The sequence below is a fragment of the Heloderma suspectum genome, chromosome 3 (assembly GCF_057233095.1).
Source record: "Heloderma suspectum isolate Gila_16-S chromosome 3, 16-S_ref, whole genome shotgun sequence".
Classification (NCBI taxonomy): Eukaryota; Metazoa; Chordata; class Lepidosauria; order Squamata; family Helodermatidae; genus Heloderma; species Heloderma suspectum.
The window spans coordinates 157699249-157771337 of record NC_139460.1 but is presented as its reverse complement, the minus strand read 5'-3'; the positions used below and the strand labels follow the sequence as shown (position 1 = coordinate 157771337).

Sequence of the window (72089 nt, the reverse complement as noted above, 5' to 3'; positions counted from 1 at the left end):
ACCACCTTACCTGTCTCCTGAGAAACCTGTACGAGGGTCAAGAAGCAACAGTAAGAACCGCACATGGAACAACCGATTGGTTCAAAACTGGGAATGGAGTACGACAAGGCTGTATATTGTCACCCTGCTTATTTAATTTATATGCAGAGTACATCATGAGAAACGCCGGGTTGGATGAATCACAGGTCGGAATTAAGATTGCCAGGAGAATTCTCAACAACCTCAGATATGCAGATGATACCACCCTAGTGGCAGAAAGTGAAGAGGATCTAAAGAGCCTCTTGTTGAGGGTGAAAGTGGAGAGTGCAAAAGCTGGTTTGAAACTCAACATTAAAAAAACTAAGATCACGGCATCTGGCCCCATCCCTTCCTGGCATATAGAAGGGGAAGAAATGGAAGCAGTGACAGATTTTACTTTCTTGGGCTCCAAGATCACCGCAGACGGTGACTGTGGCCATGAAATTAAAAGACGCTTGCTCCTTGGGAGGAAAGCTATGGCACACCTAGACAGCATAGTAAGAAGCAGAGACATCACCTTGCCGACAAAGGTTCATATAATCAAAGCTATGGTTTTCCCAGTAGTAATGTATGGCTGTGAGAGCTGGACTATAAGGAAGGGTGAGCACCGAAGAATCGATGCTTTCGAACTGTGGTGCTGGAGAAGACTCTTACGAGTTCCCTGGACTGCAAGGAGGTCAGATCAGTTAATCCTAAAGGAAATCAACCCTGAGTGCTCATTGGAAGGACAGTTACTGAAGCTGAAGCTCAAATGTTTTGGCCACCTAATGCGAAGAGAAAACTCCCTGGAAAAGACCCTGATGCTGGTAAAGATTGAAGGCAAAAGGAGAAGGGGACAGCAGAGGATGAGATGGCTAGATAGCATCACTGATGCAATGAATATGGACTTGAGCACACTCCAGGAGAGAGCGGAGGACAGGAAGGCCTGGCGTGCTATGGTCCATGGGGTCACGAAGAGTCGGACACGACTTAACGACTGAACAACAACAAAGCAGGGGTGGGCAACTTGTGGCCCTCCAGATATTTTTGCTACAACTGTCATGATCTGTCACCATTGGCTATGCTGGCTAGGGCTGATGGGGACTATAGGCCAAAACATCTGGAAGGCCACAGCTTTCTTCCCAAATGTTCTGATAACGTGACATCTTCTCCATGAATACTCTATGCCATACATTTCTTTCACTTTCTCTTACTGATGTTTTTTCTTCCAATTCTTTGCCACCAGTATTCATGCAGAGACTAACAACCCTGCCAACTTTTTATATTTAAAAAGAAAACCATCCCATCCATCTAGTAAAAGGCATGTATAGGATTGTGCTGTTAGTCTTTGACATAGTAAAAGAAAACCCTCTGGTGTAAGAGTGAAGGGTACCTCTGATTTTACTTTCGAAACAAATTATATCTTGGTTATCAAATGGTCGTGAGGCCCTGCCCTATGAATTTTTGTTTGGAAATATCGCCCCCCCCCTTCTGCAATGGACAGTGTACTTGCGTGTATTCATACCTCCCAAAATGAAGGCTTAACACCATAATATTGTTTATATTTAAAATGTTTACACTGGGTCCCTCCCCCAGTGCAGAAAGAGGTATACAAGCAATAAAAAAAGAGAACAAAATGAAGTTTAAAAATCATATACCAAAAAGGCAGCAACAGTAAAATAGCCACTTACACATACCACTTAAAACCCAACAGCAATTTTCTCAGCAGTCATATCAAAACTGGCAACATCAAACATGCACCCCAAAAGCCTTCTGAAGCGGAAATGCCTTCAGAAGCTTCCTGAAACTTATACAAAGACATTGCCTGGCATATGTTTTGGAGGAGGGACTTCCACAATGTGGGTGCCACCACTGAGAAGGCCATGATTTGATGGCCTGCTAAACGGAAGCACTGTGGGCAAAAAAAAACCCATCAGCAAGGTAAGGAGGTATCAAGGGACATGGAAGCTCATAGGGAAGAATAAACTTTCACAGGCAGTCTTCCCCATTCTGGTGCCTTCCAAATGTTTTGGACTACAACTCTCATCAGGCCTCACCATCATGGCAAATGGTCAGGGATGATGGGAGTTGTAGTTCAAAATATGTGGAGAGCACCAGGTTGCAGAAGGCTGCTTTAGGGGGGAGCGCTATCCTACCCAGATGACCATCTTCAGAGGCCATCCTACCCACTTGACCATCTGAGGGGATGCCTTGGTTCTCTGGACATCTTTACCCAGAGCGGCTTGACTTTCCATTTCCCCAGACCTTTTAGATCTGCCAGTTTCAGTCTCTTCTGTCTTGGTTCTGTTATACAAAGGAGAGCTCTCCAATTGATCCAGAACTCTTTCAAGGTAAAGCTATTCCTCAAACTTCATATAATGTTTTAGTATGGGGCTGGAAACTATTGGCATTACTTCCAGTTACCCCCAGCAGCTTTGGTCTGGGCAGAAGTAGGTTTCCCATTAATTAGAGCTTGAGTACACAATACTATCCTTAATTGCTTGAGAAAGTTGACAAAAAGTGGCTTGTTTGAGCCACCACACGTGCCAGGCACCCTTTGCCTAATTACCCACCTGGGCACGGCTTGTTGTGGCATCTGAACCTAGGTGGCATGGCTTGTTTGAGAGTGAAACAACCTTCAACTAATCCAGCACCAGGCCATGGGTTATTTGAGGGTTATTTCCCCCTCCAACAAGCCATGCTGCTTGGGTTTGGATGACACAACAAACCACACCCAGGCAGGCAAGCACTGGCATGCACCATGGCATGTTTAAGCGGCAGTGATCATGAAAACCAGGCTGGTATGCTACACACACTTACAGTTTTGGTGGTGTTTTAAAAAACTAGTTATAGTCACTTGACTGCCTGGAAAGGCAGTAATAGCAGGTAGAATGGATTATTTTGCCATGATGCATGAGGCTGCCTTTGGGTCCAGAAACTTCAGTTAGTCCCAGATAGGGTTGTAAGGTTCTCAGCTGGTATGCTCACATTACACCAGGGCTTTGCCATTCGCACTGGTTTCCATTCCATTTCTGGGCCCAACTCAAAGTGCTGCATTAACCTTTAAAGCCCTAAACATTCGGGGGCAGCTTATGTCTTCCCATATATACCTAGCAAGACCTTAGGAACATCTTCTCCAGGTGCCCCCGCCAAATGAGGCAAGACAGGTAGCTACTAAGGAGAGGGTCTTTTCGCTTGCCTGGCCCCTACACTGTCAGGGATGGTCCCCCGCCTCATCCTAGTGAGACCAATGGCCAGGGATGATGGGGGTTGTAGTCCAAACAGGCTTCCCCCCCCCCCCGGCGTACTACACACTAATGCTAAAGGCCTTCTCTGCGGTGACACCCTCCCTCTCCTGGGTAAGTGTCTCTGATGCACAAAAGTGAGGTCAGGAAACAAACAAACAAAAAGGTTGCAGCCCAAACTCCATCCCGTGGGCTACACCGAGTCTCAAAGGGCCAAATTCCCCCAAAGGTCAGGGGGAATCAGATCAGAGTTGGATGAAGCCTTTAATGGCCATGAAGGGAAATAACAGGTGCTCCAATCATTGCTTGAATGTACAGACATTCCTTGCAATTTGTGGAATTTATTTTATTATCCCAGGACTTTAGGGAATAGCACTCATTCCAGCTGGCAGGGGTGAGAGAACAAAAGGAGCAGCAGGAGGGGGCTTACCGTGCTTTGTTCATCAAAATGCAGGACTGCCCCCCTCCCACAGGAAACTCCCCTAAGGGCAAACTGATTCAGAGTGCGGCACATGGGCTTCTCTTCCTAATCTGTGTGTTTTAAAAGCCTTACGCAATGATGACTATCGTTTTAGGAAAGCCCAGGCACTCTTGGTCTTCTTTTTCTTTTTGATTAAACACCGTAACTTTGGTTGCGTTACAACGAAAACACTCACCTACATTTGCGCATTTCCATGCTGAATACATGCACGCCCATATTTCACAGGAGGAAAAAGTAGGGATGCTCTTGTATACCAGATAACACTCCTATTCATCTTCTAAGCATCACTGCGCATGGCCTTCTGCAAACGGGCACCCTCCAGATGTGCTGGACTGCAACTCCAATCATCCCCAGCCAGCCTGCTGGGAGATATAGTACCAAACATCTGTTGGGGGGGCACTTGGTTGGGAAAGGCTGCTGTATAAACTCATGTACCATCCTATAGTCTGTCCTGCGCTGGCTTCTGCAGTTAACGGTGTAATCCTATCCATGTTGACCAAGAATTGTCCCCATTGGTATTAAGGTCACTTACTCCTTAGTAAGCGTGCATAGAATTGCAGTTAACATTAGCACGATCCCACGCATGTCGGCTGGGAAGTAAGTCCTGCTGTGCTCGAAGGGGCTTCCTCCCAGGAAAGCATGTGTAGTATTGAAAACTTGGTGGGTTAGTAAACTTACCATAAGAGTTACCTCTTTGGGAACTTAAGGTCAAACTACATCTTACATTAATTGTGTAGCATGTAGCTGAGCCTATTTGGGTCCCCCCTACTTCAGAGTAACTGCACACAGCCCCAATTCAGACCAGGACCAACATGCGCTGGGAGGAGAGGATTAAACCTCCCCCTCCCACAAGTATTGGGTTCCTGAAATTCTCCCATCACCATCCCCACCCCTGCATGTGGGGATTGAAAAAAGAAAAGCCTCCATTGACTCCCATAGGGAAATCTCCATCTCCTTAAATTATGAACAGTGAGGGATTTGGGACAGGTACCTGCAAATAGGGACAGTCTCCTCTCTGCTAAACAGCAATCCTTACAGCACATACTTCTCGTTGCCTATAGGAAACAGAAGAAATGAATATACTAAGTGGGTTCTTTAAACAGTATGGACTAGGGTAGCAGTCTGACCAGAAGAAAACAGGCTTGGTCTGCTTTTGTGTCTTTAAGGACAGCTTAATGTGCAGAAATAATACGTGGCATTTATATGGTGTTTTAGAGTGTTCAAAGCACTTCGCATATATTACCTAGCTGCAATCTTTACATCTCTGTAAGGTAAGTTATTATTATCGCCCATAATGCAGATGTGTGTTTGAAAGGCGCAGAGAGAGAGAGAGAATGAGGCTCACCTAAGGTGTTCATGGCAGAGGAGAGATCTGAATCAGGAGACGTCTCCGTCTCTTAGCCAGTTCACTACACCAGCTCTCACAGCAGCATATAAAGTTTTTCACAGCCGGGAGCTCGGCATTATTTCCTGCTAGTCTCTGCTCATCATGCTGCTCTTAAAGACACAGCTCCAGTGGCTGGTTGAAAAGTGGGCAACCTGATAAACTAGTGCCAATTGTTCAGGGTTAACTATCCCACTCTCCATGCTAGAAACCCTGTGTATAATGAAGGGGCCCCCTTCAGCCTCAGCCGGTTATGTGTTGGCTTAGGAGTGTTGCTAGCACACGCAGCATCACCGAAGGGGTGGAAGCAGCCCTAGGCCTCCCCAGAAGGCCTTTCGTGCGTTTGGAAGTGAGTGCCTGAAGAGGGCTGGGCAGACATTTGAGTGTGGTGGAAGTGCTTTTGACACACATTCGCTTCATTTGGAGGCTTTTACTTTTAGGACAGAGATTAGCCCGTATCACAGTTACTCGCGTGAAGGGGGAGTGTGGCTACTTATGAACTGGCAAAAAAGAGGGCAAAAGAGAATACTGATGTGCATAAAATCTCCATATGCTAATGCATATGTATAGACAAATTTAGAAAGAAACACAGTCCATCTCACCCTAGGGGGGAAGACTGTGACCGGGTGACCTGTGTGCCTGGCTCAGTCCGCTGTAGAGCTGCTGTTGATGGGCACCTTCAGGCCCAGCTCTTCCTTCAGATGGGCCTTTATCTTTATACTGGACTTCACTTGGAAAGCCCTCCAGATAAAAGATGCCTTCAGAGAACAGGACAGTGTTCTGTAGAAGAGGACACATGGTCACTTGAACATGCACACACAAAGATACACCCAAAATGCATATGTGAGTAATGAATATGATTTGAAAGAATGAACTGTGAAACAAATGATTTTTTTTTTTAATAAACGCACATGGAAGAACAAAACGGGAGGGGGGACTTCTTGCACAGGCTCGTCTGATCAAGGCCCTTTCCTAGCATTGGCCCAGGTAATTGATTAAGACTGTGTGCAATTGATTGCAGCCGTATGCTTTTTCAAGCAAAGGCTCTATTTTCCTTTGTGCAGCAGCATCCTGTGGATTCGCAGCGTGGTATCATCCCATGGGGGAAAGAAGCTAATAAAAACAAGGCAGCCAGCATGCCATTTGTTTTCCAGCAACTGTCATAAATAATGTTTTATTTGTACAATAGAGGCTAATGCATACAGCGTGCTGTGTAATCTCTAACCACTGGCCCCTGGGGATTCCTTTCCTGGAGAGCTCGTATGACAACACGCAGAGGGGGTGAGAGGTGGCACAGGAGCTGGGAGAGCTACTGATCTGCAAATGCCAACCTGTACTTAACAGTAAACCTAGACTACAAATGTTTGTTGGCTTGACCCCAGTTTGACTGTCATGGTTTCTCACCAAAAAATTCTGGGAATTATACTTTAATGAGGGCACTGAGACTTTTCCCTTTTGGCCAAAACAGATATTCCTTTAAATCTGTGTCTAGCAGCTATGTCTTTTTCTGTCTTTTTTATTTTTACTCTAGAGTAGACTCAGAGGCCCTGATCCAGATTAGGATCCTAGTGTGAGTGGTAAGGGGGCTTTAATATCTAGATTGGGGGCCCTGTGCCTATGCTAGAGTAAAAACGAAAAAAGATGTAGGTGCAAGACACAGAATTAAAGGAATGTCTGTTTTGGCTCTTGGAGAACTCTTGGAAAACTACAATGCCGCATGTCCCCGTTGGTCCTACAGTCCGCCCCACCACTATCCATACATCGGGAGGCTTGTCTGTAGAGGGGAGCCTGCTCTATGGCATGGGCTTCCCCTGACAGTGACACATTGAACTGGTTCGCATGATCACTGTGGCTTAAACATGTACCGCAGTGCATGCTGGGCCCAATGTGAATAAACACTGCCTGGATGTAGCTTGTCATGTCATCCAAACCTGGGTGGCATGGCTTGTTAGAGGAAGACACAACCCTCAAAGAACCTATGGGCTGTTGCTGGGTTATTGGAGGATTGTTTCCCACTCCAAACCCTGTTTCCCAGGTTTGGACAACATGAGAAACTGCTGCTGGGCGAGGAATTAGGCAAATGCTCCCGGCACTTGCTTCAGCCGCAGTGAACTTGCAAACTGGTTCAATGACAGGATCAGAGCTGATAGGCAGTGACTGAACATCTGAATAGGGCTCCTGAGGACTATCAAATGTATTCTCGGTAAGACATATGTCTGTTTACATGCCAGTTCTATAGCTGGCTTAAGCTGCTGCACTCCAAGCAGTGAGTTACCCACTGCAACCGAGACCCAAGCCATGTGATCAGCACACTCACATGATATATCTGTTGCTGGATTATATCACTTCATAATGAAGGTGAGACCATAAATGCTCCCCCACATAAAACCCACCTCTCTGAACTGGCACATGAGGGGAAGGGTTCCAGATTAACCTTCTGTCGTGGAACTCCCAGCTTTCTATGTCCTGGGAGTTTATATACCAGCAAACTGAAGTGCTACAGCTCAGCAACGGAGACAGAATTAGCAACTGCTGATTGAGGTCAGAGGTGGCTGCCTCTTCTTTGTGCGACAGAAAACACACTCTTAGACTTCATGATGAATGGGGTGGGGTTTGAGCCAGTAACTGTGGCACGTTTGAAATACTAAAGTCCTTAGGATGCTTCGCCAGGAGGTGGCAGGGGACTTTGTTCCATGGCTCTACCCTGCCCCTGGTGAAATGTGAAAGACACTAGCTCAGGCATTGGGAACTGTTTACTGACTGGGGACTGGATTGCTCTCTGGGTCACCCCCAGGAGGCTGGATGATGTCAAGCGGCGGAACCCGAAGCCCCACTCCTCCCTAACCAAAGTCCTGCATAGGACCCTTAGTTGATCCCTCATGACTGATCACGGGGCACATCCGTTGAGGCAGCAGCCTTCACTTCCAATTTCCTGGCTTTGTGGAGCTTGAGCCAAGATCAGGGAGCCTTAACTCTGGTCTTAGCCTTAGAGCAAGATAATGTATATAAACATTTACTTCAAACATTTTTTTTTAAATGCGATATAAATTCTAACAAGCATTATTAGCACAACCAGCTGTACTGCGGGGCGGTGGGGAGAGAAGGCAGTGAGGCTGCACCAGAGCGAGCGTCCAATCCCTTCTCCAGGAAACCTGGCGCCTTCCAGATTTTTCTCACTACAACTCCCATCATCTCTGACCATTGGCCATGCTGCCGTGTTTGATGGAATTTGTAGTCCAAAACATCTGGGGGGGCACCAGCTTGCCTGTGTCTGCCCTACACTAGTGCAAAGAGGAATGTTCCAATGTAGCCTTTCTACAGGTATTTATCATTTTGCGAGAGATCTAGGGACATAGAAAGCTAACCCAGTATCGTCAACAATGATGGCCGGCAATTCCTTAGGGTTTCAGGCAAGATTCTTTCCTAGCCCTATGTGGGGATGCCAGGGATTGAACCTGAGACCTTCTGCAAAGCAGCCGCTCTACCACTGAGTTAGGGCCTATCGCCCCACAGTGTACTCAAAAGCATTTTAGTTATAGAGGACAGGAAGTTGCTGCTGCCCAAGCCAAAATGGTGTTGCCCTTCCCTTACTTGTAGGCTGAGCAGCAACTCAGCCTACAACATAACAGCACATCAAATGTTCACAGGTTGACTGGCATGCTGTTTTTTCATTGTTTAATGGCTGTCACATTTTTAATTCTTCCTCTTTACGGGAGTGTCTATGCCCTGGGCACAGAGATCAGACTGATCTCTGATCTCATCCCCTGGAATGCAGGAGCCCAGGAGTTGTTAAGCTTCTTCCTTCAGATGTGTGCAGGTCATGTCTCCTTCTTGGAGACATTTACTTCGACATTTACAGTCCAGGTATCTCTGGGATCTTGGCACCCTGGACAGTTGCAAAGTCTGCTTCCACCTTTGGGCTGGACCTGGTGGAAGTTACAGACATCTTCCCTCTTTTATGTTGCACCTTCATTGCAGGGAAAGCAACATTCAAACTGTAATTTGGTGTTACTGGTTAAATGTCATTCTTCCCCCTCACTGGCACCTCCTTTGCTACCAAGATGCTGTGTGTGGCATAGTTATGTGAATCTAACAAGCACCTAATGAACAGCACCTGTGATGTCATTTATGACAAGATCCGTAAGGAGGGTACACACCACTCCCATCCACATCGAATGAACATGTGGAAAAGGCTGAGGGGCCATGCAGGCTAACCCTGCTCACTGCTGTCACCATGCGCTGACATCACAGAACCCCTATAAACAGCCATTGGATGTTCTTTGGAAAAAGTTATCCATGCATAGAATTTGTGTGGAGAGCTCCTACACAAGGGCCCCTGACCAACCAGAGACCCTCCTTTTGTGTAGGAGCTCTCTGCATATATAGTTGTATCCATAGAGAACTCCTTCTGACGAACATCAAATGGATATTCATCAGGGGAGCGTGAAAGCAGCATGCAGTGACAGCATCGGGTGAGGTTAGCCCATGTGACCCTGCCGCCCACTCCACATGTTCATTCAATGCCTGGCGGGGGTCGTGTGTATCCTCTTAGTATTCATCCCACTTGTAGTTAATTTGAACCATGGACTTCAGAGCTTACACTCTTTAGCACTCAGGGCCAAAAAAGGCATTCTTTTGAATGTGTGTCTAGCAGCTATGGCTTGTTTTCATTTTTATTCTAGAGTACGTACAGGGTCCCAGTCTGGATCTTAAAAGCCCCCCTAATCCCCCAGTGCTAGGGTCCCAATCCAGGTTGGGGTCCCTGCTCTAGAGTAAAAATGAGGGAAAAGATATACCTGCTGGACGCACATTTAAAGTCCTGTGTGTTTGGACCCTCCATTACCTCTTAAAAGTCCAGGAACTGCTCTTGAGTAATGGATTAAATGTTATTTTAAATTCAAGTGAATGATTGTGAATGATTTAGAACAGTTGTGTATTAGATGTTGTACAACATACAGGTAAGTAAATAATAAAGCCCGCTGTTGTGACATTTAACCTCCAGGATGGCTGTTCTTGAGGCAGTTGTGCCTATGGATCAGGCTTCGCAGAATGTAAATGGTGTGGGAAGGAGAAGGCATATAAAAAGTACATCCCCCCCTCTTTTGGTAGAGCTGGTTCTTCTTCTAAAAACAGTGATTGGATTCAATCTCACCATTCAGCAGACTGCTTCCTAGTCCCTGTTTGTAGTAATGGCATTAGAGTGGTTAAAGCGCATCGCTTTTGCTTGCATTAAAGGCAGCATGGCTTTTTTCCTGTTCTTTTTATCTAATCTACATTTTTAACTGAGTTCCCACTCAGCTGTTGTTTCATAGTATTAAACAGCTTCATCTCCACTTACCAGAGTTTGGAAAAGAGGTTTTCCTAGTGGTTTCTAGCAAGCTACTTCCACGTACAGCTGCTATGCCACGTGCATCTCTCCTATACCATATTCAGGATTCATTTCCCAAGAGCAATGAGAGCGACTTCCCTGTACCCAATGCCATGGAACTTGCCCTGATCCAGTAAGGGGACGAACAGAGGTGGGGAGGCTTGCTACACCCCCTCTTTCTTAATTTCTACTGCAGCTGCTTCCCTCTGCCAAGCTTCCACCAACCCGGTGCCCTCCAGATGCAATGGACTACAACTTCCATCATTCTTGCTGGCTGTGGTTGATGGGAGTCATGGTGTAACATATAAAAACAGAAGAGGAGCCTTGTTGGATCAGACCAAATGCCTGTTTAGTCCAGCATTCTGGTCCCACAGTGGCCAACCAGATGCCTATGGACAGCCCACAAGCAGGACATGAGAGCAACATCAGCCTCCTGCTCCTGTTCCCCAGCAACTGGTGTACAGAGGCCTAGCACCTCCGACACTGGACGCAATATATATCCATCATGACTGGTAGCCACTGACAGCCTTATCCTCCATGAATTTGTATAATCTCATTTTAAAGCCGTCCAGGCTGGGAAAGTAGTAAAATTGACTAGATCAGATCATAAGGAGGTTCTGGTCTAATCAATTTCACTCTGAAGGAAGGAAAGAAAATCAGGGAAATGGATGTGGGGAAGACACAGTTCAAAGAGAAATGGAATTTGGAAACTGACATGGTGAGACTGTGTGGCAGTAGGTGGCCTTACTCTGTCTTTCTGTCTTTCTTTCCTTCCTTCCTTCCTTCCTTCCTTCCTTCTTTCTTTCTTAAAGATATATAGCGGATATGTGCAAACCTTCAGCCCACTTTCCGGAGGAGGGGGATAAAGAAAAGAATTACAAAACTGGCTCAAACATAAACCAATGGCAGGGTAGCAGACGACACAATTTCAAATGTTCTGTGATTCTGAAACTCTTTGTTACCTTAAGTAAAGGTGCAAAAACAAACATACTTAACAGTCCAGTCTTTTGCATGTTTGCTCAGAATTAAGCCCCACTATGTTAAATGGAGCGTACTGTACATAGGATTGTAGCCTTAGGGACCTGTGTCTTAGATCACATGTTATTGATCCTTGGTGGATTTCAGAGAATATAGTGGCATATTAAAGGAGCAGGCAGTCTCTAAGATATGGCGGGTCTAAACTGATTTGCTTTAGGACCAGAAATAACATGGTTTGAGGAATAGGGGGAGTAAATCTCCCATGCCATTAATTAGTACACATCAGTGAGGAAAAAAAACATAGTAAGTACAGTTGGGGGTTAACATATGAATCTAAGAAGCGTCATACTTAATCGGACCAAAGGTCTGTCTGGTCCAGCATTCTCTTCCCACAGTGAACCCACAAGTGGGGTGTGAGCGCAATAGCATCCTTCTGCCCATGTTCCCCAGCAACTGGTATATAGAGGCATATTGCCTCTGAATCTGGGGGGTAATATATAGCCATCAGGACCAGTAGCCACTGATAGCTTTCTCTTCCAGGAATTTGTCCAATCCCCTTTTAAAGCCATCCAAACTGGTGGCCATCACTACATCTTCTAGTAGTGAATTCCGTAGTTTGACAATGTGCTCTGTGAAGAACTCCTTCCTTTTATCTGTCCTGAATCTCCCACCATTCAGCTTCATGGGATGACCCCGAATTATAGTATAATTGAGAGAAGGAGGAAAACTTCTCCTTGTCCATTTTCTCCACACCATGGGCTAGAAGGTCTGTGAAACAGATTGAACCCATGTTGTCCAAACTACTATCTAGCAAACAAAGAGAAGGAAAATGAACTGATAAGATAAGGGGAGAAGTGGATTTTTACAAAGCAATCTCTTGCAAGCAGTGTTGAAAAAAACCCTGATGAGCCAAGCAAGACAGCTACAAACCAAATTTGGTTGGCCTTTTTCTTATGTTTAACTAGATAAGTTCACTGGTACTGGCACCCTCCTCTTCATGGCCTACACATCTGTAAGAGTTTAACCCATGCTTGGGCCAGATCACCTGCACTGGCAGATCTTCCTTGACTTAAACCATGGATGGCTAACCCATACGCCAGATGGACCACATCTGGGTCACTGACCTGGTTTGCACTGTTGACTTGGTTCAAACTGTTGCCTGGGCTGTTGTAGGGTTCTGGGTGGCTTGTTACCCACAGCAACGAGTCACCCTGGCCAGTTTCATGGAACACAACAAGCCATGCTACTGAGGGCAATTATGCTAATCTGCCCGGCACATAACCAGAGCACACGGGGGGGCAGGGGGAATAACAAACCATGGCTTATTTCCCCTCCGTGATCGTGCAAACCAGGCTACTATGTCATTTTTGCTCTCTTAGAATCATAGAATAGTAGGGTTGGAAGGGGCCTATAAGACCATCAAGTCCAACCCCCTGCTCAATGCAGGAATCCAAGTCAAAGCATCCTTGACAAGTGGCTGTCCAGCTTCATCTTGAATGCCTCCACTGTGGGAGAGCCCACTACCTCCCTTGGTAATTGGTTCCATTGTCGTATTGCTCTAACAGTCACGAAGTTTTTCCTGATGTTCAGCCGGAATCTGGCTTCCTGTAACCTGAGCCCATTATTCCGTGTCCTGCACTCTGGGATAATAGAGAAGAGATCCTGGACTTCCTCTCTGTGACAACTTTCAAGTACTTGAAGAGCGCTATCATATCTCCCCTCAGTCTTCTCTTCTCCAGGCTAAACATGCTCTTCTTTAAAACTTCCAGTGAAAGGGACTCAACAATTCACCCTGGCAACTGCTTTTTAAAGAATCTGTAACACAATGCATTCATACCAAATTAATCAAAACTTGCTCAGACCTTAAAAACACACCACGATTTGGCTCAGGGTGCTGAGCAAGCTCCTTGATTGTGTCCGAACCAGTTTGTCCTTCCAGAATCTGAATCTGGGTAAGCAGTTGGAATAATGTTGAAATGTTATTTAATCATCCCACTTTCTGCCTTTGAGTCACAGAAGCCGACGAAGAATTATGCAGGGATGTACTCACATACTCAGCTTGAATTTATGATACAAGAGAAAATGCATGCACAGAACTCTGCGAGGACATGTTTATGTGAATAATCTATATTTGGGTCATGTACAGTGCAAGCTGTACCTTCAGAGTTTTTTGGCTTGAGTCAGCCAAATCTTTACCTGGTGCTGTAAAGGAATACTAAGAAGCCTTTTGTGTATGACAGCCTTCCCCAACCTGGTGCCCTCCAGATGTTTTGGACTTCAACTTGCATCAGTCCCAGCCAGCATGGCCAGGGGTCAGAAATGCTGGGAGTTGTAGCCCAAAGCATCTGGAGACTTTTGTAGAAGATCCACATTCTGAGCTGTTTACACAACATGCTAACCCACACTCAGTGGTTGAGTGTGGGTTGTTGTTGAACCGTGAGTTTATGTTGAACTGTGGGTTAACGTGTTGTCTGAACCCAGGACATTTTCTGCAAGGTGGCTTGTTAACCATGCAGTGTAGTTTGTTAACCAACCTGAATAACCCAACAACAAACCAACGGTTCTCAAGGTGGCTTGTTCAAGAAAAATAAGCCACATTGCATGGTTAACAAGCCACCCTGCAGAAAATCTCCTGGTTTCAGTCAACACGCTAATCCACAATTCAACAAACAACCCATGGTTCAACAACAAGCTTTGGGTCAACAACAACCCATACTCAATCACCAAGTGTGGGTTAGTATGTTGTGTGAACCCAGTCTCTCTTTTGCTTGCCATTATTGACATTTGGCTTTTCAGGACCAATTCATGAAAGGACATACCATGCCAGGCAAATGGATTGGATGCAAGGGTGAAAACATCACAACTGTAAAATCTGTCGAATAGTGTGCAAATGTCTACATGTATCAGTCCCAGTTCACATCACCCGATCTCTCGTGCCAGAGCTTGATGACTCTCAGCCCAAGGTAGTGGCACTCATTTTCTGACTGGAGGAGAGCTAATGTTATCCCTATCTTCAAAAAGGGCAAAAAGGAGGAACCTAGGAACTACAGACCAGTCAGTCTGACATGAATCCCTGGGAAATTCTGGAGCAGATTGTAAAGCGATCAATATGTAAGGACCTTGAAAACAATGCTGTGATTACTCGAAGCCAACATGGATTTGTCAAGAACAAATCCTGCCAGACGAATCTGATCTCATTTTTTGATCAGGTAACCTCCCTTGTGGGCTGTGGGAATGCTGTGGACAAAGTGCCCCATGATATCCTGATGAACAAACTAGCTCAAAGTGGGCTAGATGAAACAACGATCCGGTGGATCCACAGTTGGCTACAGAATCGAACTCAAAGTGTGCTTATCAATGGGATCTTCTCAAACTGGGGAGAGGTAACGAGCAGGGTAGCACAGGGCTCAGTCCTGGGCCCAGTGCTCTTCAACATTTTTCTTAATGACTTGGAGGAGGAGGCGCAGGGAATGTGGATAAAATTTGCAGATGACACCAAATTGGGCGAGATAGCTAATACTTTGGAAGACAGAAACAAAATTCAAAGTGCTCTTGATAGACTGGAGCACTGAGCAGAAAACAACAGAATGAAATTTAATAGGGATAAAGGCCAAGTTCTGCACCTAGGAAAAAGAAACCAAATGCACAGTTACAAGATGGGGGATACTTGGCTCAGCAATGCTACAAGTGAGAAGGCTCTTGAAATTGTGGTAGATCACAGGCTGAATATGAGCTAACGATGTGATGTGGCTGCAAAAAAGGCAAATGCTACTTTGGGCTGCATTAATAGAAGCATAGCTTCCAAATCCCATGAAGTGCTAGTTCCCCTCTACTCAGCACTGGTTAGGCCTCATCTGGAGTACTGTCTCCAGTTCTGGGCACCACATTTTAAGAAGGATGAAGACAAACTGGAGAGGGTTCAGAGGAGGGCAACGAAGATGATCAGGGGACTGGAAACAAAGCCCTATGAAAAGAGACTGAAAGAACTGGGCATGTTTAGCGTTGAGAAGAGAAGACTGAGGGGAGATATGATAGCACTCTTCAAGTACCTGAAAGGCTGTCACAGAGAAGAAGGCCAGGATCTCTTCTCCATCATCCTGGAGTGCAAGACACAGAATCATGGGTTCAAGTTACAGGAAGCCAGATTCTGGCTGAACATCAGGAAAAATGACCTGACTGTTAGAGCAAGACGACAATGGAACCAATTACCTAGGGAGGTGGTGGGCTCTCCCACACTGGAGGCCTTCAAGACGAGGCTGGACAGCCATCTGTCAGGGATGCTCTGACTTGGATACCTGCATTGAGCAGGGGGTTGGGCTCGATGGCCTTGTAGGCCCCTTCCAACCCTACTATTCTATGATTCTCAGGAAAGTGCTGTGCTTGGATTGATATGGGGTGATGTGAAAGTTCTGTTTGAGATGGCTCATTCACACATGTAAGTCATCACTCAATACTGCAGTCATAGACAGATGAACATGTATGTGTGGGCTGCCTCTTAAAAAATTCAGGGGCAGATGTCCCTTAGGTCAAACCTACCATGAGGCAGAGTGGGGCCTTTTACCTGCTCTCCCCCACGTTGCAAGTAGGCATAGAAAAAGCTCCAAATGGCACCGATAGGAGCTCCCCTGCTCCCACAAAGGAATATTTGCATGGCAGGCAGCTGGGGGATGATTTTGTCAGGACTGAGGCTAGGGAGGAAATCGTTAAAACTCCCCTTCCCACGCACTGTGGTCCCAATGAAAATTGGGTGGGGAGGGGTGACAGCAGCACCTAGTATTAAAAAATTAAAACTTTTGTAAACTGCTCAGAGAGCCTCGGCTATGTGGTGGTATAGAGATGATGATGATAAACAAGACTTAAGTTGCACACTCTGTAAAGTGATGTGTAGTTTGATGTTTAGTGTACACAAATTCTTCAGACTTCATTCCTGTCCTCCAGGTATCTAGCAGTTAAATCTCTGAACAACTGAGTGGACGGATGCTGATGTGCATGCTTGTGACTGACATCTCTGTAAACGTTCAAATGCCGTGCATGTGTACACATACAAACACACACAACGTGTGTTTTCCTTTGCATTCCTCTGTCTAGCCCAGATAATAAACGTTGCTGTTGAATCCGTTTGAGCTGCAAGTACTCTATACAATGAGATCCAGCATGAGATTAAACATTCTACTTTACATTGCTAAGTCTTTAAAAAAGACAGTTATAGTGCTTTAGCTTAGCTGATACGCTCTGCTTCAGAAGCTAGCTCAGGACAGACCATTTCAGTGTAATGTACGGCAGGCAAAGAAGAACCATCAGCAGTAACATTTTTCAGGCATTATATACATACATTGGGGGCAGGGGAGCAGGATTCTGCATGCTTGAACCCCACATGTTCGTTATAAGGTTTGAAAGTGGTCCTACACATATGTGTGTGTGTGTGCGATTTCTACACATGATCAGGAACTAAAAACGCAGGTTCCTGATCAGGTGGAGAATGTCCTCTGTACATGAGCAACACAGAGTCTTGTGGCACCTTAAAGTAGAGATGCAGAATCTGAGCCTAGGATCCAAATCCAGCCCCTTTTCCTGACCCCACTGCCTTTCCCCCTACCACCAATCATTTGGTCGTTTGCAAACTTTTCTGTGATTTTTTTTCCCATTCTAAAGGGTTGAGATGCCTCTCCTAAGTTTTACTTAGTGGCAAGAAGAGCTTTAAGCTAAAATATGCTGGTGATTTTGGCTACGACCCTTGCCCCCTTGCCCCCGCCCACCACAGGAATGCAGCCCCTAAGAGCTTCTCTGAAATGGAATCCGGCCCTCTGGCTGAAAGAGGTTCAACACCCCTGCCACACATTTTATTATGGCATAAGCTTTCATTGACTAGAGTCCACTTCATCAGATGCATGGAATGTGATCCTCAGTTGTCACTCAGTGTACACATGTGTGATAGCGGGGGGGGGGGGATTAAAAAAACGAGTGAAATGGCAACGGAATGCAAAAAGTACCATCAGTGATAATTTAGAGCTTGCATTTCTGCAAAATGACCAGCGCAGCAGTAATTGGTGATAACACAATCATCTCAGCATTGCTGAATAAATTAACACCTCTGGTGAGACAAGAAACCAACTCAGTGTAGAACTCAGCTTCTTGATAACTTGCACATGAGCAGTTTCATGCTGGATTCTGTCTTTGAAATTCCTTTGTTCTACCATGGTGAGGGAGACAGGAGCAGGCTAAGGGAACATCAGAGCCTGCTCCAGTTGAACTGCCCCCACTAGGAGATAAGAGGCAAAGCAGGGCCATTTCATGAGCCCTGCTCAAAATCCAATTTCTTCCTTTTCCCTCCCCGTGTCCTTTTCCTTGTGTGTCGTCTCTTTTTATATTGTTACCCTGTGAGCAGGGGCTGTCTTTTACTGATTGATTGTAAGCTGCTCCTACAATTCCAGGTGTGCCTTTTTCAAAAGGAAACGCCAGGAAAGGAATCACAAATAAGACTGCCGAAATCATAATGCCGTTATACAAATGTATAATTCGGGGAGGCGGGGATAAAAAGACTTTCAGCGAATAAAATCAGTAGGACAGTGACCTGATAGGATGAAATATTCTACTGGTTTCTGAATGTTGCCATTTCTGATGTCAGATTTGTATACATTTATTCTTTTGTGCAACCGTTGAATTGTAACTGGCCTGTTTATCCTGTATAGAATGCAGATGGGCATTGCTAGCAGATGACAGCATATATCACATTGAAAGATGTTCAGGTGAGTCATGAACTGTTGGTGTTGTAGCTGACATTTTTTACTGTAATAGTATTGTCCAAGAATTACAGTACAGAATACTAGGATAGCGTTGACAGAGTAGATCTGTGGACAGAGCTGGCAACAGGGTCTATTCAAGAGGCAGGATCCTCTCATGGATCAATAACTGGTTAAAGAACAGAAAGCAGAGAGGAGAAATGAATGGATAGTTCTCACAATGGAGGGATGTAAACACCCAGGTCCCCAGAAGGATCTGTGTTGAGATTGGTGACTTTTAACTTGTTCATAAATTATCTGGAGTTCTGGGTGAGCAGTGAGGTGGCCAAGTTTGCTGACAACACCAAATTATTTAGGGTGGTTAAAGTAAAAAAGGGATTGAGAACTGCTCCAAAAGGTTCTCTCCAAACAGGGTGAACGGGCGTTAAAAGAGCAAATGCCGTTCAATGTAAGCAAGTGTAAAGTGATGCATATATAACCTGATGGGGTCTGGAGTGGCAGTGACTGGCCAGTTAAGGGATTTGGGGGTTGTAGTTTAAACAAAAGGTCAACCCAGTATGGCTGCTGTGAAAAAAGCAAATTCCAGGTTTGCCTTTATAGAAAGGAATCACCGGGAAGGGAATCACAAATGCGATTGCCAAAATCATAATGCCTTTATACAAATCTATAATACTACCACGCTTGGAATATTCTGTACAGTTCTGGTCACCTCACCACACTTCAAAAAGGATAATGTGGAGCCCAAAAAGGTGCAGAAAAAGACAACCAAGATGATCAGGTGGCTTGAACAACTCCCCTACGAGGAAAGGGTACAACGTTTGGGGCTTTTTAGCTGAGAAAACAGAAGTGACAGTATTGACGCTTATACAATTATGCATGGTGTGGAGAAAGTATCCCATAATACTAGAATATCAATGAAGCTGAATGCTGGGAGATTCAGGACAGTCAAAACAAATACTTCTTCACACAGCATACTGTTAAACTCTGGAATTAGCTACTACAAGATGTAAAGATGGCTGCCAACTTGGATGGCTTTAAAAGGGGTTAGACAGATTCATGGAGGAGAAGGCTATCAATAGTTACTGGTCATGAGGGCTACAAATTATCTCCAGTCTCAGAGGCACTAGGCCTCTGTTGCAGGGGAATGTGGGTGGGAGGGTGCTGTTGCACTCATGTCCTGCTTGTGGGCTTCCCCTCAGCATCTGGCTGGCCACTGTGGTTAACAAGATGCTGGACCAGATGGACCTTTGGTCTGATCCAGCAGGGTTCTTCCTATGTTCTTATGGATCTTACTCCCTAGTAAGTTGGCTTAGGATTTCAGCCTTCAAGTCCAATAAGAGGGGACTGTTGTTTTTTGTTTGGTCCCATTTTGCCATGTAATAGGTCTCCCTTGGGACATTTCTTCTTTAATAGAAAATAATGTTACCACACACGACTTTTATTGCAAAGGGTTGATGAAGGAAAATGTACATTACTATTGCATGATGTCCCTTTTGGATCCCTTTGATGAGTGCAAACTGTGGATGCCTCTCCCAGTGGTACCATTTCAGAAAGGCAGTTCCAGATTGCACATCTGTGCATCTCTCAAATCAATTTTAGTGATTTTGCTGTCCAGCTCCTTGGATCGTATTTGCTCATATGTTTCCATTCTCTTCTACAGATGTGCAGTACAAGTGGATTCAAAAGGGAGGCCAAAATCCAACTGATGACTGATTTTGCACAAGGGAGATATTCGTATTTACACTCCTTTAGATCACAGAAGTGCTTTGCTCAGCAGGGTTAAATTGCCTCAGTATAGGGCAATGAATATGCTAACCATCTAAAAAATGACCACTGGCCATCTAAATCAGGGGTGGGCAACTGCGGGAGGTCCAGGGGCCATTTCCGTCCCCCGGAACACCTCTCCCCCTTGGAGGCTGCACTGTACAGGGTCCTGCACAGTCCACAGAGTGCCCCAACGCTTAAAAAAAAAAATTACTGATTTGCTTCTGAAATTCAGCGGCAAACCACTCCATAGTCATTTGCAAGCTTGCAAACAAGCAAAATCTGAATCTTTTATCACTCCATAGAACTACAAGCACCTTTTTAAAAAATCGCCACTTAAATTTAAATGAACTGGCATATTACCAAAATCTCAGTATACGTGCTTTGAAGATACTGAAGGGAATGCATGATAACATATTATTTACCAAACAAAAGCTGCCACTGATTATTAGAAGGAAAGGCCATATTTAATACTTCCTTTTTCATTCTGTATTAAAGTACCACAAAAGAAGTGCCAGGAGTTTTCAGACACACCAACTGAACCTGGCCCACACTGATTACTCAACCAGACTTTGTGATCAAATTATTTTAATCAGTAGACCGAGAAACTCAATCAATCTTCAGTTAATTAATCAACCAGCTCAATCAGTCATCATTGATTACTCTACCAGATCAACCAAAATTCCATTGATTAATCTGTCAATTTAAACACTAAAGGCTATACTCCTAGACCCACTTCTCTGGGAAGGAGCCCCATTGAACCTATATTTGAACCTACTTACATCTGAGTAGACACTTACAGGACAGCACTGTCAAGCTGGCTGCCTTAGTTTAAAGTGCAGCTCACTGCCACTGAAATACCTAGATTATTCATTTAGATTTTATAGAATGCCTCATGTCGAAGTTCCCCAGATGGCCACATCTCTCCCCCTGGCCCCTTTCCCCCAGCCACTGATCATTTGATGGTTTCCCAGCTTTTGCTCAGTTTTTTTTCCCATTCTAAAGGGTTGAAATGCCTCTCCTAAGCCTCACTTACTGGCAGTAAGGCTTGAAATTACAACATGTTGGTATTTTTTTGTATTTTGGCACCACCCCCTTCACCTTTGGCTCCACCCACCCCTGGAATGTGGCCTCCAAGAGCTTCTCCGAAATTGTATCGGCCCTCAGGCTGAAAGAGGTTCTCCAGCCCTGGAACAGGGCCATCTTGTGAGTTCATAACCGAGGCGAGATTTGAACTGGGGGCGTCTAGCGCACAGCTCTCACTCTTGGCTAATGGCTAGCAGATCATGCCACCTCTCACAAAAAAACCTGGGGGTTGATAATTTTTATTGCCAATTTATAGATGAGGACTGCGGCTGAGAAATTAACCAAGTGTGAGAGCTTTACTGAGATGGCACGAAACTTGACATTTCTTTGAGATTTCTCCCATCTCACCTAATAGATTAGTAGAGAACTGTGGAATGTAATGACCAGAAATTCCAAAGTAACTGTATGTGTCCATTCAGGGTTAGCCCCCCCCCCCCACATAAATATCTTCAAATATTTACACCCCTTTTGTAGTTCTCCTTCTCTCTCCTCCCCCATATTGGAGTATTTTGTGCGCTGTCGTTGGTGACTAAACACATTGGTAGGCATTCTCCACATATTCAGGTTGCCAGGCTTTCCACTACAGCAAGTATTTCTTTCCACTTTTGTCCTGTGGTTCCGTTCTATTTTATACTACTTAGAGCCGGCCAATCACTTGCAAGTTTGTTCTTGTTGTTCTGTGTGGTGGAAGAGGCTTCTCTTTGTGCGTGCCAACATTCATTTTCCAAATGCTTGTGCCCTGACTTTTGGCCCCATTTGTGAAACCATGATTCCGGTTTCAAAACGACTTCAGATTTTTCCATCCTGAATTAATCAATTGATGGCACTTAATAAAACCAATCCCCAATTTTATATGGCCTCATAGGGAAAAGCCAGGACAGCCTCAGCGGCAGGGCCAGCGCCAGCGGTTGGCATGGCTGGGCACCTGCTGAGGCCCACACTTCGGCAGTGGGCCCAGTGCCGTAGCCCTCATCTTGCCCACCAGCTTTCTCCCCAGCAAGCAAGCAGGAGAGGAGGAGCAACAGCGGCCATGCCTGGCATCAAGGAAGAAGTGAGCCTACACTGACAGAGGAGGGCCCTATGGAAGGTGTCTGGCCCGAGGGCCCTTCGAAACATGGAGCCAGCACTGCTCCCCAGCCGGCTGAGCCTACACCACACATGGAAGATGGGAACAGTAATGGGGACAGAAGAGGCTCACCAACCTAAACCTGACGTCAGCATAAAGCCGTATTGTACCTTTTTCTGGGCAGGAATACATGTGTAATTTCCCCCATATTTCTACACACTGGGAGTTTCTGTGCAACATGTCGCTAAGCCAGGACGCCACCTCTTCTGCTCCATCAGGCTAACCGCAGCCCCACCAGCCATAAATGGCCCACTGAGAATTCTTGGTAATATTTCAGGAGAATGGTTAGGATCTCTTATGTTTCTGCCCAACTCGCTGGTTCTTTGCACAACATGGGCTTATACTCTAGATCTGTATTTAAAAAGCACAAATCCATTTAATTAATAAGGGGTGGGGGGCTGTTCAATAAATAACCTGTGAGAGCAGTTAGGTGGGTGACCCCATGTGAGAGGGCCTTCTCTGCAGTGGCCCTACACCTTTGGAACAAGTTGCCATCAGAGGTCCATCAGGCTCCATCATGGCAGACTTTTAAGAAGGCCTTGAAAACATATTATTTTACAGTGGCCTTCTCTTGATATGACTGCTGCTGTTGCTACTATTGCTGTTGTTGTTGCTGCTGGTTTTATTGTTGGCTTCTATTGTTCTTTTAATTGCTATTTTATTGTGTTTATGTTTTTATCACTTTTGATATTTTAACTGTTGTAATGTATTTTATTGCTGTAAGCTGCCTTGGGAGAGCTTCTGCCCTGAAAGGCGGTCAAGAAATGTTTTAAATAAAATAAATACATAAATTTAGATGCCATTGCTGTCACTCCTTCTAATAGCAAATTCAGATGATATGTGCCGATACCAATGTAACCAAAATGGGGCCACTGGGAAACAAAGAGGGAGGTATCAACATGCTCGGGAAACCCTAAAGTTTGCAGAAGTACCAAACACCTTTAAAACATCATCATCATTATCGGGGGTATAAAAAACAAAAAACAAAATCCCAGTCCAATGAGGACTGAGCATGCTCAGGGGTCAAGGAATGCAAAGTGTCAGTTGGAAAAGAAAACGGAAAATGGGGGGTAGGTGGGTAGATAAAACCAAGTATGCTGTCTGGCTGGAACTCCAAACAGGGACACTCCTATAACCAGGTGAGGATACGCTACAGTATTTTGTCACAGGTCTCAATTGTATTATGAAATATTCAGCAACAAGAAACCACATAACAAGAGACACCCACTTTTAAGGTCCATACCTGCCACAAACCCAGATACCAACACTCTCCCCATACTTACTCTGGCAACACGAGTAGAGTACCTAAGAAAACCAACCATAACATGAGGGGCTCATTCACCTGCTCATCCAGTGCCAACATTTGCCAACAATGCCTTACTGCCTTCTACAGGGGAAAAACTGGTCAGTCTCTATGCAAACAAATCAGTGGACAAACATCATCAGAAAATGCAATAATCAAAAGCTAATGCGAGAACATTCTAGCTGTCTCAGGACAGCTACTACTCACCTGAAACTTGCTATTCTTCAACAAAGAAAATTCAAACTAGAATTGATCAAGAGATTTGATGGTATCTGCTTAGAGCTTAACAGAAGAACCAAAGGTTGTTTTTGCCCCCCTATGCTACAAGTGTTAGATTAGCACAACAAAGTTAGGTGTTAAGCTCGCATAACAAAGCATTACTCATCAATTACTGCTGTTGTGAAATCATCAATGAGTGCAATTAAAATTGTAAGCGGTCCCACATGATTATCTCACATACATTTGTGATAGCACTGTCACAAACTGGATCTATTCTGCCTTTCATGGGCCCGCTACCTACCCATCCCTTTGTACCCATGGATATACATATCTGTCAACTGCAGTTCAGTTCTTAAAGTATTGTGCTTTCCCTGTTTTTGCGGTGTCATTTTGCAATGTTTTTGTTTTTGCAAAAGCAGACCTTGCTGAAAATCTTGCCCCATAGTCTCTTTGCCCAGTCCTACTTAAATGGAATGACATTGCCAGGAGGGGCGCAAGAAAACCCCTTTCTTCTACTTCTACCTGCTGGGACTGCAAAGTGTGTGTGTGTGTGTGGGGGGGGGCATGTCAAGTCCCTAGCCCGCCACAAGACAAGGATGATTGATGAGCAGTCTTTGGGGTGGTGAGTCAGATGTGCAGCCTGTTAAGGATGACTGATAATGTATGTCAACCTTCCCCAGTTGGGCTACAACTTCCATGGGCTGGCTGGGGCTGATAGGAGTTGTCGTCTGACACAACTGGAGGGCACCACATTGGGGAAAGCTGATGCATGTAAGCCTCTTCAAACACTTGAAATGTGCTAAGTATTACATTCACTGCAGAATTTAAAAACTGCTCTGTGTAACTAAAGGGTGTAATCCTATACGTGTTTAGTCAGAAAAAGGGCCTACAACTCTATGTAATTGCTGGGCTCCAATAGAAAAACATTCCTGGAAATCCCCCCTGCCCCATACCTCTACAGCCAGACCCACAATTAGTCATTTCTTTTTTTTTTTCTCATGAAATTTTGTTTCAAAATGAAGTTAACAAAATAAAGGCAACAAAAAGAACATACATAATAATATACCAAGATCACTAAAGAAACAAAGAAATTCAGTAATTATAATTCTTAGTCTATAACCAATATGCTTGTGGAACACGTAAAGAAAAATGGCCTAAGTAGGAGCTCAGTATCGAATGAAAGAATAAAGATACAATTTATACAACATATAGAAGGGGTGTGTATTATTTTGTGTGTATGTGTGTATTAGTAAAACATATATATATAGGAGACTGTACTTGATCAGTTTAATCCAAAGTTTGAAGGTCTTCAACGTAGGAAATAAATGGAAACCATGGTGCCATAATATCTTCCTTAAAATTAGGATTCCTTGTTTGCTGCACTTGCTGAGTCATAGACCTGGTTCGCACAATCAAAACAGCCCACTGTGGGTTGTTTAAGCCACGGTGGGCTGTGGCCATGGCTGGTGTGGGCAGGCAGCCATTTTGAATATTCAGCACCCAGCTGCAGCTTGCGGTGTGGTACAAACCTGGGGAGGGTTAGACAACAGCCTGTTGTTGGGTTATGAGAGGGTTGTTTAACCCTCGCCATAACCCATGGGCTCTGAGTTTATTCAAAATGGCCGCCCACACATGCCGCGGCCCAACATGGCTTAAATCCAGGGTGGGCTGTTCAGTCATGCGAACAAGCCCATAATCTCCCAAATGTTATCAACCCGCTGTTGTTTAGTTGATTGTTCTGGAAACTTCCAATTACACACTATACATGACTTTCTAGCTGTATACGATTGCCTAAGAAGGTCTTTATCCAGGATCATTAGGTTCAAAAGTATGAAGAAGCATAGCTTTAGGAGTTACCAGTGGTCTGACACGGAGAAATTCCTGACAGAAATCAGCAATCATTTTCCAAAACTCCTGTGCTGTTGAGCATTCCCAGCAGAGATGGGTATGAACCAATCTGACCAGACCCCTTCCAACAATATTGACTATAATTCATGTTTATACCCAAGAGTGTGTTAAGAATGGCTGTGGAACTTTATGGGTATCACTACTGAAATTCAAAAACACACTGCTCCCACTCAAAAACTATAGTGCAGCGGGGGGTAGGGGAACTACCATCCAGTAGCATGTCTCCCCACACTAGCAGCATCCAACGGCGGCTGCATGCTAGGTCATTGGAACAGGAGCACCAAGAAGTTGCAACAGTTGGCATTTGGGCTTGGCATGCTGCCCTAATTTAAGCCTCTGTACAAGTTGACATTTGGCTTCCCAGTGCCAATCTTCAGAGCAGATGGTTAATTATTCTATACTGAAAATAAACCTAAGATAACACTGGTATAAAAGCCATCAATATAGGACATGAGATCTGAGACCCACTTGGTGCCTCATGGCCCCACCCATTACAGGACTGGGGTGAGGATCAAGAACCCTCCTTGTCCGTTGCTCTAACACCCAATCTGTATCTGTCAACCTTCCCCAACGTGGTGCCCTCCAGATGTATTGGACTACAGCTCCCATCATTCCCAGCAGGCAGTGGTGCATCTAGGTATGGAAGTTGGGACTGAAGTCCAGGGCCCCATAGCCCAATCCCCGAAACAACTACCTAGAGCAGCCTTCCGCAACCTGGTGCCCTGCTAGCTGGGGATGCTAGGAGTTGTAATCCAATACATCTGAAGGGCACCAGGTTGAGCAAGGCTGACCTAGAGAGGGGCAGTGGCACACAAGGCTGGCCTTTGCTTTTAAGATAGATAACATCCTTTTCTACAACAAAATGGCACTTATTCCCAAGTAAATGTGTGTAGTGTGAGGGCAGCAGAATCAAACTCCATTTTATTTCTGTAGTCACAACGGTGCTTTGATTTAAGTGCATTTAAAATCACAAACTGCACATGCTCAAGACTATCTCTTATTTTAAAATCAGGATTGGCAAAGTTGTTGTTTCTGATTTCTCCAAAATATCAGGAACGTAGAAGCAGTTGTAAAGCATGGCAGGGCAGCTGGAGAGTAGGAAGACAAATGTTTTGTGCTTCAAGGCTGAAGTAATGCACATGGCCATTTAAAGGGGAGCCTCCATAAGGCCATTAAGTCCAGGGTCTGAAAGACCCAGCTGCACCATTGGATGGGGATGATGGGAGTGCTCCGGTCTGGGGAAGGCGGACAGGTGTCTATTTGGAAGCAAGTCCCGCTTGATTCCATGGGAGATGCAGCCTCCCCTTAGGTATTGCAAAACCCATATAGTGTAATACCTCGGTGAGGCCAGCTCAAAGAGCACCCCAAAATACGCAAGCTTCCGAGATCTCCAGAACTCTTCATCAGGCAAGACGTTAGAGGGTTGCAGCTTTGACAAAGCGATCTAGAAAGCTTGCACACTTGTTGGTGATCCCGGAATCACGCTGTATGTATTTTGGAATTCTTCTTAGGGCCTTATCATTATTTTATTATTTGGTCTTCTTATGCACGTTGACCTGTTGGACGTTAAGCCCCACTACCTTCCGGCGTGTGCGCGCGCGCGCGCGTGTGGGTTATTTCCCCACGTGCTCCCAGAGCCCCCCTTCCCCGGTCAACCGCGCATCGGGCGGCGGCATCGAGCGCCACAATTCCAGCATTCGGAGCTGCTGTTCCAAACGAAAAGTGCAGCCTGGGTTTGGTCTTTCATCGCCGCGGCCTCCTTGGGCCAGCTGTCAGCCAGGCACAGGGGCCGCTCGGCTCGCGCTGGAAAAAGAATCGGGGGCTTTGGGATCTCGGGCAGAGCCCCGAGAAACGCGCCCGCCGGCTTGTTTGGGCCCGCCCGCCCGCTCGCGGGGCGAGCAGCGCCCCGCTCGCGCGGCGCGGGCGGAGCCGGCCGAGAAAGCGCGGCGGCGTTTGTACTGGGCGGGGCCGCCTCGCAGCGCCGGCCCCCTTGGGCGGAGGAGGTGAAATAGAGGCGGGCATGTCGCCGGGGATCGCCAGCAGGAACGTCTTCGGCCAGGTAGAGGAAGCTCCGCGTTGCGAGCGCGCTGGTGTCGGGAGGGTGTGAGCCGCGGCCGGGCGAGGCGAGGCGAGGCGAGGCTCCCCCCCCTTCGTCAGGCACTTTCCGCGCACCTTCCCTATGGCTACTCGGGTGCTGAGCATGAGCGCTCGCTTAGGGCCCGAGGAGCCCGTCTTCGCGCAGCTCAAGCCGGTGTTGGGGGGCCGAGAAGCCACGCTCTTCCCGGGCCCCGCTGAAGCGATCAAGCAGCAGCCAGGTGGAGGAGCCAGGCTCCCCGGCGAGGAAATGGCGCAGGTAAGCAGAGCATTTGCCCCCCCGCCCCACCCCCGCTTCTTCGGCTTGGTGTGTCCCGAGATCGGTCAGAGCCGGAGGGAAGCTCTGGCATCTTTATTTTTTTTTAAATGCAAATGGTAAGGTTGCCCCTGAGCATGGGCAGAGTGCGTAGCGCCGCACGTGGGGCTGGCGATTGGGTTTCCAGGTCATGGGGGTTCTTGAGCCCGCGGACGGTTTTTGGGGGGAGTTCGCTGGGTGTGTCCCTGCCATCGCCTACACTCTGCCTGTGGCTTGCGGGGGGGGGGGGCTAGGTCGGCCGGGCAAGAGGGCTGTGGCGGGGGGGGCGAGCTTCGAAGGAAGCGAAAGTCGGGCGTCAGGGGCGCACGATGGAGAAAGGTGGCTGCTGTTGGCCTGGTAGAGCGGTGCTGAGTGCCTCGCCCGCCCGCTCGCTCTCCAGGCCAGCGGTGCCCCACCCTAGACGGACCCAGGCTGCTGAAGCCCCTTTATATTGTGAGGCATTATTTCAGAGTCAAGGAGAATCATTGGCCGGGGCGGAGGGGCGCGTGTGGGGAGTTGGAAGTACGCGACTCCTTAGCGCTCGGGAGCGTGTATTCAAGGGGTTGGATCCAGACTTAGTCATGCTGAGATTAGACCCGTGGCAATCGACAGGACGTAGTCATGACTGGCTAACGTCTCCCCTTGATTTCAACGGGTCTACTCCCAGCATGACTCACTTTCGATCCAACCTGTGGGTTATTTCATGTGGCTCTTGTTATCTCTTTCAACCAGAGCGCGTTGTGGCCGGCCTGGCTGCAGAAGCGGTACAAACACCCGCCGCGCAGGCTCCTTTCAGGGCATGCTTATGGGCAAAGTGGAGGCTGCGCTTAATATTATTCTTCCCTAACCTTTAACGCAGTGTGTAGGGGAAGGGTGCTTCTCTCTCTCGCATGGTGTCGGGGAAAGAAGGCTGTTTTTGTGTGTGTGGCTGTCTAGACCTCTGCAGTGCCAAGGCAAATCCGGACGGCAGTGGCAGCAACAGCAGCTTGGCGGTTCCTTTGGAACTCCGGGACTTCACAGTTGCCCCATGCCATTCCTCTCGAGCATGGCAGAGGGGACATCTCGCGCCTTCCTAGAGCACATGTGTTTATGGATCTCCACAAAGCAGAGCCAGCTCCCCTTATAGAGCCGGGCTCTGCTTAATTCCACACCAGTCACCGCCTTCCCTTAAGCCTATGTTGGAACTAGTGGGCTGTATCCAAGTGTTAGGCTTCAGTCTCCTTCATTTCAGTGGATCTGCTCAAAGTAGGACTGACTGCATGCAAGCCCTGGTTTCTGTCTGATCTGGTAGGGAACATGCCAGTGACAGATTCCAAATGGTTGGATCCAGACTCGGTCATACTTAGGGGGGAGCAGCCTTCTTCAGGCTGGGGCCCTCCGGATTGGTTAGACTGCAACTCTCATAATCCAGTGTGGTGTAGTGGCAAGAGTGTTGGACTAGGAGCTGGGAGATCCGGGTTCTAGTCCCCACTCGGCCATGGAAGCTCACTGGGTGACTTTGGGCCAGTCACAGACTCTCAGCCCAGCCTACCTCACAGGGTTGTTGTTGTGAGGATAAAATGGAGAGGAGGAGGATAATGTAAGCCGCCTTGGGTTCCTTGCAAGAGGAAAAAAGGCAGGGTATAAATGCAATAATAAATAAATAATAAATATAAATAAATAAATAATCCCTAGCCAGCCTGCCCAAATGAGCAGGGTGGCTGGGCATGATGGAAGTGGTAGCCCAAGGTATCTGGAAGGCCCTGAGTCAGGGAGGGCTGGAGTAGAACCATTCAGATCAGTGGGACTGAAGTTACTCATGGTTGATTTCAGTCCGATTGATTTGAATGGGTCTGCTCTGAAGTATGGCTAAATCTGGGTCCAACCCAGTATCTTTAACCATTCCTGAAAGTGGGGAATGGCAAAGCTGCTGGCCTCTAAACCGGGGCTCCAGGCATTTCCCCTACTCTAGTGCCAACACTCCTGACTGTGACTGGAGAGATCCCCCCCCCCCGCTAATTCCCAGCAGCAAGTGGGCAAAGGGGTGGGCGGCTGAGGGAAACTGGCCCTCTGACTGTGTTGAAAGCTACAGCTGCTACCCTATGCACTTGCACGGCAGGCAGCCGAATTAGAGTAACGGCCTGTCCCTCTCGCCCACGTGTGTCATTTTAGATGGGGCGAGGGGTGGGGGGGGAGAAACTTTGGGGGACTTCTTTTTGCCTGTCCCAGAGAACTGGTTGGAAACAGATCCACATGCAAACAGCTGGAAGAGCTAAAACGGGAAAGCACAAACCACAATGTGATTTTTTTTCTCTTCTTTTTTTTTTTAAGTACACAAACGGTTTTAATTTGAAACTATTTCTAGTCCTGGGTTGTTCCATTTGAACGTTTTCTTGTACATTTTCATCGTCTGCAAGACTTTTGGTTTGGGTTTTTTAACATGGCACAAATGTCAGTGGATAAAATGAGTGGAAAAAACCTCAAGTGGACCTAAACAAAGCCATGTTTCTCTTCCCTGCCACCCCCATGTGCACACAATGTAGGAGAAATATATGCTTGAATGTATTTGCAGAAGGATCTTATTAGAATGTCACAGTCACTGAAAAGGAGAAGAAATGGGGAGAAGTACCTAGTAATGAAGGCAGTCTGGTTTCAGTGATACTCCCCCCCCCCCCCAAGAATAAGCATTTCTGTCATCAAAGCAAGCTACGGTGGGGTTGTAAACAAGAGCTGGAAAAAGTTGCCTGGCATGTTGGGGCAGATCTAGATCAGAGACAAGAGGGCTCCTGTTTCTTCTTTCTGGTGAGGGCTTTTTTTGGTGGTGACTGTGGCTTTGGAGAGGCTCTGAAAATAAACTATTTACCCAGTCTTCGGTTTGTCAGCAGACCCTTGCTCTAGAAGTATGGAAGGGATCTGGCATGAATGGGCTCCTTACAGAGCAAGAGGGAATGCTGCATTTGCTCACTGGAGAGCTCACGATAAATGTTTTACTGATGACTGTGCTTGTAATGTATCGGCTGCTTCCACCCACGGATTCCCTAGCACCGCTAAGCTAGTCAAATGATTCCCCCCTTCCCCTCCCCCAGGGTAATTAAAGCTATCTTCTAGGATAGGAATATATATGCATACGGTCTGTGTTTATAGGCACTATAGTTAGCAAACCCTTGCTCTGATTCAGGGGTGGGTGAGCACTATAAATGCAGAGAGCTGTTACTCATGTGCACCTTTCCAGTACATGTAAATGACATTTATTGAGCACTTGTATGTGTGTGGTGACAGCCAGCCAATGAGCATCCAACTATTGCATTTAAGAGCTTTTCCATATGTGCTCATGTCCTGTCTTGAAGTTCAGTAGGGTTTGCCAATGAGCAGGGTTGGGTTTCTTTTTAGAATTGTAGCCTTGCGTCCCAATCTTGACACATTCCAGCAAATGTTGGTTGTATTTAGCACCACTGAAAACTTTGGGATGGAGTTTTACACATGACTAAGGCCTCCCTTTCTCAGAGGTGATAACAAAATCATTCCTTGCACACAGAAAACTAGTACGTTGGGAGCAAGCCTACCCTTCCCCTCACATGCTAGTTCTCTATGTGCAGGGAACTGTTCTATATGGAAAACCAATTCAGTCATGTGAAGCTCACCTCTGTACTCTGAAGTAGTACAGCCCAAACACAGGGTCACCACCTGGGTGAGAATGAGACCTAAATCTTGCTAGATTGTGCCCATTGCATGGAAATAGCCACACTGGTTTTAGGACTGGATGCAAATCTTGATACTCTTCTTCTGGAATTGAGCTCACTGGAAACTCATAATTAACTTGCTCCAGAGTATTTGTACAGACTGCTATTCTCATTCTGCAAGCATGAGAGTTGAAAAACATTTTTAAAAATAAAAGGTGAAGTTGCTGTTAACTGCCTGATAAGGTCCCAGGGGAAAAAATCGGCTTGCATGGAGGCAGTTGGCACTACAATTGTCAGGTTGTATGTATGTATGTATGTATGTATTAATTAATTAATTAGATTTATTAGCCGCCCATCTGACCGGCTACCTGGCTACTCTAGGCGGCATACAATACACATAACAATACAAAATACAAAAAATTTACATAATCAACTGAACAAAACAACATTGCTCTAAAAAAAAAACACCCTAACCCACCCCAAATGCCCGCCTGAACAGCCAGGTTTTCAAAGCCCAGTGGAAGCTTGTCACTTACACCCTGGTCTTCTCCCCACTCCCATAAAATTGCTTACCTTCTGAAATGTTTCATGCTCTAAGTAGTTTATTGTTTAACATGCATAATTCGTAATTAACCAAGTGAGCATGGGGTTTGCAGGTGTGAAAGCCCTTATTAAAACCACATCACTAAGCTTTTAATTGCAGCCGTGTTCACCTGAGATACTCTATTTGATCTAAACATTTTTGAGGATAGCTGCATTTTTGTTTTCAGTACACTTTGAAGCCTTTGACGATAACATTTTATTAAATAGGAATTATTGGGTCAAAAAGCTACTGTTACCTATTAATATTTATTATGAAGGGCCTTATTTTGATGTAGTTCAACCTGTTGCTACTCCCCCCCCCCTTTTAAGTGTCAATTGTCAAAAATCCAAGTTGTACAAGCAAAGTACTTGTCGATGCCATTGATTTCACTGGGAAAGATAAGTGCATGCTTAAATTGCTCATATTGGAATCAATAAGACCTAAAAGTACTTTATTTTGGCTGGATTATACTTACAATTTTCTTGCCCGTGTTCTTGGCTAACAAAAGCTCAGTATCCCAGTCCTAACAAAAATCTTAGAAATAAAGGCGAGTTGCTATATTAAGCGGTCTATAACTACTACTAATAAATAAAATAAATACATTTCACCAATACCATTTTTAAAAAAAACTAGAGAAATGTATTTAGGCTCAGAGCTCAATTTGTGTTGGGGCTCAATTCTGATACATGTTTTTCAGTGCCAGTGCTTAATCTCAGAGTAGACAAAAGTGCCTTTGGGCAGATTCACCGCGCCTTCCCACCACCTAGTAAATGGAGAGAATCCCTGCATAGCTGAGATTAGGAAGAAGGGCTTCCAGATTAGAGTAGGTTTGAGGAAGGAGTTCATAGAAATGTAACACTGATCAAGATGCTGGGTTTATTTCTTTGTACAATCTGTTGAGAGTCATCACCATTCTCATAAATAATCTTTTCTTTTTGTGTATGTGCTAATCTTGTTCTCATTTAGGCACGGTGTGAAATGGAGAAGTATCTGACGCCCCAGCTTCCTCCTGTCTCCAGTGTCCCAGAGCATAAAAAGTACCGTCGGGACAGCGCCTCGGGCATTGATCAGTTCTTCACCAACAGCGACGGGGTGCCTTACAGCGTCAACATGAATCTTTACCTCCCCGACATTTCTCAGCTGAGGACAGGCCTGTATAAATCACAGAGGCCGCCTGTGACCCACATCAAGACAGAACCTGTGACAGTCTTCAGCCACCAGAGTGAGACGGCTCCTCCAGCCCCCAACCCCACCCAGGCACTTCCCGAGTTCACGAGCATCTTCAGCTCCCACCAGAGTCCTGACGTCAACAACCTCTTCATCAAGCAGGAGCTCCCCTCTCCGGATCTTCACCTCTCCATCTCCACGCCCCAGCAGGGCCAACTGTATCAGCTCCTGAGCTCTCCAGATCTTGACATGCCCAACCCCACAACACAAGCCGCGGTGATGGACTCCCTGAACAACGTGCCCATGTCTTCGGCCATGGCAGGCCTTAACACTCTCTCTTCTGCTATGCCGCAGACTACCATGAAACAGTTCCACGGGCTCCCCCAGTGCACATACACCATGCCCAATCAATTTCTTCAACATCAGCAAGCCACTTACTTCCCTCCTTCTCCCCCGAGCTCGGAGCCTGGCAGTCCAGACAGGCAAGCCGAAATGATGCAGAATTTAACCCCTCCGCCATCGTATGCTGCTACGATTGCCTCCAAGTTGGCAATTCACAATCCCAGTTTGCCCGCAAACATCCCAATGAATTCGCCACCTGTCCCACCAGTCAGATACAACAGGAGGACTAACCCAGAGTTGGAGAAGAGACGTATTCATTACTGTGATTATCCAGGTAAGCCTAAAGGAAACTTAAAAACCCTGTTGCTCGGTTATGGATGCCGCTTCTCTCCTTTGGCAGTAGATTAAATATGGATTATTATCGGTGTACCCCAGCTAAACTAAAAATAATAATGAATCCGGCTAGTATCTTTCTGGAAACCCTTACAAATGCTTCTTTTGTTCTATCTTTTTTCATACAAGATAAGCATCATGGTAGATTATCTGTTTTGTTGTTGTTGTTGTAACTTCCAGAACGTTCAATCTTCATAATGAAACTGCATTTAAAAAACTCATACCCTTAACAAAATCTTGGGTCGCTGTGGGAAAATAAGTTTGGTAGACTGATATAGGCCTTGCCTAGTAAAATGGTTCACATGGTAAAAGTGTTCTTGGACTGTACTGCTTTATCCAGATGAACATCCAGATGGAAGAGGAATCCCATACATCAAAAACAAACGTATCTCAGAAAAGTCTAGGCTAGAACTACTCCCTGACATCTCTTCTATATGCAGATAATTCTTTTTATATTGCAGGAGCTTTCAATTCTGTGATTTCCCTCCCCTGCAATCTGAAGTGATATAGTCCAGCAGCAGTCCTGCCACATGGACAATTTATATAAATCTGGCCTTATACATACTCCAGGATCAGACTCAAAGGTCTAATATGAGCTTGATGTGAGAAGAATAAGTACTAATGGCATGGTCCAGCCTTCCCCCAACCTGGTATGGTCCAGACTCCCATTTCCCCAGGAAGCATGCTGTCTGGGGATAATGGGAGATGTAGTCCAGCACATCTGGAGAACACCAGTTTGGGGAAGGCTGGCCTAGCCCATTGGCTGCTTCAGAGAGGAGGGTTTCTTCTCTTCATATCCTGGAGCAAAGCTACCTTAACTGCTGCCAACTCCTCCTTCTGTTGGAGGAAGTCCTATGCATGCTTCCATTGTGCCTTTTAGGGAAAGTAGTTCTTTATTGTGACTTGCCCTCTTTCTACTCATAGTAGCTGACATGGCATCACTCCGTATTCCCCAACGTGGTGGCCTCCAGATGTTTTGCCCTACAACTCCCACCAGCCCCAGCCAACATGGCCAGTAGCAGGGATGAATGGAATCGTCGTCCAAAACATCTGGAGGGCACCACGTCAGAGAAGGGTGGCGTCATTGATGGCATTATGGAGGTTGCCTTCTTCCCAAGGCACGATGGGGTGATACTTCAGGCAGAGCAGAACTCGGCTGTAGTTTTGGATGGGAGCCTTTGTAGACTGTACCTGATTTGTATGGGGGCACCTTCTGGGGTCTACAGAATGAGCCATGTTCCTGAAGGGGCACTCCCCAGTTTAAGTCTTTCTCACTTGCCTCCCCAAACCCATGGAACTGTCTTCTAACGTGTTGGCACTGGTAGCAGCGCAGTACTAGAGGTCGATGCGCTTGTACTGATTCCTGGCTCGGTACACTATTATATTGAGGATTATACCAGTTCGGCTTACTCATATACGATATACGATACGACAAATACGATAGTGTACTCGTTGCTGTGTGTTGCTGTGTGTTGCTGTGTGTTGCTATAACAGCTATATGTTGCTATATGTTGCTATAACAGCTATATGTTGCTGTTATTTTGTTCTACTGCTAAAAGCATGGTTTAAGTATATGTGAAAAGTTGGTAAAAGATGAGACGTTGAGACAAGGAAAATATTAATAAGATCCGGGAGAACTAATACCATTTAGCATACATGTTTAGGAAGTTGATAACGTTAAAAGTTCTAGGTGTGGCCAATTGTGCTTTCTGTGGACGTACCCACTATATGCCACCAGTAATGGGAGCTGTCCTTTTGCTGTTAATGAGGAGTGGAATATTCTATGTGACGTAACAGAGTTTTGAATAACTTTCTTAAAATAAAACAGCGCCATCAATTAGAGCTACCAGCAGTGTTTTGGCAATTGTGCTGAATCTTAATGTGTTCTAGACGTAAATGTACCCAACCCTTACATCTCTTCTTGGTTTTCTGTCTTAGGTTGCACTAAAGTGTATACGAAGTCTTCCCACTTAAAAGCGCACCTGCGAACTCATACTGGTATGTGTTTATTGTGTTCTTAAATGGCCTATAAATATAAATTGGCCATCTTTTTCTGCTTTGGTTGAGAGGTTTCCCTTGGTTTGCTTCAAGCTCAGAGGGCTAAATCAGCCAGAGTGGTTAATAAAATGAAAACTGACACTTTTGAACTTCTTAAAATAGATTTAATTTGAGCAGTGAATAAATACTCTTTGAAGCCCTATCATTCCCTCCCCTTCCTCAAACATTTTGCAAAAGAATTATGCGGTGATTGGGAGGAAGCTGTCCCTGGGGGCGGTTTTGGTGCATGTGTGGGTTTGGGGCGGGGCGGTTCCATGTACATAAAATGAAATATGCCTCTGATTTCACTTAACCAAATTTAAGCTGCAATCCTATAACAATTACTTGGGAGTAAACCAGTATGTCTGAGTAGACGTGCATAGGATCACACTGTAAAACCTGGAAATGTTTATCCTATATTTCATAAGAATACATTTCCCAACAGTTGTTTTTTCTCCAGAGTAGTCTCCAAAGTGCTGTTTCCTCAGCTATAAAACATTTATAACATTAGAGAAATGTTCCTTTAAGATTACTAGTAATGTTTTAGAGTGTGTGTGTGTGTGTGTGAGAGAGAGAGAGAGAGAGAGGGAGGGAGGGAAGGAGAGGGAGAAACTTGATAAATCAGTTCTGAAGCATATGTATTTTCATCCAGACACAGTTAGCTGGCTTTCACATTTGTAACGGAGGTTTTCATCAGCTCCGCTGTTGCTGTTGTTCTTGCTCTCTCATATGTCTGGGGATAGAACCCTCATTGTTTCAATCTGTAGAATAATTTGGGTAGAAAACTTCACATCTTAAGGTTTCTTAAACGCTGTTGGTCTAACCCAGCCTTCCCAACCTAGTGACCTCCAGACATATTGGATTACAATGGCCATAATCCCCCAGCAGCATAGGGAGTTGTAGTCCAGCACCTGGAGGGCCCCAGGCTGGGAAGGCTGGTCTAACCCAAATAATAAACATTTGCAGAAGGAAGTCTGTTGAGTAGTACATTGGAGGAAGGGCCATGGCTCAGTGGAAGAGCATATACATGCTTTGCATGCCCAATGTCCCAGGTTCAACCACTGATATCTCCAGGTATAGGGCCACAAAGATTAGTCCATCTGCTTAAGATGAAGTAATGATCTCATTTTGTTATAAGGCAGCTTATTACAGTTCCCTGTGCAAACTTAGATTAATGCACAGCATTTAAAATCAAGTGTACTTCAAGCATCCTTGTGATGCTACTGTAGAGCCGTAGAATTGTCCTGCTGAACATGTATTTGGAATATACCAAATGAGCTTTGAATGCTGCATATGTATGCATCAAAGCTCTTCTGAAATTGCGCTGCTTCTGCTTCTCCTCCTTCTTCTCTTCTTCTTTTTGGTAGTTTAAGTGCATTGGGCTTGTGGTTGAAATAGCTTCCTCATCATTGTAAAAAAGTCAGAAGTCTGTTTTTTAAATTGAGGAAAGATCTAAGGCTCGTTTCATCTATCGAACAAGGGCTTGTATTCAGTGTTTTCTCACTGTAGAAAGAGTGAGTATCTCCAGGCAAAAATGTTACTATGGAAATATAGTTTTGATAAACGAAGCGGTTGTCTCTAAAAGGAACAGTGTTTATTTTTTTAAAAAAATCTTAAAAGCTGTTGTTCTAAGGCAAGGATTCCCGAACTGTGTACAGTCAAGAGTACGTGGTACCCACATAGCGAGCTGCCCGATTTGGTCTTTCCACATGCCACATCAGACTCTGATAGGGGTGAATAATTTTGCTGAGCTCTCTGCGTTGAGTATATTTGGATCCTTCAGTTGCTTCCAAGAGAGAGCGCAGGATTGTCCATCATCAGAGGAGCATGGGCCATTGTATCTGCACATGAGTTACTGTGTTGGCCTTGATTCCATCCAATCGGCAGGTATGCCCCGTGCAGCAATATAGGAGGAGACTTCTCTGAGACTAGGTAACTCCCCCCATCTTGCCCACTCTAAAGTAACCTCCTCTTGAGTAGAAGAGTGGAATGTACCTCCACATTTCATTCAGGGTGCCTTGGCTATCCACAGACGCTACCTTATAACAAATGGGTCACTCTAGCTTAACAGTGTTTACTCTGGCTGGTGGCACAGGTGTTTTGGGCAGAGGACCAACCCTGCCAGGAGATCCCAGGGACTGAGCCCGGGACCTTTTGCACACAAGCATGTCCTCTACCGCTGAGTTATGGCCCCTCCTCATAAAACCTCTGGTCCTCCATATGTTGGACTACATCTCCCATCATCCCTCACCATTGGCCATGCTGCCTGAGCCTGATGGAAGTTGGAGTCCATCAACAGCCATAGGTTCCCCACCCCTCCATAAAATAATGCATGTTTGTGAAATACTGTTCTGAGGTCCATATGCATGGGGAAGCAGACAAGTTAAAAGGCTAAATCTTAAATTTAGTGACTAATAAAGCTCAGGACAGGAAGGCCTGGCGTGCTGTGGTCCATGGGGTCACGAAGAGTCGGACACGACTGAACGACTGAACAACAACACACTTTCAAGTTACTTTAATTTGGAAGTTGTATAAGCCACGTGAAAATTATTGTGTGAAGAGCAGGATATAAATTTATTTATGCATTAATTAACCTGACATATCATAGCTGCAGTTAGCATGGCGGTAAAGACAAAGATTCAGAATGTTAATTTTTTTCCCAATGTGTTTGTTTGAATTGTGCCTGGCCTTTCTACCAAGAAAAACGGCACTCAAGGCATTTCTCTTTGATCATTCAGTAAGAAAGTATGCTGTTGCGTACATGGAATTAGAGTTTATACTGAAGTTCTGAGCTGCGGAAAACAACAATTTGTAATATGCCTTCAACCACGTGTTTGTCTGTAGGAAGGTAATGTAGGCTGCAGTCTTGTATTCACTTGTCTAAGAGTAAGCCCCATTGAGCTTAGTGGGAGTTGCTTCTGAGTAGAGAGACATAGGATTGCACCATTAAAAATCACTGCAAAAACAAGTCTTGTGGAACTTTTAGAGATTAGTCTATATGGCCTAGAGCCCACTTCGTCAAAAGTCAGTGAAGCTCACAAAAATAAGCCCGCTTTGGATAAAATCTGGTGCTTTTAAGTATACTTATACAACATTAGTTTGGACAAATGTATCTTTGTCTTGGAGGTAACTCCAATTTCTTAGGACAAGTTTCCTGTAGGATACGTTAATCTGTGACCGGTGCTGCCTTTCAGTTGTAGTCCAGCCTTCCCAGTGTGGTGCTTTCTGGATGTGTTTTACTTCAGCTCCCAGAATCCCCCAGCCAAATGTGGGGAGTTGTAGATCAACAGACATAGAAGGCACCAAGTTGGGGAAGGCTCCTCTTGAAATACTGTGCCTTCCAAAGGTTTTTGATAGAAGTACCCCCCCCCCCATAGGATGACATTTATCTCTGTTCCTGAGCACATAAGATAATTGTATGTTGCGAATGTTTGCACATCCACAAAAACCTGTTTCCATACTGCTACCAGTAATTTATATGGCATAGATTAAAAAAAGAAAGTATATAGACTTGATAGTAGTGAATCTCCCAAGGGACAAGCTTTTACGGAAGGCTATGGGAGTCCTATGAAAAAAATATTATGAAGCTTAATTTAACTGTTTTTTTGGAGGGGGGGGGAATCCTGTCATTCTAAGTACTCATTTAGCTTAATTTTTTCTTATGGAAAAAAGCTATTTATGAACAATGTAGCTTGAAAGCTTTAATAAAATGTAGGTCATGAAATGCAGGTTATTAAAGTTTTGTGTGATACTCTTTCCAATCCCCTTAGGGGTTTAGCAGACCTGTTTATCTGGCTCAACTTGTTCTGTAGTATCTGTGGAGGACCACTGGTTGTTTGCTCTCTTCCCAACAATCCATCTTAAACCAACTCTTATCCACCCTTCTCGGGCAATCTGTCACTTTAAAATACATTTTAGAAAGAGAGAAAGAACCTGCCACAGCAACCTGCGTTTTTAGAAGTCAAAACAGAGCATGTACCTCTTCCTTTGTATTCAAAGCCCTGTGCCTTTTCATAGTATTTAGCAACCTGTCTCCACCTGAATGGCTTTCAGTGAGTTTAATGACATTCTTTTCAGAGCAAACTTAAAGGCAGCAGCGGTGGTGAGAGATGGAATGTGGGCAGCAGCAACAGGCTGTATCTCCATTCAGATAGCAACAAGCTGGCAGGATTCATAAACTGCAAGAAATAAAAGACATTGGCAACGGACCATAAAAACGTGCAGCTTGCTTGCAGTGTGGGAGTGGTAGGAATGGACTCTCTGAGATATACCATTGTCGTGCATGTGGGGCCTAGGGCTGCTTAGCATTTTCAGTTGATTTCTGTAGCTGTGCCTTTAACAAGAGACTTTATCTGCAGTTATTAAGCAGGTGATGTTTTATTTCCATGCCATGAAACAAGCATCACACTGAATTCTGCAGATCACTTAAAAGGCATTGGAGCAGGCCAAACCATTTTTTCCTGCTGGGAGTGAGAGGTCACATTGGTAGCTGTAGAACCCTTTTGGGGCTGCATGTGTGAATGAAGCTGGTGGTAGGTAGGGCCAGGACACACCCAGCCTTCTCTCTCTCTCTCTCTCTCTCTCTCTCTCTCTCTCTCTCTCTCACTCTCACACACACACACACACACCCTACTTGATTGCAGGAATTGCTGGAGTAGCTATAGTTAAAACCCCCCTCCTCCCAAGCAATCCTGATGAAGACCGCTGTTTTTGAGCAGGAAGTGTCATTGTGTTTACCACAGCCCAGCTGGTCATCTGGGCTGTGGGGAATAGTGGGCAGGGCTACTACGTGGGCTGCACAGAGTGGCCGTGGGTTCCCCACTTATACTGTAGTGATGATTTCTTCCTAATTCTGAAATGGTTAGCTTTCTCAAAGGTTGGCTGGACGTTACAACTCTGGAGAGCATTTTAACCAAGTCAGTGTGGTGTACTGGGTAGAGCGTTGGTCATGAATCAGGGAGACCTTGGTTTGTGTTCCTATTCTCATCAAATTACACTGCTGAGGTTTTGGCCCAGTTACTGTTACTTGTATGCACATGATTGCAGCCTTAAATCCAATTTTTCGTAGTAAGTCCCATTGAATGTAATGGGATTAGCATCAGAGTAAGCATGGAAATGAGGTTATTGTAAGGTTAAAATGGGGTCATCCCATTTTTTAAAATGCCCTGGGCTCCTATGGAGTTTTGATAAAAACTGTATTTGATGCAGAAGTTGTTTCTGATTAGGGTGGCCAGATGCAAAAGAGGACAAGGTTCCTGCACCTTTAATAATTGTGTAAAACAGAATTTCAGCTGGTGAAATTCTCTCTTGTGCACCACTATTAAAGGTGCAGGAGCCCTGCTTTCTCTTGCTTCTGGCCCCCCCAGTTCAGACAAACATAAGCAAGCCCCGCTATTGCAAAACTGTAGAAAATGTGACATTTTAATTTGCCCCAAACCAGAACTTAAATCTGTCTTAATTCCTGAAAGTCCCAGTGACCCCCAAGGGCTGGTGAGATTTGGAAAATATGGGGTAAAGTCCCCATTCAGCTATAGACTTGGACCAGGGCCAAGTTTCTTAATGCCTAATATGCAGTTGGTGCCATGTACGTCTTTAAATGTTTTCAGCCTCGACTTTTACAGTAAAACTGATGTCAAGATACCTTTTTAAAGCAGGGGTGGACAACTTGTGGCCCTCCACACATGTTGGCCTACAACTCCCATCAGCCCCAGCCAGCATAGCTAATGATGAGGGCTGATGGGAGTTGTAGGCCAAAACATCTGGATGGCCACAAGTTTCCCACCCATGCTTTAAAAGAACCAGGAACCACTGATCAGGGATTTTTTTTCCCTATTAGACATGGGAATCACTTTAGTTTCATAAGTTGCATTATGCAATCATCATGACCGAAGTACCAGTTATAGGCTACAGTGCCATAAACCTTTATTATTTGGCATTATCGGCTGGGTGCTTGACGTGAACTTGTTTGCCAGAAGCCAATAAAAAGTTAATTTTATTTAAAAAAATAAATAGTTCACTTTTCCTTCATAGTATTTGCATGAGAAGGTATTAAAAAAAAATACAACCCGAGCATTCTAAATGAAGTCAAGGCTGCACCCCTAAAAAGCTGTCCAGCCTTTATGCCAGGGCTTAATTTCTGAAAAGAGACGCACTGGGAGGTTGGTCTTCCTGTCCCAGGCCTGCACAACTTGTGACCCGCTAAGCTGAACCCTGCCCACTGACCATTTCTTACAGTCTGCCACCGAACACAATTTCCCCTGTCCTTGGCTTCAGGAATGATACATGGCTGGTGTTCTGCTGTTTGCGTTTGTGGGACACTAGCTGGTGCAGTCCTAATCTATCCTGGAACCTTCCCCTGCCCCAGTCTCAAATGTGAGAAGTTTTCCTACTCCTGTAACACTGACTGTTATGAAAAGACAACAGTGCATGTTCACCGACATGTTCAAAGCAAGGAACTTAATTGCCTTGTCTGTTGCAAGCCTAAGGCTGTGATCCTGTAGCTATTTTCCTTAGAGTAACCCTCATTGAACCCAGTGGTGCTTACTTCTGAGTAGATATGTACAGGTAAACTCCTGTTTAATGGGGAATTGACTTCTCAGTTGCCTTTTTCCCAAACATGCGCGCACACACACACAGTGGCCATGTGCCCTACTTTACAGAGGACAATCTTCCATCTCAGTCTTCCTCAACCTGTCACCCTCCATATGTGTTGAACTGCAACTCCCATCATTCCCAGACAGCATGCAGGCTGGGGATAATGGGAGTTGCAGTCTAGCACATCTGGAGGGCAACAGGTTGAGGAAGGCTGTTTTATCTGAAGGCATCCTTTTGGAGGGCTGTCCAGTCCAGGTCCAGTTTAAAGAGAGAAACCCCTAAGAAGGGAGAGAAGGGCCTTGAAGTTGACTATCAATAGTTAGCAGACTGGACAGCCAAATAGGTCACCTGATCAAAGGCTTCCCCACCATGGTGAGATGTATTGAATTTTATTTGAATTCTAGAAATTGTTTCTGAATTAGCATCTATGTATATACATGAGTGCATGCCAGTTTTAGCAAATCTGTCCCCTCCAGGTGGTGCATTTCTCTTTTTTGGCGATGTGTGTAAGTGGCCACCCTGCACCCACACAAAACTCTTGTCTGCTCTTGTGGAAGATGTTCTTGAGCAGTCTATTGGCTTTCCTGCACAGAGCGCTTCAGAGCAGACATGTTCTTGGAGCACATGCCTGCTTTGCCATTAATAGTCCTGCAGTTAATGCTAGAAACTATTTTCATCTATCTATAGATATAGCTTGTATTTGCTGTTGAGAAATGGAAGCCCCTGAATGCTTCAGGAGAAGTGGCATCTTTGTAACAAGATGCCCACGATCCTAGTTATTTCCAATGTTGTTGTTGTTGTTTTTTAAATTAAGGCTAGGCAATCTAAAATGTCTACCCCACCCTAGGTTTTAATTTTCTGGTTTTGTAGCTAGCCACTCCTAAAACTTTAAAAGGGTCAAGAACTAATTTAGACGAAAAAGTTTTAAAAGGGCTCTAGCATCATACTTACTTTATTAGTTAATTTTTATCCCACCGGTCCCCGGAGCAGCACATGCATACCTGGTTCTTGCTCTTTCCCCATTTCCCCCTCGTAATAACTCTGAGGTAGGACAGACGGAGAACTAGCAGCCACGGTCCCATTTGCTTGTGGCTGAGTGGCAATTTGAACCTGGGTTTTGCCCAGTCGAACATTGTACATGCATTTCAAAAGCTTATATGCTCATAAGTAGTGTTGTCAAACTCTGATAAATATTACTGGGGATATTGTATGGATGGAGGCACTACAAAGGCCTTGAATTCATGAGCTAAATGCATGTATGTATTTAAATACTGTTGAATGCCAGTGTGCCATTTTTTTAAATCCCTCACTTTGATTCTTGATTTTTACCCACCCCTCTGTTCAGTATTCTTGTTTTCCACCTTTAATCCCCCTGACTGTTTCTCTCTCACACCTGTTTTCTTCTGTTCTCTTCTTCCCCTGTTATATTCCTACATTGCTGCTGACCTTTTCTTTATGTATGCTCATTTGTGGTGTGTTGAATGGTCCACTAGAAAGGAGGCAGGAGTAATACATTTTGAAGTGGATCTCTCTCTGGTGCCTGTTGTTATATCCTCCCATCTCCCAGAGATGTTTTTCCTCTGTTCCATCACTTTCCGCACTATATGGAATAAGGCAGGCAAATGGCTCAGAGTTGGGTGTATTGCAAGGAAATCCATGACATCTTTATTTGATATAAGATTCCTGTTGTTGGTTTTATCGAAATCCTGATGGACTTGTCTGAGGGTTGCATAAGGAAGCATGTAAAGAGTGTGGATTTGAAGCGTCAGATCTACCCTTTGTCAGTCTTCTTGGGAAGTGCCATCTAAGTGATAATGTGCTAAAACAGTTGAGCAGAAGAGGCTAATCTTATGAAAGTAGCCAAAGAACCTGATATCATGAATAGGAATCACTGTGGCAGTTGCCATGCATTCTAGTTGTAGGCACAAATGGAGATTCCTTGTAGGAGAGGACCATTCCTCAACTTCAGGGGCAAGGTAGTAACACATCTGTGAGCAATTCCTCCCTCGTAGACAGAATAGTAATTTTGAATCCAGAGTAAATAAGCTTTGGGGGTAATAGTGAGTGTTTAAACAGTATTAGCCATGGGAGTGCATGAGTGTGTGTGTGTGTGTGTATTATGGCAAAGTTAACATTTCCTCACTTTGAGCAGGTTGGGGCTGGCCCTACCATAAGGCAGAGCGAGGCACCTGCCTTAGGCAGCAGATACTGGGGGATGCAGAGCGGTGGCAAGGGGCTGGAGGAAAGGGCTGTGTGTTCCAGGCAGCCTGCCCTGCACCCCTAAGCTGCTGCCTTCAGCTGCAGTGGAGGATGCTGTCCTGCCGCTAGTGTTGAAGTAAATTCAGATGGATGCAGGTATAGCAATAAAAGACTTGACGTGTGTGCTTTAGAACAGGGAAAGATTTCTAGTTAAATCATCAGTCATGGTGATCATGGTTATTAGAACTGTATCTATAAAGATGGCCCCCAAGAAAATAACGGGGTGAAAAATGGAGCAAAAGTTTAAAATAACTTCACTGACACAGGGCATGTGAGAGATAAAGGCAAAATAATATTGAAAAAGCTCTTTGGGGCATTAGCAGCAAATGGTTTGGCATTCTCGTTTATGACTGCTATAAACCCATTCCTTCCTTGGGAGGGAAATGGCGGAGCATGTGTGAAAGTGTCAAAAGTGTGCCTTCTTTTTCCATGTATTCGCTGAATTACTGCAGTTTTTTTTTTTTTATTTTATATCAAGGAATCTGCCTAACGGGGCCCAATTTGGGAGGCCCAAGGTTAAAAATATAGCCCTGTTAGCTCTATCAACTCTTAATCAAGGCATAATAAACCATTGGCCCAAGCATGATCCCGTTTATATCTTGAAAATACACGTTATTTTTCATACAAGTGATGTTTTTCAAGTAGCAAGAGAGATTCCGTGCTGTCAGTGTGGCAACTTCCTTTTTTAACTCTTGAATGGCTGGATGACATTAATGATGGACTCAGGCTGCTTTCAGAGTGAGGTTAGGGGAGTTACTGCAGCAAAGTGTATTGTAGCTGTCTGGCCCAGCTTTCCCCAACTGGGTGCCCTCCAGATGTGTTGGATTGCAATTCCCATCATTCCCAGCCAGCATGGCCATGCTAGCTGGGAATAATGGGAATTACAATGCAACACATCTGGAGGGCACCCGGTTGGGAAAGGCTGGGCTTGGAGGATAAAGCAACTGCCAAGAATTTGAAAGTTGACCTTCCCTGTGTGTGTTTAATGTTCCTTTTTCATTTGTATCCAGTTACTGTCTTAGAAACCAATGTTTTTGTTTTGGGGGTAGGAGGCTTAGTGAGGTGTCCATGTATACCCTTCTTCTTCGCCAGCATGGATTCAACAGTGCCAGCTCCACTGAGTCTGTGGTGTTAGTTCTTACAACCAACAAAAATCTGGCCTTAGAATCACAGGAGGAATTGCCCCCAACTCAAACTTTGCATTATTTGCTTGGAGACTCCTTAATTGTGACTAATTTTGATGCTTCCATCCTTGGATGGCTAGATTCTTGTTTCCTGGGCCGTATTCTAAAGCAAATGTTCTTGATTGATTGATTGCATTTATACCCCACCTTTTTTCCTCTTGCAAGGAACCCAAGGCGGCTTACATTATCCTCCTCTCTATTTTATCCTCACAACAACAACCCTGTGAGGTGGGTTGGACTGAGAGTTTGTGACTGGCCCAAAGTCACCCAGTGAGCTTCCATGGCCAAGTGGGGACTAGAACCTGGATCTCCCAGCTCCTAGTCCAACACTCTTGCCACTACACCACACTGGCTCTCTTGGCTGTTTACTTGCTGTTTACTTGCTGTTCTGTGCCTCCTACAGAATTAAAATTGGAAATGTTTAGCGAAGTCAAATCGTAGGTAGCTGTGTTGGTCCGTTCAGAAAATATCCCAACCCCTCAAATGGTAGTATCTTAGGACCAGCCAAATGGTTGCCGAGTCACGAGCATGCTTTCAAGTTTCCCAGTGTTCTTCATCAGAGTGGATATTAAACAAAATGAGGGAGGATGCTGTTGCCCCAAGGGTGGATTTCTACAGATATCAATAGGTGCAAGACAAACTTCAGTATGTACCTGAGGCTACTGGGACAAAAAAATGCAGTAATGGCTGCTCCCCCATGTTTGAAAATACTGAAATATGGTGATCATTTCCATCTCCAGCCCAAACCACTGAGCACACATGTACATATAACATATATGCTTTGTGAGGCAGATAGCAGAAGCAAAAAGAAACATGGATGTCTTCAGAAGTAAAGCTGGAGACTAATTTTAGGTGGTGCACTTGTTGTTGTTGTTGTTCAGTCGTTCAGTCATGTCCGACTCTTCATGACCCCATGGACCATAGCCCGCCAGGCCTTCCTGTCCTGCACTCTCTCCCGGTGCGTGCTCAAGTTCATATTCATTGCATCGGTGATGCTATCTAGCCATCTCATCCTCTGCCGTCCCCTTCTCCTTTTGCCTTCAGTCTTTCCCAGCATCAGGGTCTTTTCCAGGGAGTTTTCTCTTCGCATTAGGTGGCCAAAATATTTGAGCTTCAGCTTCCGTATCTGTCCTTCCAATGAGCACTCAGGGTTGATTTCCTTTAGGATGGACTGATTTGACCTCCTTGCAGTCCAGGGGACTCCAGCACCACAGTTCGAAAGCATCAATTCTTTGGCGCTCAGCCTTCCTTATAGTCCAGCTCTCACAGCCATACATTACTACTGGGAAAACCATAGCTTTGATTAGACGGACCTTTGTCGGCAAGGTGATGTCTCTGCTTCTTACTATGCTGTCTAGGTTTGCCATAGCTTTCCTCCCAAGGAGCAAGCGTCTTTTCATTTCATGGCTACAGTCACCGTCTGCGGTGATCTTGGAGCCCAAGAAAGTAAAATCTGTCACTGCTTCCATTTCTTCCCCTTCTATATGCCAGGAAGTGATAGGGCCAGATGCCATGATCTTAGTTTTTTTAATGTTGAGTTTCAAACCAGCTTTTGCACTCTCCTCTTTCACCCTCAACAAGAGGCTCTTTACATCCTCTTCGCTTTCTGCCATTAGGGTGGTATCGTCTGCATATCGGAGGTTGTTGATAATTCTCCCAGCAATCTTAATTCTGACCTGTGATTCATCCAACCCGGCATTTCTCATGATGTACTCTGCATATAAGTTAAATAAGCAGGGTGACAATATGCAGCCTTGTCGTACTCCTTTCCCAATTTTGAACCACTCGGTTGTTCCATGTCTGGTACTTACTGTTGCTTCTTGACCCTCGTACAGGTTTCTCAGGAGACGGGTAAGGTGGTCTGGTACTCCCATCACTTTAAGAATTTGCCAGAGTTTGTTGTGATCCACACAATCAAAGGCTTTAGCGTAGTCAATGAAGCAGAAGTAGACGTTTTTCTGGAATTCTCTTGCTTTCTCCATGATCCAGCGAATGTTGGCGATTTGATCTCTAGTTCCTCTGCCTCTTCGAAACCCCGCTTGTACTTCCGGTAGTTCTCGGTTCGCATACTGCTGAAGCCTAGCTTGTAGGATTTTGAGCATCACCTTGCTGGCATGTGAAATGAGCGCAGTTGTGCGGTAGTTTGAACACTCTTTGGCGTTGCCCTTCTTTGGAATTGGAATGTAAACTGACCTTTTCCAGTCTTGCGGCCATTGTTGAGTGTTCCAAATTTGTTGGCATATTGAATGCAGCACTTTAACAGCATCGTCTTTTAGGATTTTAAATAGCTCAGCTGGAAGACTGTCATCTCCACTAGCTTTGTTGTTAGTAATGCTTCCTAAGGCCCACTTGACTTCACTCTCTAGGATGTCCGGCTCAAGTTCAGTGACCGCACTCTCATGGCTATCGGGGACATTGAGATCTTTCCTGTATAGTTCTTCTGTGTATTCTTGCCACCTCTTCTTAATCTCATCTGCATCTGTTAGGTCCCTGCCTTCTTTGTCCTTTATCATGCCCGTCTTTGCACAAAACGTTCCCTTGAGATCTCCGATTTTCTTGAAGAGATCTCCAGTCTTTCCCATTCTGTTGTTTTCCTCGATTTCTTTGCATTGTTCATTTAAGAAGGCCTTCTTGTCTCTCCTTGCTATTCTCTGGAACTCTGCATTCAGTTGGATATATCTTCCCCTTTCTCCCTTGCTTTTCACTTCCCTTCTTTCCTCAGCTACTTGTAAAGCCTCATCAGACAGCCACTTGGCTTTCTTGCATTTCTTTTTCTTTGGGATGGATTTTGTTGCTGCCTCCTGAACAATGTTACGGACCTCCGTCCATAGTTCCTCAGGCACTCTGTCTATCAGGTCTAATCCCTGAAATCTATTCCTCACCTCCACTGTATATTCATAAGGGATATGATTTAGGTCATACCTGAATGGTTCAGTGGTTTTCCCTACGTTCTTCAATTTCAGCCGAAATTTTGCAGCAAGAAGCTCATGATCTGAGCCACAGTCAGCTCCAGGTCTTGTTTTGACTGACTGTATAGAGCTTCTCCATCTTTGGCTGCAAAAGATATAATCAATCTGATTTCCATATTGACCATCTGGTGATGTCCATGTGTAGAGTCGTCTCTTGTGCTGTTGGAAAAGAGTGTTTGCTATGATCAGCGTGTTCTCTTGGCAAAACTCTATTAGCTTTTGTCCTGCTTCATTTTGTACACCAAAGCCATGCCTGCCTGTTATCCCAGTGATTTCTTGACTTCCTACTTTAGCATTCCAATCCCCTATGATGAAGAGGACATCTTTTTTTGGTGTTAGTTCTAGAAAGTGTTGTAGGTCTTCATAGAACCGATCAACCTCAGCTTCTTCAGCATCAGTGGTTGGGGCATAGACTTGTATTACTGTGATGTTGAATGGTTTGCCTTGGATTCGTACTGAGATCATTCTATCATTTTTAAGATTGTACCCCAGTACTGCTTTCCCCACCCTTTTGTTGACTATGAGTGCTACTCCATTTCTTCTAAGGGATTCTTGCCCACAGTAGTAGATATGATGGTCACCTGAATTAAATTTGCCCATGCCTGTCCATTTGAGTTCACTGATTCCCAAGATGTCGATGTTCAATCTTGCCATCTCATGTTTGACCACCTCCAGCTTACCTTGATTCATTGATCTAACATTCCAGGTTCCTAAACAATATTGTTCTTTACAGCATTGGATTTTCTTTTCACCACCAGACACATCCACAGCTGAGTGTCCTTTCGGCTTTGGCCCAGCCGCTTCACTCTTTCTGGCGCTACTTGATGCACTAATAGAAGCCAAATTGGGTAGTGTTACCTCAGGGGTAGGAAACATGTGGCCTTCTAGACGTTGGATTGCAACTCCATCAGCCCTAGCCAGTGTAGCTAATGGTGAGGGCTGATGGGAGCTGCAATCCAAACACTTCTGGAGGGCCACACATTCCCCATCTCTGCATTACCTAGTCCAGTGGTTGGAGGGCACGTAACTTCTGCTCCTCCCTCTTTCCCCCAGTTAAATCCCATCTTCAGGTTGTAAAGGATCGTTGTTGTGGTAGCGTAAAGAGCCCTCTCATGGATGGCTAAACATGGCACCCTCCGAAGCGCACACAAACTGTAGGTGGAAAATTGTAGTGCCACAGGGGGCACCATGCGTCTGCGAGTGGGTGCTCTGGGTTTGCTGGAGCCTCTGAACATGCCGTGTATTCTTCACAACACGTGGTTTTGAAAAGGCCAGTTAGTTAGGTAGTGCCCAACTCTAGTCCTGAGTGATCTTGGTGGTAGAATATCTCTCCTGTAAGATTTATTAAATATACATTCGGTGAATTCTGATAAAGGCATATAGAGTGTTTGGATAGACCTTGATTGGCTTAGATCAAAGTGGGATGTTTAACTTGATTTTTTTAAAAAAAAAATTGTGTCCAGCCCAATGCATAGTGGTCTCTGAAGCTAACAATATAAATGCCACCACCAAAGTGGGAGGATGGCGGTGGCGGCTTTTAGCCTAGAAGTGCCATCTTTGAAGCTTGAAGTATGAGAATGGCAGAGCACAGCTGAGCAGCTGTGGAACCCATACCATATACAGGGAAACCTTCTCCCTGTATACAGACATATAAATACACATGCCAGATGGTGTGGATTTATTACAGATCCTCTTTTTAAAATTTGACAGCCTCTTTTGTGTTTGCATGTCTGCTGAAAGAGACTTGCTTCCACTATAAGGTTATGCTGAACAGAGTTCTCCTGCCAATTGGGAGATTCTCCAGTAATCCTGGGCTTCTACTGGACAACTCCTAATAAAACAGAGACTTGAGAATGAGACTAACTCCTCATCTGCTCGTGAGAAGAAAATGCCCGAGCATGTTTTTGAGATAAGAGAAGGCACCTGGAACTGTGAGGACGAGGAAGAGATCTGAAATAAAATCTCTCACCGGCTTAGGCCCCATGGTTTGGTGTTTGGCCACATGCCCCTGTGGTTTCAGTCTGTAAAGTGGAAATAATGATGATTGGCTTCAAAGGATGGAGGATATGTAAAACCCTGTTACTAGAGTTTAAAGGCCAAAAAAGGGGAGAAAAGACCACTTTTGAGTAGCTGATCCTGTTGCTACCTTTTTCACTTGGAGAAACAGATGTTTTAAGAGTTATTTATGGAGAATATTAATTGGCCTTTTGGGAATGGGGTGGGGGTGGGGGAGGGTTGCCAACTTTTGAAATGGCCAGTGCTGTTAACAGCAGCTTCATCTGCAGACATATGATGATGACAATGATCTCTCCCTGCAGCTTCCTGCAGATCAAGTTACTGTTAAGGGCATAGGAGCAGGCTTTCCTGGCTTTTTCTGGCCAGTTGGGAACCATATTGATGGGGTGAGCAGGGGAGGGTGGCAGTAGGAGGCAGAACCCTTTCAGTTCACTTATCCATGCACAGATACCTGCACAGATGCATCTCTGCACCTGGTATCTACCAAGGTTGAACCTCCTTGGAGTCTGAAACTCGCACCTGTGCTGATCCTGTTCAGGCTAACATTTTCTTATTTACTGTTGTTTTCATTTGACTAATAACTGCAGTAATGTTTCTATTTGCCTTTGTGTGAATACTGCTTCACCAGATGGCCCTGGGAAAAAATGCCTAGGACCCCTTTTCTCTGTCTTGTGCATCGTACTAACAACTTAAATCCTTACAGTAATCTGACATGCACTTATCACATTTGCCTCTTGACTGTCCACCAAGGAATTCAGGTTGGCATACATGAGGCCATCCCATTTAATGCTCACAAAAACCTTGCAAGGCGAATTGGACTGAGAGATAGTGACTTCCCAAGGCTGCCTAGGGCAGGGGTCCCCAACATGACACCCACAGGGGCCATGGAACCTACCAGGACCTCCAGTGGGGCCCATGAAGCTCTCCATCCCCTGCCCCCTTCCAAATTTTATTTTTAATTAAAAAAAACCTTGATAAAAGTTTCAATAGGGCCCTTTTACCTTGCTATGTTTCCCTCTTCCCAGCCCCGAGGCCGAGGCCTGTTCCTTTTCTCTGCCTGCCCAGCCCAGCCTGCCTCTCTCTCTCTCTCTCTCTCTCTCTCGCACGCTCACACACACACACACACACACCAATATGTGCCCTCGAGAATGCCTTGGAACACTCTTCAATGTGTGGGGTTCTGTAGCACACTGGTTAGTGTGAAAAGCTGGACAAGACTTTAGAACAATTACTGCTACTTTAGAACAATCCTTGTTCTTATTCTCAAATGTGGCTGGGACAGGACAAAAAATTCTCTTTCCCCTGTAGGTGACGTTGAGTAGACAGGCAGTGCTATTTTGGATTTATTCTGAAAGGTGTATAGGATGGCCACACGCTGCACTGCTATTCATTATTTCAGAAGTGCCTAAAGAATCCAGGCACCGTCAGAACAAAAAGTTAGGCTCTGAGCTATGGGCTTACAATCTCTAGTTTAGAATAAAAATAAAAGCTAAGAATTGGAAGATGAAAAGACTAAAAGCAGCTAGACATGGGCCACCTGAAACAAGAGTCTTAAGATGTTTTTAAAATAGAATACATATACTCCTACCAAGCATGTGTGTACACAGTGACCTAATGAGTGTCATACATAAGTGTGTACCCACAGAGACAGACTGATTTTATGAATGTCATAAATAAACAATAAGAAAAACCACAGAGACATAAAATAGGGGCATATTGACAACCAGAAGAAAACAAAAACCAAGGTAGACAATACAGAGAGGTCACCCAGTGACTCAGTTACCTAGCCTTCTTCCTCTTGGTAGAGAACATTGTGTTCTTTATTGTACTTAAAATACGTACAAATTTGCCTTTATCAGTGGAATAAACTTCCTCTTTACCTGTTCTCCATGCAGGCAATTAAATTATCAGTTTGGTGGACTATTTGTAGAGCTGCACTTTTGTGTGCACGAATATGTTTTGTTCTAAAACGCTTGTATCTTCTTTCTCATTCCTCTAGGAAACAAAGCTCCACCCTATGAATCTATTTTAAATCATGTTCTTTTTTAAGTTTAAAAAGCAAACATAGTAATAACGATGGTCTAGGAATAACGGTATTGAGTCTTGGCCCAAGGTCTGTTGGCAGTCTATTGGAGCCTGAACTTTTGCTGTTGCTGAGCAGAGAAAAGACAAGCAAATGTTTGTGTTCTGTCCCACCCAAACTGCAAGGCAGAAGAGTCCACGGCTTTTGATACTATAATCTAATGCAGTCAGGTAGTGCTTCAAAAGGTTAAACTTTGCAGCATACATATGACATAGCAAGACAGGTTGTAAAGTAGAGAGAGAACTGTACTGAATATTTATATCATTCTTTTGGAAACACTTCAAATGCATGGTATACATTACTTCAGGAATTCCTTCAACAGCCCTGTAAGGCAGGCCAGTACTATCTTTTCATTAAAGGGGGGGGGCGCTAAGGTGGTGTGTGTGTAGCCGCTTCACAAAGACCAAGCAGTGAACTTATCAATGGGGCGGGATTTGAACCAAGAACTTCTATTCTCTTGATGATTAGAGGGGGCTTCAGTTCTGTAGCACCTGCTTTTTAAACATTTGGGATTTTTTTATGGCTCCTCTCTCAGAAACTGCCTAATTCAGCCTTCCCCAACGTGGTGTTCTCTGGATGCTTTGGACTACAATGCCCATCATCATTGAGCATTGGCCAGGCTGGCTGGGTCTGATGAGAGTGTAGTTCAAAGCATCTGGAGGGTACCAGGTTAGGAAAGGCTAACCTAAGTGCTGCATTGGCTTGGATTCTTTCCATGTCACCTCTGCCCCTCCATCTCTTTCTGCCCCATTTCCACTCCAAGCCACTGTCTAAATGTAGATTAAAATCTCCTTGCGGCAGGGGCTTGGCTCTTATTTATGTTGCTCTGTAAAGTGTCCTATACAAGGAGGAGGAGGCATTTAATGGCATGGGACCTACTGTGTAATCCTGCAAAGCATACCTCATTCCACACAAATCTAGCCCTCATGGTTGGTGGAAGGGAAATGAACATGTGTGGCAAAGCTTTGATAGACACTGTTGAAGCAGAAGGAATGTGGAGGGAAGTTGTGATCAGAGGTGGAGCGTTTTTCTCATCTCTGCAGTACTTGTTTCCCATTTTTGTACCTCCAAGTACCTGATAACCCCCACCTCCAGTATTTGGGTTCCAACTTCCCATTGTTCATTTGTGCCAAAAATGCAAAAAACCAAAACCAACCCCCCCCCCAACAACAAACACCATGCACACCCTATTCCGCCTATGAATACCTTTCCTAAAAATAAAGGTATCAAAACTATCCAGATACTAGTGATATTTATCAGGCTTCTCTAACGGTAGAATTCTGGTCCCCATGACAACATCCATTGTTGATAAAACAACATCCTATCAGAAATCATGATATCATTTACAAGGCGCAAAGCATGTGACATATTTTTAGTCTATCTCAGCATGGTACAGAAGCTGAAACTGAGCACGGGCAGTAGCATGGCACCAAGAAGATATTTATGGGCTATGCTATTGGGTACTACTTGATGATGGAAGATTGGGATGTGTGGCTCTGTACTCTGAAGTGTTCATCTTGAGGATACTTCAAAAGAGGGATTTGTGTTATCTGTAGCACCAATAGCTGCTCAGTAAATAGATGTAGATGATTATTATTATTTTCTTCCCAAATTTCCTTTTCTTATCTTGTACGGTGTGGTCTTGTTCTAAAGTGATTCCAAACTAAATGTTGGTGTTCGACTAGCAGTTTTACATAAATGAATTCCACATGCTTTCCAAATGCTTCTATTTTTAAATAAATAAATAAATAAATCTATGCAAGGAGAGATGCATATGAGCAATTTCAAGGACTTAAGATACATCTTGTGATTGATTCAAGCCTAACAAAATATTTGAAATCTGTGAGATTGGATGAGGATGATGCAGAAATCCAATTAAAGTTATGAAGTGGGGTGGGGAAGTCCTGTTGAAACATAACTTAAAAGGAAAGCAGTTCTGTTTTCCCAGAAGTGATGTGTATAATATTTCTGGCTTGGGAAGAAAGGGCTGGAGTGTTGCTGCTTGGCTAGAACTTGGTACCAGCTTCCTCCATGCTGTTTTAGTTGAGCTGTGTTGACATTTTAACAAATCCTGTGGAAGTGGAGGAGTTCTGCTGGTGGGTTTTTTGGTTGTTGTTTTTTTTTTTTTAAAGAAATCCTACAGTGAAATATCTGTTTTAGTACAGAGACCGTGTTCCAGAAACAGAGTTCCAGCATTTGATGACCGATGGCATTCTTGGGTTTCACGACCTCTCCATGTTCATTCTAAATTTCTGGAGGAGAATCAACTATTTTTCTGAAACTTTGCTGCTTCTGTATTCTGTACAATCATTAAGCTAAGCAACTCTTGCATTGCTGTGTAGCCTGCAGAAGTAGTGAATAAAGGATTCAGTGTCTCTTTGCTTTTTAAGCAAATAAATCTTGTTAACCTCAGATTCCTCTGCTCCTTAAAGCTCAGCATAGCGAAGAGCTGGAATAAGTTTTAAAATAACGTGAAACAGTTCTTGAGTCGAAACTTGGGCCAAATGTTTCCCTCAACTAAATGACAGACAAATACTTGGAAGTGCGCGTGTGTGTGTGTGGTGTGTGTGTGTGTGTGTGTGTGTGAGAGAGAGAGAGAGAGAGAGAGTACCAAAGCATGTTCTTCATTTCTCTTCTCTCAAGATTCTTTATTTCTCCGTCCTTTTATATTCATTGTTTATTGTCTTCTCAATCCTTCTTTTAAGAAACCCCTCAGCAAGAACTAGGCCTGGTTGTCCAAAGGTGTTCAACATACATTGTGGCCACAATACTTCCATGAATGCAGAATGTGTACCTTTCTAAAATGCGGCGGCCACTGCCTCCATCTGTATGTTGGATCTCATTGTGGAATTGACCATCCCTGTCCAGAAACTCTGCTGTGCTTGACTTCCTACTACATTCCCCGTACAAAAGTAATTTTGCAATGGAGATTGAAAACAAACATTTCGTCACTCTGCAATCTTACATTTGCTACCTCAGTCCATTTTTGGTGTAATTTTCAGACCATGGCAAGGCTGGCCATACCATTAGGGCAGAATGAAGTGGCTGTCTCAAGCAGCATATTTCAGGCATCATGAAAGAGCAATGTATCGTGAATAACTTGATTTATTATCATTGTAAGTTTTACTGCCAGGAAGGGGGAGAGGTTGGATTTTCTGTCTCAATGCCAAAATAACTTGACCAGCTTTGGGGACTGTGGACCATGACATGGGGAAGGAGGCACCATTTGCTGCTCTGCCTCAGGCTGTCTTGGGCTGGCTCTGATAGTGGGCGTTGATATCTAAAGAAGCATCCCCAATTTTGTGTGAGGCTGGAGGCTTTATTCCAGGCCTTCAGTCTTACAATTCATAAGCAGCAGCATGATTACAGAACACCTGTATATCCATGAATTTAATCCATGTAGTGGTGGTTTCTCTTAAAGCTTCAATATGTGGCTCCTTCCAAGAACTTCCAAATGTCAAGGATCAAAGTACACATCACTTTAAAGACAACTTTATTTATTTATTTATTTGGTTGCCGGTTTTTGTTACAGCCTCCAATCTTGGGTTCTCCATACAGAAAACAGAGGTTTACTCTTTATTTCCTCAGCTACAATTTTACCAATAGTCTTTTCGCAAAGTGCTGGAACAGCTGCAGTGATACCAATGGTTTTTTTCCCTAAGCCCCTGTGCACACGTGTGTGTGTGTGTGTGGAGTGAGGGTTATCACTAAAATTATAGCCATGGCGTTAAGGATTAAACACGTGTGCATGTACAAAATAAAAATCGCCTCTCACTGTAGTTTGACCATTAGGAAGGAGATTCTGTGGGCATAGGCAGAATGAGAGAATGAGAGAAATGACTCCCTTATTTGTACAGAATATAGCCAACATTAAAAAAAATGACCCTTCCAAAGCTCTTTTAAAAATTACAGTATTTCAGGTTTTGTCTCATTTCTTCCTAAAAGTAATTACCTAAAACTGTCAACTGATTAGCCACTGATATACTACAGGAGTCTAAAGTAGTAAAACATATTGAACATATTTTTCTCCTTCACCTCAATATATTTTTTAAATCTTTGCTGGAAAGGGGTGGGGGGACACGAAAACAGGCAAAAATGCCATTTCTGAGACTATTCATTTTGCTGTAAGAAAAGATTTTCCATAATATATTTTTGGCTGCAGTTCCCCAAGGTAAAGAGGAGAGGCACGGCACGTTCTTGGTTTTATTTAGTTTGGGCCGCAAGCCTGCACACACTCACCATGGAATAAGTCCCAGTGAACACAATGGGACTTACTTTTGAGTTGGCATGTATAGAATGGCACTATTAGTGACTCACTTAAAATGCAAACCATTTACCAACCACTCAGACTAATTTCTCAGTAGATTTTACTGTTTTTGGTTAGAAAGCAACCAGCACACTGTTGGTTGCATGTAATATTCATAGCTGTCCCAGCAATTGCATGGAAAAGCAAAATAATAACTGAGGGAAACCTGTGTCAACCCCAGCCAGTATAGCCAATGGTGAGGCATGACGGGAGTTGTAGGCCAAAACATCTGGAGGATCACAGGTTGCCCACCCTTGCTCTAGGGAACTGCTTGTTTTCTGTGAGAATTAAACCAATCAAGAATATCTCTGAGTCTACCACATCCACCTGCAGAGGAGGATGCCTGTAGTATTTCTGGATGAGTCACTGCCCTGGCTTTGCCTCATGGAGTCTGACTGGAAGGAATCAATGCTGCATTGGATGGGGGTGGATCATTCAAACATTCTCAATGCAGATACGCTGCAAAATGGCCTGTCCAGGGCAGTACCTCAATTAGAGATGCAGAGTGGGCACCTCTGAGGGTGGGTCCTTATTCTTCCACACTTCACTACTTTAAAAATTCAGAATAGAAGTACACTCCCACAATCAGAAACTTTGGAAAGCACTCCCCTAGCGTAAAACACTCAGAAGGACTCTTTGCTGTGCACAACATCAGTGGTTTATTTGAAGTGTACTGTAAATATTCTGCAAGCCATAGAAGCTTAATTGGCGAGCTTGCTCAGGGGGTCAGATTTTCGTGCAATGTCATATAGACGTGGAAATATGTTGCTTTTTTTTTTTTTAGGGGTGTAACCATCTGAACTAGACATGGCTGCTTCTTGACCAAATCTGTGTGTCTGTGATTTATGCTTTATTTTAAAAAGAGGAAGATGCTTCTTGTGCTGCCGAATAGCATTTCCATTTTAAAATACTTGGTGCAGCTGCTGCCACAGGTGGGAACATCCAGTAGTTGTCGAGCATCCCAAAGTTCTAGGAAACTAGCATGAACAGCCCCTATAGAGAAGAAAGCAATAACTTAGTTGAGTCATCCCGGACAGAGCCATTCAGGCTGACAGCATTCCCTTTGTGTTCACTATTTCTCACCTCTACCAATCCCTCTTCAAAGCCCACATCTCCCGTAAAGTCTTCCATTTTTTATCCGTTAGACCTCCTTCCCAACCTAAGCAAATCCTAAGGAAGCATGGTTATATGGAAATAAGTCCCACTGAACAAAGTGGAATGTACTTCTGAGGAAATGCACATAGGATTGGGCTGCGTATATGTAACTGGATTGTGTATATTCATCTCTGCACTTTCCACGGCTTTCTACGGCCTTCTCTTCCTTCTACCTCTGCCTGCCCTCCCCATTGAAAGTAAGATGTAAGCTCGGTGAGGCAGGGACCTCTCTGTCGCCGATGATACTCTGTAACGAACCATGCCTTACAGCTCCAGTCTATACATTTGAAAGGGGGTGCTTTCCCGTTGTACTATAGCACAGGCCCAACTGGTGCCGTCCAGGTGTGTAAGGCTGCAACTCCCATCATTCCCAGCTGGTGTGACCATTGTTATGGCAGTTCCAGTCCAACTCATCTGGAGGGTACCAGGTTGAATAAGGCTGGTACAGTTGGATGATTTGGTGTGGTATACAAGGCCTCTGCGTGCACAAATGCTCTTTGCAAATTAGCTAGTGGATGTGGTGAGGCAGTGGGAGCAGAGGAAATGGGTTGTGGTGCAGTTGGCCAATGAGGACAAAGAATGAGCTTACAAAAAAAGTCAAATACTTTGGGAAATCTCCTTTTTCTCCTTTCCTAATGAGGCCTACTCCATACAAACAGCAGATGAAGGGATGGCTCTGTTTCTGGAGTATACCAATTTGGACTGCAGGTGGGGGCTTGGCATGACTGAATGCTCATCCATTCAACACATTCCTTATACTTTGCAAGTTCATATATTAGGTTCTAGCCTTGCCGTTTCTCTCTCTCCTTAACATGTTAGCTTTCTGTGTGGAGGGAATCGTTTATCTGAAGAGTCGTACAAATGTGAGCCTCCCACCAGCAGCCTGCAGTGATGCAGCCTAGAAAGAGATTTAGCTTCTCATATGTTGTTTGTGACAGCTAGGTCTAAGATGATAGTCACATAGCAAAAAAGCTTTTGACAGTCGTGGCTGTTTAGGGATTCAGTTTTTTGTGTGTTTGTGCATTTTAGTATAACGTAAAATAATAAGCTGTAGAAACAGTCCTAAGGTGTATCTGTATATGAATGAAGTTTGGCCACATAAATAAAACTTTCTCGGATCTCAGTGAACAGACTCCTTTGAGCTTATGAGGAAAAAACCCTGTTTCCCTGGCCCAAGTTTCCATGAATATGCTTCTCATCATTTCAGCAAACACAGTTATGAGTTTTATAGGTATGCTTAAAAATATCCCACTTAGGGTACTAAATTAAATAACCATATATTTAGCTATCTGTGACAACATGTACCAAACTGACTGTGTAAAGCTGTGCAATTAAATCTATATTGGGCACTTACATAAATCTGTGGTCAAAATTTCAGAGGTGTTAAGTACTGTATGTGCCAGTTGAAGTCACTGGGAATTGCAGGTGCTTGTCACCTCAGAATAGCTGGCCAGTTATGCTGCTAACTGTAGGTCACCATTCTGAGGCATTTGGGGCCTTATTCTTGTGGATCATACTGTATACATTGGTCACACTGGCCAGACTCTTAATCTATTACTGTATCATAAACTTTAAAAACAAAATGTGTATCTTAAACCTGGCACCAAATTTGTCATCCTAAGAATCTGGTTTTCAACATAAGTTGCTAGTCCTCATGAGTGTGAAAAAGCCAAACAAAGGCCTTTGACTAATTAAGAGTATTGCTTATATGTCAACATAAGTTCTATGATCTTTCCCTTAGCTTCTAATCACATAAACTCTGTTACTCCTGTTCCATCCAGTTCACAGCTCCCCTTCTTTCTAGACAACATTCAACAGAGGTACTCTTGCCAGAACAGAGGTTATAAACATAATGGCCACAATCTAGGTAAAATTAATTGTAACTAAACCCCAGTGAAACATGTGCAGTCACAGCTAACTTATGTCCCATTGCTTTCAATGGGGCTTAAAGTTAGCTGTGACGTAGCTTGTTTCAACGGGATTTAGTCAGAACAGATTTTAGCTGGATTGTGGCTTTTTGTATTTACATTCTCTGTTCTGGCACATGTACTTTTGTTTCTATATTGTTGGGTTTTTTAGCATGGTTCACACCCCCACACCCGTTCCCCTCCGGTATCATGCTTGCACCCCTGCTTTTGTCTCCCCAGTCTTTGTTGAAACATTCCAATGTCAGTAATGTCAAAGCAAATTTCAGCCAATATTGCATGATGGACACCACCAGTGTTTTGTATACCAAACTTGAATTGGGAAGCAAGGGTTGGTTTGTTTTTTACAATCTTTTGTCTTTGAGACAACCCTCTAAAAGTCATTACTGCTATACTTGTTATACAAATGTAGAGGCTGAAGCCTGTGTTTGCTGAAGCAACGTGTAGTTGTTCAATTTTCACTGAACCCATAAAATGAGATTTGAACCCAGTTCCTCAGATCAACTCTCTATACTCCACTACATTGTCACTGTCATAGAATAGTAGGGTTGGAAGGGGCCTACAAGGCCATCAAGTCCAACCCCCTGCCCAGTGCAGGAATTTGAATGGACTTTGTGATTACTACACATTTGGATGGGAGGCAATGCAATTTTCTTGGTCCCTTTTTCTACTCCCAGCACATCTAGAAAATAAGATTATAGAAGTGGTGTGTATATGTGTGCATGTGTGGTGGTCATGAATGTAGAGTTGCCAACTAGCCAGTATTTTATTGATCTCACTGGCAAAACCATATTAAGCCAGGTAATCAGTATTGGAATTGAATTCTGCTTGGCTTTGTCACTGAATCGCTAGTGATCTGCCTGTGACAGCTAAGCAGGGTAATCTTTAAAAATAAAAATGGCAGCCCTAGAGGTATCCCAGATGTGCACTTGTAGATGTCTCAGTACTGTGTTTCTAAATACCAGTTGTTGAGGATCAAAAGGGGAGGGCTTTTGCCATTAGGCCCTGATTTGTGGTCTTCTCAGAGGAATCTTTGGTCTGATTCAGCAGGCTGGTTCTTGTATTCTTTTATGCAACAACTGGGAGTAAATGTGTGCCATAATTGCACATGGCTACCTTACAAAACAACACACACGCACAAGCTGGAGAACTCGAGGAAACTCCTAAGGAACTTTTTAGTGGTGTGGGAGCTTCTGCGTCCTGGCTTTTTCCCGTGCGACTTGGGGTAATGTTAGAAGGCCCAGGCCATGTTGAAGGACCCTGCACTGCAGCTCCTTCTCACACCAGTGTTGTCCCTGTTACCGTATCGCTTGGGGTTTCTGGTATTACCCAAAAGGTGTAGAAAGAAGCAGCGCTACAGTAGTTCCCATGCTGCGAACGTAACACCACAAGGGGCATTGGGAGCTGCTCTACACATTACACAAAATGAAGGATTATGTTACATTATAGTTTATTTCTGTGCTGCCTTTCAGCCAAAAAAGTCCCCAAGATGGCTCACAGAAGTGTATAAATACAAGATTCCACCAATACAATAAAAACTGTATGGTGGTAGAACTATATAGACTGCCCCACATCACACTGCAGACGGGACACTGAATTCTTGAATGCTCTGCCACGCAACAAGTTTCCCTGCATCCAGCAAAATACTACATAAAGGCAGAAGAGTTGGTATAGTTCTCTTTCTGATATGCTAACTTACTACATACAGGGATCTTTTTATGACTTGTTAATTAGACTGGAAACTTGCCTATGGTATTTGGATGGGGGTGACTGACTAGCTATTTTTGTGCCTTTTTTTAAATGTTTCTAGGAGAGAAGCCATACAAATGCACATGGGAAGCATGTGACTGGAGATTTGCTCGCTCTGACGAGTTGACCCGCCACTTCAGGAAGCACACCGGGTCCAAACCTTTCCAGTGTGTTGTGTGCAGTCGCAGCTTCTCTCGGTCTGACCACTTGGCTCTGCACATGAAGAGACATCAGAACTAGGCTGAACTTGTCTGTGAGGCTGTTGGTATCTATGCAACTTCCTAGTGACTCAACTATATACATTCAGTTAGAATTAGCTATGTGTTTGACTGTATATGAACTCCTCTCCATTTTAAAACAGGAATAAATAGTAAAAAAAAAAAACTGGAAATGTATATTTTGTATATTTATGAGGAAACAGGGAAGACACTGTGTTGCAATACTTGGATTGATTCACGGTTTTAAGGCCATGTGACTTACTGTTCATGTATCTGACTTTTAACTCCCCACAGGTTTCATCTCGGGACTGCCTACCATGATATATATATTTTGCAGATCTGGGTTAATCAGTTCCATGTATGTATATGCAAAAATACCTTGTCCAAATTCGATATAAGCGTTTCTAGCTTCAATGCATACCCATTAAGCCATTTTCCAGACTTAAGGGCCATTCACATGTGTCTGGAAGCCAGGATTTAGCTACATTTGCACATCAGTTTAAAGTTTAAACCATGCATTATGATTTAATAAACCAGCATGCGGACGAGTAGCATGTGTTGATACAGGAAATAAATCAGCAGAGCTTTTTGTGATGTCCAAACCAGGAATTACGTTTTGTTGTACCCAAACAAGCCATTAGTATAAACATGTTTTAACCCAGGCAGTGTTGTTAGCTTACAAATTGTAATGCGTTTGGACATGACACACCATAAAAGCTGGTTCAGACGTCATATGAAGCTCTCCCTTTTTTGGTTTGTTGACCTGCTCATGAGAGGAGAGGGGAGAAGCAGGAGCAAATGGGCTCTGTTTGCTAGCACAGTCTTAGTTTATTAAGCTATATTTGCAGCTTTAAATGATGTGCGAACATGGCCGATGCGTGTATTATACAATGTGTTCTGACAAGTTCCTTCTTGTCTGTGGACACTCGAGTGACTACGGACACAGCTATGCCACAGATGTAGCTCATTCCTTTTCCCCAGGATCTCTGAGCACTGTTACTTTGTGAGGGGGATCTCTGACTGACCAAACCACAATTTCCAGGATTATTTGCGGGGAGCATTGGCACTTAATTGGTAAAAAGCTGATACACTTTTTTTGTATGGATATGCCCTAGCTCATGCCTGCAAAATACAACATGGGAAGCATGTCCCTAAATTTTAAGTATTAGGTCTCAAAAGCTCTGGTATCTATATTTTTAGGGTCCTGACCAAAACACTCTTCTTCTGGTAAGCAGCGTTTAGGAAATCTAATTAAATTTGAATTTACAGTCAAATGAATTTAGAGGACAAGCCACAATTTATTTTCTGTCAGAATTTTACTGGATGTTTTAATACATGTGTTATATTTTTTATAAAATGTTTTTTTTCTGTGGAGATGAAAAAAATATATAGGCAAATTAATAAACAGCCATAGAACAAAATGTTCTGTATGTTGCATGTTTGCTATGACAAAGATTTTGTAAATATGCAAATCAGCTTTTAATGTTTTATTACAGAAGAATTTTCTAGAAATCAGCTGGGAAAAGTAGCAGGCATCTTACTTTTGACAGTTCAGTATGGCACATTTAATATTCAGTCATTCTTAAATACCTCTCAAAATGGTACCGCCTTAGTTTCATTTAACAAGCTAGCCATTCAGACACTTTGTTCACACAGATATGATGCACTGAGTTTTCAAAACAGTATCAAGGTTTTTTTCTGTCTCTAAATGTTTAAAAGGACAAAATATTTCAAAATATGAACTGTTAAGCAACTGTCAGAAGCTTAAATAACAAGGGTCTATAATACATACTGTTAAACCTCTTACTATAAGCTAAACTTAATATTGCTTTAAAAAGAAGGATTTAGAATGTGATTTTAGAATATCAAAACACTAAGCTGGTTCAACACCAGCAGAATCTAATTCTGTGTGGATTTTCCCCAATTCAGCTGTGCAGCAGCCAGGGATGGGTGCACAGTCCTTTCCAATAAGCTCCACTTGCACTGACCAGCTGCTTGGGGAATGGAAGTGAAATGGCTTTCGGTGTGAATTCTAGCTTATCTGATGCATATGTGCAGTCCTGGCTGCTGAGCCAGGTTAGGGAATCAAACATGCAGCACCTGTTTTGTGTGCGTGATTCCCTTTCCAGCTAGTGCTATGTGTGCCGAAACCTTATGTGTATTTATCTATGTAATATGTATAGTTGGATCTGGGAGTCTGTGTAGATTTCCAAATGGTAAAGGATACTGTAATTAAAAAAAAATCTAAGTGTAAACATGTTTTTTTTTTTTTTTAAATGCTGTGCAAATGAGTTATAACACCAGGAGGGAAAATTCTCCACTGGTAGAATTTAGCTCAAATTACCACAGCTGACAATGGGCCAAGAGTCCAGTGGGCAGATTTCTGCACATATTTAAATTCTTGTCAGTCTCATCAAACTTGCATCTCTGTTTATTTCTACTGTAACTGGTGGGGAAATGCTTTTGTTTTGAATGCTGCTGCCTATGTATATCTCAAACCATCTTAGAGCAAGAAAAAAATCCATGCTTGAGGCTCCACACAGTACCTTGCGTGGACAGACTGAGAAGAGGGCAGCACCGAAAATGGCAAGAAAGGCATAAAGAGGTGAACCACAAACTAGTGCCAGGATTTGAATGTATGGATCGAATAAAAATGCCCGGTGTGTTTCAACTGTTTGCCTTCAAGGGAATAGCGATACACATTCTCCTGTTTCAAAATGATCTCTCAGCGTTCTGTTTATTTAAAATATAGATGAAGCACTATCTTTTCAGACTAATTTTAATAGAGCATACAGTTTCATAGGTTATAGTCAACTTCAGAGTCAGAAATGGAAAAAGCTGAAAGCAAGCAGTACAAGGCAGATAATGTGATGTTTACTCTTGGTAGTCCTTGTTCTTGAGAGAGCAAGCAGTACATAATAAATGGTTAACTCACCGCACAATCCTATGCATGTATGTGCTTAACAGTGTATATGAATTTTTATTTGACAGGATTCACAGGTCTGGATAGGATTGCAGCCTACATTGGAATCAGTGAGACCAAAAAACAGAGTGGGTTGGACCGTTGATCATTATTAAGGTCAAGGATGGGCAACATGTGGCTTGCAACCCACTACATCCCCCATTGCCCCCACCCCTGAAAAAGGTTTTGATTTTTTAAAATGAAATAAGTCAACCAGAGCACTATGGAACACCAAAAAGGTCAAATCTAGCTTGTTTGCAAGCTAGATTTGACCTTGGGGCTCTGTAGCTGCATTTTTGGGTTGTCCAAGACCCTGTGGCCCAGGGGCAAAAGCTGATTCCATATCTCCCGAAGTTGCCCACCCCTGATTTAGGCCACAGTTTACACAGTTTACCAAATCGTGTATGAATTCTTGCTTTATTGCCCAATTCTGCATATACAGCAGAATTGATTTTCCTGTGTATGGACACTTTGAAGACACTATCTTCTGGGATATCTAGAATAGCCAAAGCACTGACTCATGGGCATTTTGTGCCTTCTGTATTTCTCTTTTTGATGTCAAATTTATTTCCAGCACTCTTCTGTTTGGCCAATGTATACTGTCAGTGGACAACACAACACCCTTTTGGACAACCAGTACTCTGAAAGAGCACTTTCTTAAATCAGGAGAATGTGTTTTATTTTGTTGGAGGTGAACTCTCGAAACACATCGACACAACTTTATTCAGTTGAATCAGTTCTCTAGTTCGCATCAGTTTGAGGTTCACCACTAAGATGTGCCATGTATACTGGTGGGTGTATATGTGTACTGTGCAGATACAGCACTGTGAGAACGCCTAGCTTTGGGACTCATGCTTGGCAGAATTCGAGTCACTGACATTTTGGCAAGAGTATCAAAGACCTTCACTGAGACTGGACTGAAGAAAGTGTAGTCTTGTGAGGGGTCAAACAAAGTCGAAAAATTAGAGCTGTGGTTTTCAAACTTCCTGCTTTCAGGGAATCTTTTCTACATTGATTCTTCTGCTGAAGAAGTGCTGCTCTTCTGTCGCAGAACCTCTCTACATTGCAGAGGATTCTGGCGCATGCTTTCAAATGGAGTGTGGCCTAAACCTATTGGTCTCATTGTTGTCCATGTGAACTCCAAGCATCCTGAAGCACAGCCAACACTCCTGTATTCTGCAGGGGAAGATTAGTAACGTCAGACAGATGGCCTTCCAGGGAAGCTTGGTGACTATTATTAGTCTTCTCATTGATGAGCCCTAGATAGGTTTCCAGGGTACTTTAGAAAACAGTTAGAAAACCATGACTTGGAGTAGCAATGTGGGAATTCCAGTCTCTTCATTGCCAACTGGGAGTTTGGCCCCATTATGTTTGACTGCAAGTAACAGATGAAGGGTATAAAACGAGAGGTTCCAGATGCACAGTATGGCCAGATGATTTGCACCATAAGCAATTCATTCACACCTAAAGTTGCAGTCCTAGGGGCTGACTTGCATGGTAAGCTTTGCTTATGTAGCAGTTTCAGAGTCCTTCCCCCCACTTCCTAACAGCTAACAAAATGCTTCAGAAACTCTGGTTCAGAAAACAAACATTTAGCTCATTCATTTTGTTACTTACCATGCAATCCTATACATGTCTACTTAGAAGCAAGTCCCATTGAGTTCAGTGGGGATTACTCCCAGGTGTGTGCTTTGGATTGCAGTCTTAAGCCTCCCAGGGTTGTACCTAGTGTAAGATTGGAAACACATCTTGGGATCTAAAGTTGCTTTCATGGATCTTATCCTAGGTACAGTCCCATGGATGGGGGAAGTGAGTGATGACTGAACAAGCTTTTTTTTGTTTCTGGAGTAGGGTGCAAGGGAGTGACTGGACTGGCTTGTTTGTAGTGCTGTACACAGAGCAGCCATTGGCACAAGGCAAGAAGCCCTAGTGTGTGCTCCAAAGTCCTTGCATGTGCTTACAGGGACTGTCTGTATCACAGCCATTGAGCTGTAATATGCTGTCAACCAAAGGGTAGAAATTAAAGTAACTGACATGCCAAAAAAAAAAGTCTCAAAGCAAAACTTTGTTCAGACTAGCGTTGGTGTCTTTTATTTATTTTTGTGGTATATGGTAGAAATTTTTTAGAACACAATTTTCCATAAACTTGATAAATTAAAGTTGTTATAGCTTTTTTTTTTAAAACTGTTGCTTTTAATTGTAAATAGATGATGGAAAAAGATGTACATAATTTTTTTTGTAAGGCTTCAAATGTTTAATCATGGAAAAACTCAAGCATATATTGGTTGCTGTTTTGCTGCTTTCCCCCCAAAACCCCTCTTTTTCGCGCCCTCTCCTTATTTTTGTATGGTGATATATCCTATGCAAATGATAAAGCAAACAGCTGTATCATTGTTGAAAGAGATTGAAATGGTTTATATATAAAAAGATTAAAAAAATTTGGACAATAAAAAAGTGCCTAAAAGAATTTTGTGTGTGTAAGAAAATGTATTCCAAGTTTTTGGTAATCTCGATTCATTGGCCTGTAACAGATCGCTGGTTCTTTAAATGTGTGCTTGTTCATATCTAAACCCCAACCTAGTGCTCTCTGGATGGCTGAGACATGTTGGACTACATGTCTCAGCCAGCATGGCCAATGGTTGGAGATGGTGGGAGTTGTAGTCCAGCACATCTGGAGGTCACCAGGTTGGAGAAGGTTGTTCTAAACCCTCTTAGGGTGCAATCCTATGCATGTTTAGACAGAGAAAAGGCCTACAACTCCCAGCATGCCCCAGCCTGGTTGGGGCATGCTGGGAGTTGTAGGCCTTTTCTCTGTCTAAACATGCATAGGATTGCACCCTTAGAGCAGTAATTTTCAAACTTGGCTGGGTCACGCAAATTAGCTGTGAGGATTTACTTAAATAATTGAAGGTTCCTGTGAGCCCAAAGAATCCACCTACAGAGGTTACATCCAGCAAGACCAGATACAGTCCTGCATGTGCCTGGAAATCTCTCTCCTCTGCCCCATCTCTGGTGCGATGTACAAAATGCCACCACACTCCCTTGCATTGTGGCTTGCAAACATTTTCACATTTGCATTCTTGTTGGCAAGGCAAGTTTCTCCCAGACTCTGAAAGGAATTGTGAGGTGTGTGAAAGAGGAAGTCCCACTCCCCAATGCTCTGTCAGAAGTGTAGCTTGCACTTTGCTGCTTTTATGAGGTAAACGTCATGCAATTCCTGTTGCTCTTCACCATGGAGGTAACCACACACGTGCTCTGCACCAAGGCTGCAATGTGATTCTTCCCCCGCGACCAGGCATCTAGGTGGAGTGCCTGCTTCTTACAGTCATTTCTCCAGCCCATGAATAGAAGCACCACTTCATAAACAGGAACATGGGAAGCTTACACTGATTCAGACCATTGGGCCATCTGGTTCACTATTGTCTACTTATGATGGGGAGGGGCTTTCCCAGATTTCAGGCTGGTCTTTCTCCGCCCTACCTGGAGAAGTCAGGATTGAACCTGGGACTTTTTGCAGGCAAAGGCAATGCTCTACCACTAAGCTATAGCCGGAGGCGGGTAATTCTGCTGCTGGAGGCAGGTAATTGGGTGTGATTGACTTAATTGCTGTTGATGCACAGATGCAGCAGCAGAATTTTGCCTGTTCTCCCTTTGAGGGAAGGAGGCCAGCCAGATTGGGGAAGGCCTACTGGGACTGAGAGGCAGTCTCCTTACTGAGCTCCCCCTCATATGTTTAATGATCATATAGTGGGGAGAGAGCAGGGAGGTCCAGAAGTTCATGGGAGGTGCCTTTGTGCATTCAGTAAGCTCCTCTCTACAGACTCCCTCCCCCCCATGTGTGGACAGCAGTGGGGACACAATAGCAGAAGCTGTAAAGTGCTGCCTAGGTAGGACTAGGCTGCACAGGCAGCATAGCGCCCTCTTTGTTTTCTTCAAGATCTTCCATGGGCAGGCTCTCCTCATCCCTATCCCACTGGCTAAGGGAATGCATCCCTCTTGCCTACTCCTCTTGCAACCTCACACTCCCAGAGGGGATGCTAGTTCATTCGGGGGATGGCTGTGTCAGCAGTCTTCTGGGAGAGGACTTCCCTGGATAAGATATGCAGAGCTGCAGCCTGGTCTTCAGGGCACACTTTGATCAAACCTCATAAAATCTTTGCATCCTCTGAGAACGCCTTCAGCGGGTCCGTCATACAGAGGATCCTTCACCCTTAGGGAAGGGGGGCTGGCTTGGGAGGTCAGCTGGCCCACCCTGGGATGCACTGCTTTTACACATCCCCACACTAAATTCTGTATCACCTATGAATTTCTGTTCTCTGTTGCATGAAGGAGGCTGGCTAGGCTCATGCTAAAGCCAGCCCCACTCCCTCAGGGTTAGTAACCTGATAACATATAACAGGTTAGGTGTTTCTCTCCCCAGACTGGAGGGCTGAGGGAACTGGAACCATATGCAACACAAGGATTGAAGCAGGCCATGTCCGGTATGGTTGGAAGCATCACTGGGGACTCTGCCAGCGGTAACCCTCTAGAAATACCTGTGAGGAGACTGCCTCCAAGTCCAAGCCTCTGGAGGAGGCAGGGCCTTCTCCATTGTTGCTGGCCTCCTTCACTCAAAGAGAACAGAACTCTGCATGAGAACAGAATGTCCGTTTCTCAGAAGAAGCTGTCCGTTGCATTCCTGTATGAGTTCCTACTCCTGATCAGGAGGCACATTCAGATCAGTGACTTATTGAAAGGCATCTCTTTTAGGAAGCTGGTAATTTCGGAGAAACAACTGAGCTCAGATGGACGTCCCTGAGATAGAATTCCATACCTTTGACTGCTGAAAATGTCCAGCTCTAGATTCTCATGGATTTAATTGTGCAGGTAAATGGAACTCTGCTAAGTTCCACCTCCATTTGATCTCAAAACGCCCATGTTCATACTCCAGAAGTATGCTGGTCCCAGGCTGCTTGGTAGTACAGGAGTGCTATTCAAATAAAAAATTTAAAATATTCCGTATGTGCCTGAAGAACTGTTAGCTTCTGCTCATGCCTTTCTTAATATACTAATAATTGCTAATAATGTGGGTCAGACTTTAGATGTGTCCCATTTGCAGCCTTGCAAACTGCCTGGGTAATAAGCCACAGGTGCAAGAGTGGATGTATTAACAATGTATTCAGCAGTTAAACTGCACTGATCCATTTGCTTGCTTGAGTCACAGAATATTTTGTATCACAGGCACCATCTTTCCTGTGGAACAGTCTTCTATTATTGGTTCTGTATAAGAATACTGTGGTAAAGGTGGATCAAGTTGTTTGTTTCAGGCATGGATTCCAAATGGCTGAGTGTTTTCCTCATCCCACGAAGGGTACATGATGCCAAGGGGATTTCCATTCTGGAGTCACAGTATTTTAGCCTGTCTTATTTAATGGGCCTTCTCCCAACAGTTGTTTTAATGCAATCCTTAGGGGGATGAAGGATTTTTCCATATTGAGGAATGCTGTAAAGAGCTCTGGTATGTTTTTATGCATTCTCTAACTAATAACGGAACATATCTTGGAAACCTCTGTAATAGCTTACCGTTTTCAGCCAGGTTTTATCGTCTTTAAGGGCTGGTGGTTTCCAAATCTCAACCCACCAGGAAAACAACTGTATGTGAGAGCCTCTTCAACTTTAGCTAAGATAGAACAGCTGTGCAGTTTGTGTTATTTGTCAGAGCTGATGAATCTCGCTTCTGTTCTCTTAACCCAAAGGAGATGCTGGCCAGGATCCAAGGAGCTACTTTAGGTACACCTAGTGGTATTTGGGGGTTTTGCCAATGAGCCAGGATCCTCCATGCATAAACGCTATAACAGATTAGTCTGTACATTCCCCAGATTATCATGTTTCTAGCAGAAGGCAGCAAGATATACACACAGGCCATGCATGTATGTAGGGAATGCAACAGATTTCTTACTACAGGGGTGGGCAGACTTTAGACTTACAGGAACTGTTTTTTCTAGAATCCTAAGGTCCACCAATCCAAAACAGGTGTAAAATAGTGGCTCAGAAGTGCAGACATAGGGCTTCGTCACACAGAGCTTTCATCCTGCGATTGAGATTGCTCCTTCACCGAAGTTTGCAGCCTCTTTACATGATGCCATGACCCTCCAGTGCATCTCCTGCACTAAATGCCCTTTGTTCCGTTTTTAAATAGATTGCAGATAATGAGCTATCAAATCCCCCCCCCCTTGTGTTCCACTTCAGTTTCCTCCATGAAAAGAGTTAAAGCGGCAAGAAGAGGAGCAAGATCAATGAACGATAATGGAAGACTCAGATATGGAGAGAAGGAGGGGGAAAGGGAAGGGTGGGAAGGGGGCGCGTGTAAAGGGAGTCAGTTGTGATCCTGTATTTAAAATGGAAGCAGAACCCCCATTTTAAATGCAGGATTTTAGGCTGGTGTAGAGATGCCCATAGACCCCATCCAGATGTCACAGCAATCCAGGGCTTTTTAAACCCCAAGTTGTTGTGGGAGAAGC

The 72089-nt window shown here is 44.3% G+C and overlaps 1 protein-coding gene across 1 annotated transcript; it reads left to right on the top strand.

Annotated features, from left to right (window-relative positions):
* The first annotated feature begins 27660 nt into the window (after positions 1-27660).
* On the top strand, positions 27661-64879 carry KLF5 (KLF transcription factor 5). The gene is made up of 4 exons (XM_084844839.1): positions 27661-27952; positions 33197-34073; positions 36071-36130; positions 62471-64879. Exons 1-4 carry the CDS (start codon positions 27779-27781, stop codon positions 62647-62649), a joined length of 1290 nt encoding a protein of 429 aa, XP_084700965.1. The 5' UTR covers positions 27661-27778; the 3' UTR covers positions 62650-64879.
* Positions 64880-72089: the final 7210 nt, after the last annotated feature.

What these genes read in the sequence shown, in the direction of transcription:
- KLF5 (XM_084844839.1), top strand. Translation starts at nt 27,779, where the DNA reads ATGGCTACTCGGGTGCTGAGCATGAGCGCTCGCTTAGGGCCCGAGGAG. An exon ending in TCATTACTGTGATTATCCAG is followed by an intron (nt 34,074 to 36,070) that starts GTAAGCCTAAAG and finishes TTTCTGTCTTAG; the next exon opens with GTTGCACTAAAGTGTATACG. An exon ending in GCACCTGCGAACTCATACTG is followed by an intron (nt 36,131 to 62,470) that starts GTATGTGTTTAT and finishes AAATGTTTCTAG; the next exon opens with GAGAGAAGCCATACAAATGC.